At 33.5% G+C, this 61,429-nt stretch overlaps 4 protein-coding genes across 4 annotated transcripts; 1 reads left to right on the top strand and 3 right to left on the bottom strand.

The window, feature by feature from the left end:
* Positions 1–8,332: 8,332 nt before the first annotated feature.
* Positions 8,333–18,838, bottom strand: LOC134261137 (laminin subunit beta-4-like). The gene is made up of 8 exons (XM_062743599.1): positions 18,736–18,838; positions 12,961–13,179; positions 12,234–12,470; positions 11,634–11,792; positions 10,862–10,999; positions 10,303–10,443; positions 9,234–9,366; positions 8,333–8,504 (listed from the first exon to the last, which is right to left on the bottom strand). The coding sequence occupies exons 1-8, from the start codon at positions 18,830–18,832 to the stop codon at positions 8,333–8,335; spliced, it is 1,296 nt and encodes a 431-aa protein (XP_062599583.1). The 5' UTR covers positions 18,833–18,838.
* Positions 18,839–22,862: 4,024 nt separating this feature from the next.
* On the bottom strand, positions 22,863–23,869 carry LOC134261095 (uncharacterized). Its single transcript, XM_062743570.1, has 4 exons — positions 23,745–23,869; positions 23,393–23,533; positions 23,100–23,240; positions 22,863–22,965 (listed from the first exon to the last, which is right to left on the bottom strand). The coding sequence occupies exons 1-4, from the start codon at positions 23,748–23,750 to the stop codon at positions 22,936–22,938; spliced, it is 318 nt and encodes a 105-aa protein (XP_062599554.1). The 5' UTR covers positions 23,751–23,869; the 3' UTR covers positions 22,863–22,935.
* A 292-nt stretch (positions 23,870–24,161) lies between these two features.
* Positions 24,162–30,582, bottom strand: LOC134261127 (multiple epidermal growth factor-like domains protein 10). The gene is made up of 5 exons (XM_062743588.1): positions 30,348–30,582; positions 27,838–27,975; positions 27,460–27,594; positions 26,965–27,102; positions 24,162–24,310 (listed from the first exon to the last, which is right to left on the bottom strand). The coding sequence occupies exons 1-5, from the start codon at positions 30,580–30,582 to the stop codon at positions 24,162–24,164; spliced, it is 795 nt and encodes a 264-aa protein (XP_062599572.1).
* Positions 30,583–55,537: 24,955 nt separating this feature from the next.
* Positions 55,538–57,165, top strand: LOC134261117 (myb/SANT-like DNA-binding domain-containing protein 4). The gene is made up of 4 exons (XM_062743582.1): positions 55,538–55,684; positions 56,340–56,614; positions 56,737–56,851; positions 57,001–57,165. Exons 1-4 carry the CDS (start codon positions 55,538–55,540, stop codon positions 57,163–57,165), a joined length of 702 nt encoding a protein of 233 aa, XP_062599566.1.
* Positions 57,166–61,429: the final 4,264 nt, after the last annotated feature.

Here is a 61,429-nt window from a genome sequence, read left to right as displayed (position 1 = left end):
AAGTTTTGTTTCAGGAGTATGCATAGACAAAAGATGATAATATAAAATGTCATAGTTTTACTTGTATTTGAATTAAAATAACACTTTCAGGTGGGGATCCAGAAAATCCAGATTCGAAAATCAGCTAAAAGATGTACATTATTTCAAAAGAATAATGCGGACAGTAACTAAATCAATGAATGTCAAAGGATCAATGATCAATGCAGGCCCGTAGCCCCCCCCCCCCCCTCCCCCTGTCCAATGAATAAAATAAAAAGTCTTTTTTTCAATTTAAATCCCCCGTCTGTCTTTTAATTTTGGTTTCTTCTTGCAAATGCTTGGATTCGGAGTGTTTGAATGCACAAAAACAAATATGGGCGGCCTCCACATAATTAAAAATTTTACATAATATGAAAACTATAACAAACGCCTTTCCTCAAAAGGGGGCACCCACGGCGCCTCACCGCGCGCTATGAGTTTATTAAAATTATTCAAACTAATTTGAATAAATTAGATTAAAATTCAATAAAACACATCTAACCTAACAGTTTAATTCTTTAAATTAATATTAAAGGAAGTCAGTGAGTCAATGTTATTTAAGAAAATATTATAAAATGCATGTCATGTAATAACATTGTTTTATTATAAAAAGGAAAAGACCTCTGTAAAATTTCATATCTCACTACTAAAGGAAGATTTTTTTTTTTTTTTAATTGCTTATCTTATTGAAGGTTTTGAAATTTTATCCCTTCTCTTGAAAATTTTTTTTACAAATCAATTTTCTATAAATAGATCAAAGAAGCTTTTTTTTTCAAAGATATCATCTGAACATAGTTAAAAATTATATGAAAAAACAAATAAATGAAATAATAATCTATGTTAAAATAAAAAAAAAATCAATTTCACACCACTGCAGCCTCCCCGAGAGCGAGAACAATAGGGACAGTAATTATCAGTAAATGTCAGCACTTGTCTAAGTTTTTCAGCAAGGACAGTAAACGGGTCAGTAATTGTCTAAGTTTTTCAGCACCGACTAAGATTGTCAGCACTTTTCTAAGTTTATCAGTACCGGCAGTAAAAAGGTCAGTAATTGTCTAAGTTTTACAGTAACGACAGCACATTGTCAGTAATTTTCTAAGTTTGTCAGTAAAAAATGGGAATGTCAGTACGTTTTTGACTTAGGAGTGTAAACACCACAAAAGATAAATTTTCTTGTCAAAGAAGTATACTTCCCGATAAATTAATACAAAGTACACAGTGGCGGATTTAAGGAAGGCATACATGTGTATGACCCCTCCCCTAAAATTTCAAAGTATGATATGAATTATATTAATATTGCCATACTTTTAGTACAATACCAATATTTTTGTGCCTAGTTTTACTCTTAAAATACACAAAAACCAAAGAGCTTCAGAGGGCTTCGCCCCCTGGGCCCCCTTCTTCCAAAGTATGATATGAGTAGTATTAATTATGTCATACTTTGGAACATAACTAACCAATTAATCCTACATAATTGTGCCAGGTTTTACTCTTAAAATACACAAAAAACCACGAGCTTCAGGGGGCTTTGCCCCCTGGACCCCCTTCAATCAAGGTATAATATGACCAATATTAATAATGTCATACTTCGCTACATAATACCCGTAACCAATACCACTATAATTGTCCTGGTTTTACTCTTAAAATACCCGAAAACCCAAGAGCTTCTGGGGAATTTCCCTCCCTTGGCCTCTACCAGTGCTTCGCCCAGGACCCACTCATGGGTTCCTTAAGGCGGTCCCAGACCTCTTGTCTGAACGAAGTTATACACGCCCCCCATCCTGAATCCGCCCATGGTATATAAATGATTAGTCTTTTAGAATCAATCGATCAAGGTACCGTAAGACAAAGAAGAAAATGAATAATCTGTCCTCGGTGATCTTGAAAATAGATAATCTGTCCTTGACAGGCATGAAAATAAATAATCTGTCTCAAAACAATTTGCCAGCCCCCCCCCCCCCTCAGAATCAAATGGTCGTCCCCTTATGGGCACACAAGTATCGCACCATTGTTAAGGCTTGAATTAGGGGGCGGGGCCTAATTTATACGGGAAAACTTAACTGTGACGTCACACAAAAATATGACTTTTATGTATTTCTCATAATACCTGAAAATGAAATAATTTGCAACTTTTAACTATATTAGCATAATAAACAACAATATAACTTATCAATGCATTAAAAAAAGTGGCTTGTTAAATCCCATGTAGCTGGTTTAACAAAGCACTGGTCGCGATGAACTTGTAAACACGACGTCATATTGGTAAAAATGACGTATTTCATGTGCTATGAGATGCAGATTTAGGGATTTTTTAACAATGAAAAATGCGTTTTATTATTAAATGGAATATTATTTACAGGTTTTAAATAGTCGATAAATTCCAATGTATATCCTTTGTTTAGTGCAATTATTAATTAACTACCAAGAGAATGTATTTTATTAATTATGTCGTGTTTTTATGTACAGGTTACGTATATTTTACATCGAGATGCCTCATAAAATCGTACTTTCGCAAGGGCATACACTGCATAGATCTCAACCATTTTTTGAATATAGATAAAGGATATTTCCCTGAACTTGAAAAGTGCTGCTGCTATCTTTAAATCGAAGGCATGATTTTATAAATACACAAAATATTTGGTAAAAGTCAAACATATTTCGACATTGGCTTATTTACTTGAAAATTTAACTAGAGGGTCTATTAAAACGTGAATTCTATTGAAAAAAGCAGCACCTTTCTGAAACTACAAAGTATGCAGGAACAAATAAAAGCTTGAATTTTTAATTTCAACTAGGGTATGCCCTTGCGATATTGAAATTTGTTAATGACCTACATTCTGTACACGAACTATGCATTCATCACGTGTCTGTCCATCGATGGGACTAAACTTATGATACAGTACAGAGTGGGTTATACTTACTATTTCCATAAGTATTAAAGTTCTGTGATAATAAAAAAGCTTAATTAAAATAAATTCAATTTTAAAAAATACCCCTTTTTTGCACGTCTTTTTTTCCGTTGATTTCTCAAAGTGGGCCTTAACAGTGCTGCGATAACCTTATATTTTGTGAATTGTACTTACAATATGCAAGGACATCAAAGATCCACTGAGAGTTTAATATAACCTCTAAAAAACGCATTTGACCCATTAGGCAAAATGACGAAAAACAGAATACATGAAAAGTTGATTTATTTCTCAACCTTATGAACAAATTTGACTAGGAAGATATTAGAAACATGCTCCAATAGTTGTAGGAGGAATTTTTTTTATATTTCTTAATCAACATTAGCTGTGCAGTAAGTGGGTCCCTTTGTACAAAATGCAATATTTAATGTTTTCCTACAACACTACGCAAATCACTCACCAAGCAAAACCTATTAAACTCTCTGTATCTCTGCTCATTGCTCCTGGGCATTAACACTTTATTCGTAACAGAAGGAAGAAAAAGAGTATCGTGCTTTAAAACATTTTTCCCACAAATCAACATTTGCTTAAAGTTTCTTTCATTTGCAGATATGTTTAAAATAATTTCCTCTATGACTTTACGAACAAAAAGCCAGTCATTATGAATAAAATGTACATATACTAGTATTGTAGAGTATGAATAGAGAATGTGTGTTAGTGTTAGAGGAGAATCGTTTTCAGAAGTCTTGTTTATTGAATTCCGGTTATAGATTATATAATTAAATTTGATTCAACTTTTTTTATTAACTCAAGACATGATAAATTTCAGCGGTATTTCATTATTATTTATTTATTTATTTATTTTTTACTAATTTATTTGTTTTCTTTTTACAAAAATTCACATTTATTTATATTTTATACATTTAGATACTATTTGATAAAAACAGCGAAGATGTAACTTAAGGACCCTCTCTACACAAGTGCAAATATTTTTTTGGACATGGAGAAAAATATATTGTATAAAAGAGTTAATATTGAACCTATTTATTTAATTTTTACTGTATGGTGCGTGGCATTTACCCCGAGGAAATGTTCAAAGACAACACGGTATCAGTGAATGGAAATCACTGTTAATTACGTTAATAAAAAAAAATTATGTAAATGCCATGTTCAGTTAATTTATCTTGGTCTTTTAAAATGTTAAGAATTAATACTTGAATTCATGACAAATTGAGTAATATATATTGTAAATGTTTATTTTTTAGAATTTAGATCTAAGGGCAGATCACTCTAACTGCAGAAAAATACCTTAGAATCAGAACTCATTGGTGTGCAGTGTTGAGAGGGTACTTAAGGTACCCGATCCATATTAGCATCAGATTGAATGGAATTGAATGCATAATAGATTTGTGTCAGCTGAATACTCAGTGTAGTTAGAACTAATTTTCATCTTTTAGTATCAGAATGTAAGAGTGGGACATGTCCTAATTAATGACCTTTTCCTGCCCTTGATGAGTTATCTCCCTTTGATTTTAATCAATAAAAATTAATTTTAAAAAATCTGTCAGGTAAAAAATTATTTCTAATTGTTTTTCTATCCCCAATGATCAAACACATCTTTTCACCACAGCAATTTTTGATATTTGAAGTATTTATTTTTTTTATCTTTAAAAACTTACTTCCTTCCATAGACTTCAATGCAATCTTCAATAATTAATTTCTGCTTAGGTAATAACATTTTTGAAAATTTCTCTTGGTAAATCCCTTTCTACTCTAAGATGCTTTAAAATAATTTCAGGATATTTTACAAACAATCGATATTTAAGGTTAGAAATTTTGGTCCTAATATGGGTCAGATACCTTAAGGCAGATCACAATGTCTTTGTAGATTTCTCTAAATCCCTGTCAGTTAATGTTATATGTAAATGGTTTTCAATAGAAGTTTAAATAATTAAGCTTCCTTTAATTTCGGTGCTTTAACCAACTAGTTGATAAAATTGAAAAACCTTTGATTTGGGAAATTCACAGTAAAAATGAGGAAGTAAATGTATTAATTTTAAAAAAAAAACTTTTAAGTTGTCATAGCGTCAAGGTCATACATTTAGGTTGTTTTTCCGCTAGTCGGAAGGGCCCGAGAATTTGCGATCGTAAAAAAGAAAAACTGGGGGTTATCGACCTTTCAAAGAACAAATATCGTATCCAAATGTAATAAGTAATATCCCCCTGCCTCCAATTTTGCGTGCCCAAATCTGATAGGAGAAATAAACAGCGATTTGTCAGAGAAAATTGTTAGAACGTTGAAAGCTTAAGAAAATCCTAACAATATTTATGTACGAGGGTTGTCCGGTAAAGTCGTGGACAAAGCGTTTTTCTAAAAAAGTGACGGGCGCACTAATCTGAAATTTCCAGTACATGTTTATTTATCATATTTCAGTGTTTTCTATTTTTTCTAAAAATATATAGACAAAAATAAAGATTTATAATGCTTGAATGTGCATGTTGTACGGTCCTACGGCGCACGGTAAAAAAAACCATGGTTATATTAGAGAATTACACAAATATTAATTTGTAATAAAAGGTTTAAATACATACGATGGGGAAGAAAATTATCCCAGTTCGATTCCTTTATTCAATGTTGTCGTCTTTTTAAAAATTTCAAGGCCTTTGGTTAATTTTTGGCCGTTTCCCGAGAATTTGAAATGGGATAATGGTAAACACAATAAATAAAACAAGAGGCCCAGGGGCCACAGCGCTCACCTGAGCACATCAGGCTATTTATGGACCCCCCCTCCAGGCGTTCATCATTTGAACAAACTAGAATCTACACTACCTGAGGATGATTCCATATAAATATCACTAATCATAGCTTTGAAGTACTTGAAAAGAAGATTTTAAAAGGTTTCCCTATATATCCCTATGTAAAACTGGGGTCGGCCATTTTGGCCTCACCCTAGCCCCGGGGTCATGATTTGAACAAACTTGAATCTACACTACCTAAAATTCCACATGAGTATTATCTTTTCTGTCCTAGTGGTTCTTGAGAAGAAGATTTTTCTTATATATTCCTATGTAAAACTAGGGTCGGCCATTTTGGCCCCACCCTTGCCCCGGGGGTCATGATTTGAACAAACTTGAATCTGCACTACCTGAGGATGATTCCACATGAGTTTGATCTTTCCTGGCCCAGTGGTTCTGGAGAAGAAGATTTTTAAAGATTTTTCCTATATATTCCTATGTAAAACTTGGGTAATTTTGGCCCCACCCTTGCCCAGGGGTCATGATTTGAACAAACTTGAATCTACACTACCTGAGGATGATTCCACATGAGTTTGATCTTTCCTGGCCCAGTGGTTCTTGAGAAGAAGATTTTTAAAGATTTTTCCTATATATTCCTATGTAAAACTTGGGTTGTACCCCACCCTTGCCCAGGGGTCATGATTTGAACAAACTTGAATCTACACTACCTGAGGATGATTCCACATGAGTTTGATCTTTCCTGTCCTAGTGGTTCTTGAGAAGAAGATTTTTAAAGATTTTTCTTATATAGTCCTATGTAAAACTAGGGTCGGCCATTTTGGCCCCACCCTTGCCCCGGGGGTCTGATTTGAACAAACTTGAATCTACACTACCTGAGGATGATTCCACATGAGTTTCATCTTTCCTGGTCCAGTTGTTTTGGAGAAGAAGATTTTTAAATATTTTTCCTATATATTCCTATGTAAAACTTGGGTCAGCCATTTTGGCCCCACCTTTGCCCCGGGGGTCCTGATTTGAGCAAATTTAAATTTGCTCTACCTGAGGATGATTCCACATGAGTTTCATCTTTCCTGGCCCAGTGGTTCTGGAGAAGCAGATTTTTAAAGATCTTTCCTATATATTCCTATGTAAAACTTGGGTCGGCCATTTTGGCCCCACCCTTGCCCCAGGGGTCATGATTTGAACAAACTAGAATCCACACTACCTGAGGATGATTCCACATGAGTTTGATCTTTCCTGGCCCAGTGGTTCTGGAGAAGAAGATTTTTAAAGATTTTTCCTATATATTCCTATGTAAAACTTGGGTCTCCATTTTGGCCCCACCCTTGCCCCGGGGGTCATGATTTGAACAAACTTGAATCTACACTACCTGAGGATGCTTCCACATGAGTTTCATATTTCCTGGCCCAGCGGTTCTGGAGTAGAAGATTTTTTAAAAATGCCATTAATTTTTAACAAATTCATGATTATCTCCCCTTGGAAAAGGGCGTGGCCCTTCATTTGAACAAACTTGAATCCCCTTCACCCAAGGATACATTGTGCCAAGTTTGGTTGAAATTGGCCCAGTGGTTCTTGAGAAGAAGATGAAAATGTGAAAAGTTTACGACAACGACGACAACGACAACGACTACGACAACGACAGACAAAGGACAAATTTTGATCAGAAAAGCTCACTTGAGCCTTCGGCTCAGGTGAGCTAAAAAGGCGACGTTTGATGACGTTACGGCGCACCGGAGAGCAGTTCAGTTTGATAGGAATGTTGTAATAACACCCTAAGAGATATCTGATGAATACGGAAGAAAAAATATATGAAAACATCATCAGATCTTTAGTAAACAAATGAAATGGAAGTTTTCTTAGCGAAGTCTTTTTGATTGAGTACCCAGGGAGTACAAAACATACGGACGAACTGCTGTTGTAATAGCAAAAGACGTTGTCACTGTGGACCGTTCATATGAGATTCTCTATTATTTGAATGATGGCGATCATACTGTCCGTAACTTGCTAATAAATCTTTAGAAAATCGCATGTGTGTGCCAGATTGGCTCCGCAGCTGTTTATGGAGACTAAAAGTGCGACTTATCCAACTTTATTTTTAGCAAAAATGAAACATAACGCTGTTTAAGACACTTTGACGTTATCATCCTTGCGCCGTAGGATGATACAATACATAACATAAAATATCATAATTTGTCTATTCATGCATGTATCTATTTGAAATTTTCTCTGTATATTCATAATATATGTACTAAAAAGTAGTGAAAATATCAGAACGCAGTGATAATTATTTTTTAAACTAGACAACTTGTTCACGATTTACCGGATAATCCTCTTATATTCATAATTTATTTTGTTAGAAACTAGACAGATATGCATTAATATGTGATAGAAAAACATTCCTTTCATGTATTGTTGTACATTACATAGTGATCTTAAACCCGTTGGATTAAAATCATACAAGCGAGTAAAAACAATTTAAGTAAAACAATTTCAGTCAAAATATGATCACCGTGAAAAAACAAAACAAAGAAATTTAATTAATCACAACAACAACAAACAGATTATTATGTAGGAATATGATTTTGATTGGCATTGAAATTTCAAAGCTTGCTTAGTGATGAATTTGAAGTAATAATAAAATCAACTAAAATTCAGACTGCGTTATCCAATCGTTCATACTGGCGACTATCCTCCTGTACGTTTATTGGCTGTTCGTACTGATATCTCTGTGATTGCCGCGTCACGGAAGGCGTCTTTGGAAGAGGTGTATTTCTCTTTTGATTGGTTCGTTCTTTTTGAATTGGATTCTTTGAGTTCAGTTTCCTATGAGATGGAACATAAAAGTCAATAAATATTTTATCTCATCACAATCTGTAGAAGTATCTTTATTTAAGAATGTTTGTGGTTAGAGCGTTTGTTCTATAATCGTGATGAAACGTCGATGGTTAAAATCACCCAGCGGGAGGGTAGACCGGTCCCTCTGAAGAGACCGTTTAGAAGGTTTTGCTTCGCGGTAAGATTTGGCAAGAAAAAGACTCTCAATGCACAAGGGCTCATAGTGCTAAGTACAGGTTGAGCAGTCCGCCAACTGTCATCTTTTACATGGGTATATACCGGTATATAAATAAAATTTATGATAAAATTGTATTATGGAATAATAATTTAGTTTTAATGTGGAAATGCATTTCCTCTTTGTTACTCTAATCTACATGTACCTCTGGGGTTTAAGTAGCCAGAGTAAGCATGCTAAGTGTATAATTATGATAAGCAATGGTGCCTTTTTCAAAATTGTTACTTTCATGGCCTCTGGTTTAAAACACGAACCGAATTCAATCGTTGGAAAGTTGATACACGATACTCAAATTACCTATCAGGCCTGTGGGCCTCTTGTTTAATATGGCATTGACATTTTAGAGTCTGTCTTACTGGCCTTGGTGAAAGGCAATGTTTTTAAAAGTAAGAGTAATGATGGTTATTTCTGCTACCGGTACAAAAATTTAAAAAAAAAAAAAAAAAGGAAAGACACAAGTTTCCATATAGATACATAGATACCTTTTATAGAAGAGTATAAGAGAACCGATGAGGATGAACATCACCAATACTGAAATACCGGCGCCAATAGCCGCTGGTGCAAGTGACAAAGAGTTTCCCTTTTCTGTCTGATCATGATCTTTACCAGAATTTGCTAGTATATAAAAAACAATGTGTTTGTGAAATACTAAACCCCCGATGGTAACACAATTCTGGAGTGGGACGTAAGCTGAAGAAATTACGCTAACAGAATGACAATTTGTATATATACAATGTATATCTAGGTAAAGATGTCAAAAGGATAATAAAATAATTTAATGATTTCCTTTAAAAAGAACTTCACACTAAGTGCATGAGGTGTAGTGTTAACTTTTTAAGAAAAAAAAACAAGATCAGTTTCCCTATCTTTATTTTCCCCTCTTTCTCTTACATGGCACAAAATAACTTTTCCCGAAATTTTTATCTCTTATTAATCAATATGAACATGTCATCGTAAGTTGAATCGAACATAGTTTGTGCTTCCTTATTAGTAATATGCCTGAATTTTTAGTAGTAATAATTAATATGCCTGAATTCTACTCGACGTAGATTTAAATCACATGGCAAATTATTTTATTCATTTTGTGACAGTCCCTGGTTACATCAGAGAAAGTTAATGTTAGAGGCGAATTTTTTTCTTTAGCAATTTTGTCCTTTTTGACATAACAATACAGGTACCATCAAACGAAGAATAAAGGCAAAAAATGAGCTAACTATGTTTATAGCTATTGTACGAAGTTGGCATTCTTATTATCGTAGGAGAAATTGTAATGATCCTCACTTTGGAAACTTGATTTGTACTTCGTGAAGACAACTTTTATTGAAGTAAAAGTAGATAAGATTTTGACAATACAGCAATTAGTTGTAAAATGTAGGTTTTGAAATGTTTTGTCGCTAATTTCACACGTCCTGAAGTGCAATCATCCTTATGTCAAAAATACCAACCGACTTCAAGACTAGAAGAAGTACAATACATGTAGGCCTACTGATTTAATACATATTTTCTTTTTATTTTTCATATCTAACGGATGAAATTTTCTTTTCAACATACATTCATTACACTGATTTCCTTTCATTCCATTGATGCATCCATTAGTACAGGATCTATTACCATGGTGACAAGCCTCACTTTCACCACAGCTTCTTCTGCAATTTTGCATACATTCCTGACCATAGGTGTTATTTGTGCAACCTAAATCATTTCATTGAATTTTAATATTTATTTTCATATTTTCTGACATTATTTTGACTTAGAAAAATCCAATAGTTTTTTAAAAATATATTAAAAATATATATGCGAATTGTAAATTAAATTGAAATAAAAAGAGTCATTCTTCACACATTAACACTAACTGCAACACAATGTAGCTTAAATGTAAAATTTTACTACAAATGACTTTTATCACTATAATTCAGGATATCTCTCTGCTATATTAAAGACATAAAAATTATATCAGTAAAATGGTTAACTTTTCTGATATTCAAAAGAAATAAAAAATTATTTCAGCTAGATGCATAATCAACTTTTTAGACAAAATAATGATAAACTGATAAAATATTAAATTGTAAATGGAAAAAAAATCGAGAAAGAATGAATTTCATTTACATACTCTCATTGCAAGTTTTCCCGATTAATACTGTCTGGCTTGCACACTCTCCGGTCCCGTTAAAACATGTTTGGTTAGCATTACATATCCCAGAACAGTTACCTGAGCAATTGTAACCAATATCCCACTTAGGACATATTTCTGAAAATAAAGTAGTATGTAAAAAAAATTTAAAAAGCTAATGAAATGTTGCAGGATAATAAATTAATTTTAGTTGTAACACGTCATTTGATTGGGTAAAATGCTTAATCCATTTTGTAAAACATGAGTTGCCTTCGTCACAACGAGTTACTTCAAAAACGTTTTACAATGCTTAGTGTTACTTTTTAAAAAATGCTCAATTTTAAGCCTTTTTCTAGAGGAAAAATTATTTCATTGTCTATAACATTGTCGTATAACATATGTTGAAATAAGCTTCAGTCTTTAAATATTCCATACGGATGAATTTATCACTATGTATTATGTAAACATGTGATACAATTTTATAGATGTGAGAATTCAGAATATTTCTTTATCAAACTGAATCAATTATTACTAATTTCCTGAAAGAATCACTCTGAATGTTAACAACATTTCTATGCATTTTGTAGCAATTTTTCTTAACATTTGTGTCGTTTAGAAATTGGAATATTTAAAACAATGTTTCTAATTTGTCTGTCTTGAAGTTTTTGGGGAAAAAAAGAAACCATTTCCGAGGATATGCTATAAAACAGTGATTAAAAATAGCAAACAATGATCGATCTAAGAAATATATATAATCATTTTCTTTGCTTACGACAACTATCATTCTCCTTCCAATATCCTGGCGAACAATCCTCACATTTCGGTCCGGTCAAATTTCCACTACAATGTGTACATCCTTCAATAATATTGCATACTTTACAGGATTCACCACAAGGTGTACAGTTTTCACCAAATTTATTTACTTCACAGCCTAGAAATAAAATAAATTTTATAAATATATAAAACCCACAAACACATGTTTTTACAGAGCATCTCTTCTCAAAAAGGGGGGAAAATATACATCGATTACATAAGATCTCCCACTCACAAGTGCATTTATATACCACATCAAATTCCTTTTCCAGGGGGATTATAATAAGCAAAAAAGACTTTAAAAGTCATTGTATATTTACATGTATGTGTTAAAGGTCTGTTGTATTTCTTTTGTGTAAGGTATATTTGTTAAGGTACATCAAACTGTTGTAAGAAATTGTTGTAAGAAAAACACACGTGCATCTGATTGTCATGCTGTAAATTTTGAATTTATTTGGGGAAGTAAAACATTTACACGGACGGGGTAACTTAAAATCCAGGTATTAATTTTGCATTTAAACTCCCCCTAGTGAATTCAAAAGTTACAACATCATATAACCTTTAATCTCCACTTCACATATTTCAAGGTGAACATAAGGAGTATCCTCATCTGTAGCGTCATCATTGAGGATCCACACGTATTGTCCTTCTCTGTGACACTCCTGCTCGTTTATTACAGGTAACGTTTTATTTCCAGGATCTCGATAGCAAACCTGACTCTCGTTCCATAAACTGGAATCACTAGAGTTAGTAACCCTGATGTAGTAACCTTGCAAACTTGAAGTGGAGATTCCACCTAATGAAATCGAAGAAATATTTTGATTGTACATGTATTTGAATATCACTTGAACAGTAATCAAAGCATTTTCAAACAAGATATCTTTGTGAAACAATATGACCCCGGTTGTACATGAAGCACATTCTAGAGTTAGACGTAGACTGAAGTGGTATACATTTACCCTTGAAAGCGCAATAGTTATGGGATATGTTAAAGTTAAGACAACAGGTAGACAAACAGACAGGACAAAACAAGATCTTTCGATCCAGGGTATGTTAATTAAGTTCCGTTTTATAAATCGACATATATATTCTTAAATAAAATAAATGAGTGATCAGGATAAAATATTTTCGCACACTTTTAGAGATATTTTGATGTTCTGAGTATTCAAGGCACAAGCGCATCTTTACTGTACTCTTATGAAGTTTAGAAAACTACTTTTAGACAGAGCAAGATAATCTCTGAAGTAACTTTACCAAATTTGACATACCCAACATTGAATACTTACTGTCATTCCTATAGAACAGTTTTACTGACTTTATACTGTAGGCATCTGTCAGATTGATTCTGAGCCACGCAGTCTCATTTTTGTAAAAAGTGCGAGAGCAAGATCCATTAATAAGCTGAAGTAAATTTTTCTGATTATCTATTGCGTTATCTGCGTCATAAAAATCACTGTATGTCGAGCTGAGGCTGGCCGTAGGAGTTCCGTTAAGTGGTAACTTATCTGAAAAGAAAACAAAAGAAGAGTGTATCCGTTATCCAAGTAGTTATTTAATTCAGAATCGTATCATGAGTCTTCCTTTTAATTTGAAATATAGAGATAAATTATTTCGTATTGAAAGGTACTGTACAAAAGATTAATATGCTGACAAGAGGAGAGGATATCAAAGATAAAACAATTTCCCTTCAATACGAGGGGTTATCAAGAAGTTCGTGGAATAGCGCCATAAAATTAAAACGCTTTAGGTACATCAATAAATTTTAAAATATCTAGTTAGCATCATTTTTTCTATCTAACGAATAAACCAGGAATCATAAATTTTATTTTTAAAATAAATTAGTATAATGTTTTGTAAGCAATGGTATGTCCAGGCGGCGCAACCTCGATCACGACGATTTCGCAACCTAAGTGTAACTGAAAAAAACTCTTTTGATATGAACAATCCCGTTAATTCAGGTATGTGTTCAGTTGGGATATAACTGTTCCATAAAATATGATTTTTTTACTTCATTCTGGAAATTCTATAAAATTTTATCGTAAATTTTACATGAATTGTCCAAACAAATACAGACCCTGAGACGTGCTACTACCCCACACGCTCGCTGCACGAACGGTACACGAACGCTACACGGTTTGCACGAAACGTTGCACGGTTTACACGAAACGCTACACGGTTTGCACGAAACGCTACACGGTTTACACGAAACGCTTTGCACGAAATGCTGCACGGTTTACACGAAAGGCTGCACGAAACGCTTTGTACACGTTTCTCACACGCTTTGTACACGATTCTCGCACGTTTTGGCCTCGGTTTGGATTTTCTACTCGGAATATATCGGGCATTATTGCGGTTTTATCATTAATTAAATGGAAATCTTTCACAAAGCCACATTTGGCAGCTGTTTGAATTAAATATCAGTACAGTAGTATTATATAAACCGATAGAAATTTTTAATACTCCGACAGTTGTAATTAATTAATAAATAATTGTCATTTCGTATTTATTTATTTATTTATTTATCCAACTGTTTAAAAACGAAATGCCGATATCATGAATGACTGTTTGATAAAATACATTTTTTATATATTAGTCATTCATTTCAATGAAATGTTTTTACGAGTATAATTTAATAAATTAAATACAAATTCGATTTCTTACTGCAGGGATATGAACTCATTGATATTAGATAATATTGATTATATTGTGTTTGATTTCCGTAGGCGGATTATTTTTGTTGATTTTGATTTACATGTAGTAATAAAATTTGCCTATGTACTCTACTAACGATTATTGATACATTTTTAAAGAATTTTTTTTATCTTACGTAAGCATTATCTATAGAAGGGAAACTGGTAAAGGGGGGGGGGGGTTAAATGTGATGTCTTAATCTATTTTTATTCTCTTTCTCTTTTTACATAAAGCTTATCAAATAACATCAGTATACCCATCATACTGTAAAATCCTTCATTTCAAAACCCGACGAAACGTACGTATATATCTGTACATTAATTAGTAGTCGCGGCATTTGACTATACATTGTACATACAATGTAGATCGATCTTTACACCGGCATTCAGGTATATTACAAGAAAACTGAAATATCTTAGATGAAATAAAAGTACGTGATTTATAAAACAAATAATATACAATTATTCATGGTTTACTCCTAAGCTTTTCTTACATGATATTCATGAAAAGACTACCAAATCAGTTCTGTTTATTTTACTGTTTACGGCTAGAAATTCGGATTTACAAATAAAAGATGAAATCCGCTGATTTATAAGTTGTACCCATTAAATATTTATTGAACCGTTTTATTTTTTAAAAAATAATAAATACCAGTCGTAATTTTCAGGTGTCATTAAGCCAAGAACTCAACATGTACATACAGCAAAACAGGTTTTCAGTTACCATGCACTCGGAGCCTGTGATCGCTGTTGTAAATGACCTTGATCACCGTTGAAAGGCGGAAAGAAGATTTCATTACATTTTTAAGGGGTGAATTAAAATTATAAAATTCATTTATTTGACAATAATGAGCAAGAAGTTTTATGTATCAAAAAGTATTAAATGACACATCGTTACAAAACGTTCTTTAACGTACTTTAAATGTAAAGACAAGAACGGAGTCCTGATACATTTTTTGCTTTAAATTATAAAAAAAATAATACCGGTATTTCTTTCTTTATTTAAGAAAAAATATTTAAGAAGCCATGATCGCGTTGATAGTATATTGAATTCAATGCCCTTAAAATTGTTGTACATAGTTGATTAATTTGAACATATTTTCTTTAGAAGGAAAAGAAAACAAACAAATATATATTATACATTACCGTGTAATTTCATTTTGCTGTTCCTTTTTTTTTGTTTGTTTTTACTCCTAAAATATCACAAGCATAACTAATTCAATAATAGAATACTAATACAATTTTACATCCTGTCCCATCATAGCCATATTTAAAATGAAATGACTTCCGAATGAATCTTACACGATTCTTGCACGAAAGTCGCACGTTTCTCACACGGTTCTTACACGAAAGTCGCACGTTTCTCACACGGTTCTTACACGAAAGTCGCACGTTTCTCACACGCTTTTCGCACGCTCGCTACACGGTTTGCACGAAACGCTTTGGAGCTTACACGAAACGCTGCACGGTTTACACGAAACGCTACACGGTTTGCACGAAACGCTGCACGGTTTACACGAAACGCTACACGGTTTGCACGAAACGGAAAGCGCACGAAAGTTAACACGCTTTTTGGGGTAGTAGCACGTCTCAGGGTCTGTATATAAGGCCTTGAAAATGACGTTAAATTGAATTGAATTTCCTTATCCAACATTCTATAAGGTTTGCTCCTGGAAAAAAACTGGTATAGACCTAAGAAATGTTTAAACTGGCTACAAAGAAATGAAATGCATCCAGAGTGCTGGTCTTTTAATGTCAAAATAGATTTAGAGAGAAAAGGGATGCACAGTTAATGTCGATTTGTAGTCAAGGTGTGATAAATCAATCACGTCAAAAAATGACGTTGTTCATGAGTTGTAGATATTGAACTCCCAAGAGCAAAACAATCAAGCAAGCATCTTTCCCAATGTATAAATCCATTTGGAATATTATTTTCATTGAAAACTGCATTGCAAATTCATATAAACAAGGCGGATGGAAGTACTTACTCAGCTGTAAGTAACTTTATCAATATTCTATGAGGTAGAGGGAGCGGACATATTGAAAAAACAATGAAGTAGTCGGACGTCATGAAAGTAAACGGCGACGGCGCCGGGTGATGATATAATGTCGTTTTAATCTTATAATAATTTGGCAAATAATGAACGTATCAAGCTAAATTTTCAAAATTTCTTTATTTTTTGTTGTTTTATGTTCCACATTCATTTTGAAAGCACAGACAACATAGCACTAATTTTATAGCCTCAGTCCACGAACTTTTTGATAACTCCTCGTATATATACAGTCCCTGAAACGTTCTACTTTCCCATTTTTCCGTTCGCTCACCGTTCGTTCAGCGTTCGTTCACCGATCGTTCAGCGTGCGTTCATCTTTCGCTCTCCGTTCACAGTTTTGCGTTCACCGTGCGCTCGCGTTCACCGTTCACAAAACGTTCACCGTTCGCTCTTCGTTCCGTTTACTTTGCGTTCACCGTTCACTTATCATTCAGTCTTCATTGTCATTCGGAGCTCCGAAGTGAAAGGACTTATCTTTTTGATGGTAAGGATTTACACGTTTTATAATTAAATAACTAAGATATCGTGTTTGAAGAATAATTATTTCACTGCAAAAATTATCTACGATATTTATATTTCAATTATTATAACTTGGTTGTAACTTTATTCATGAAATTTTACTGGAAAATAATACATTAAGTACCTACACATGTACGTGTATGTAAAACGATGCTTAAATATTAAATTAAAAAAGGACAATGTTAAAATGCTTCACGCTCGGCAACAATTTGTTGTAATGTAAAAGACGACAAATCATTTATTGATGGATAATAATCCAAGTCTTTTACAAGACAAGAATACACAAAAAAAATATTTCTAACATGTATTTAAAAAACTGCACGATAACATATTAGAACTACACGTAGGTCTGAGAATTATGAACAGTACTGCAGATATTCAGTAAATTAAATATCTCTAGAGCTAATTAGATTAATTGCGTGATTTTAAATTTTAGAAAGGACCAACTGTTTAAAATGTAATACATTAGAATTTTTTGTACTTTACGTTAAGTTTATTATTAGAGAGGGAAAATTCCTTCATTCACCGTCCGTAAATATATGTTTGACATTCAGTATAATCAAGAGTCCCCCCCCCCCCCCCCCGGTCGCCTTTTCTCCCGAAATCAAATTCTTAGTTAGTATACCCAGAATATTAGTATTTAATGTGTATTGAAACACAAGAAAATCATTCTTGTAAAAATAACATAAAACAGTCATTAAACAGTAGTATTTCAAAATATATATGTGCCGACAGTAGTATTTTAAACTGGCAGGGAATATGTTTCATATTCAATTTCAAACTTAATCCTTCCAAGTATATATTCCCATTATTTATTTATTTTATTCTGCAGGAATGCAAAAATCAGATCTAGTAATGATAGGGGAAAATATTTAAACTTCTTGGAAATACTAAATGACTCTTTGCCTTCGGCATGCTCGGTGAAGCGAGATTTCCTCTGTGTCGAATGAATTTGATTGACAGGACAAACACGTGGACTTTCTGTGAACCATGTGGAGTTGAAGATGGAAACTAAAACCCGATGAATACTGTCAAATGGCTTTGTTTATCTTAAAAATTTGATTCCTTTTACTGCTTTGAACATTTAGGGAAAATAATACGAATTTTCATTTGATACAACAGATATCTGAGAATAAAGGCTCTCTCTCTCTCTCTCGTACATTTCTCTGTTCAATAAAAGCTATGACAGCACATTGCGTATTTAGTTTGATTTGAAAATTTATTTTATTAATAATTGGAATGCCTCTTTCCATCATCTTGTCAGAGTATAATCACGACCGAGAAATTAATGTCTACAGATACATGTAGAAGTTAGCTAAAATAATCATCATAAAAGAATAAAAATGACACATAAATATAGAATATGTTGCATTAGAATTTTAAAATACGAGTGTTTTTATGCAATACGTTAGCAGACAATTGTGAATTTTAAAAAAAATCCGTTATTTTACTCAGAATCGCCTTGGCACGGAAATGCATGTATGGTTATTTCAACCGGGTACAATGTAAATAGTTCAATCTATAAGTACTAGTTTTATCTTCTAAAGTACATATTATTTTATTAGTTAAAAGAATAAGCAAATTTACTATATAAGTAGATTAATTTTATATTTAAACTACACATGTAACAAATAACATTCAAAATACCAATATTCTATGGATAATTCTATTAGCATGTTCACTTTGTCATATCAATAAATTTTGAGTCATGATAAAAATCCTTTAAGATGTCTCATGATTATGGGCACAAATCACAAGCTACACATCTATAACCGTATAATTTGTGAATTGTACTTACAATATGCAAGGACATCAAAGATCCACTGAGAGTATAATATAACCCCTATTAAACGCATTGGATCCATTAGGCAAAAATGACGAAAAACATAATACATGAAAAGTTGATTTATTCTCAACTTTATGCACAAATTTCACTAGGAAGATATTAGAAACATGCTCTAATAGTTGGAGAAGGAAAATTTATATTTTTAATCAGCATTAGCTGTGCCGTAAGTGCGTCCCTTTGTACAAAATGGAATATTTAATGTTTTCCTACAATATTGAGCAAATCACTGAACAAACAAAGCCTATTATACTTTCTGTTTATATCATTGCTCATTGCTCGTGGGCATTTACACTAAATTTATTCGTAACAGAAGGAAGAAAAAGAGTATCGTGCTTTAAAATATTTTTTTCCACAAATCAACAATTGCATAAATTTTATCTCATTTGCTGATATGTTTAAAACAGTTTCCTCTATGACTTCACGAACAAAGAGCTAGTCATTTTTACGGAAGCGTATTGCTGCCACTTGAAAAAAAATATTGTAAGTCGTACGTACGAGATACTAAGTCGTACGTACGACATAAGCCGTACGAACGAGATACTAAGTCATGCGAACGAGATACTGAGTCGTACGCACGACATATTATCTCGTACATACGAGATACTAAGTCGTACGTACAATGATATGTCGTATGTACAACATAACAATAAGTCGTACGTACGCCATACTAAGTCGTACGTACGACATAATAAGTCGTACGTACGAGATACGTAGTCGTATGTACGACATAATAAGTCATATGAACGACATAATAAGTCATACGAATGAGATACTAAGTCGTACAAACGAGAAACTAAGTCGTTCGAACGAGATACTAAGTCGTACGTACGAGATACTAAGTCGTAGGTACGACATTATAAGTCGTACACACGACATAATTATTCGTAAGAATGAGATACTAAGTCGTAGGAACGAGATAACATTTACCTGTGGTAGTTATATGATCAAGATAATGTTACACATACAAGATAATATGTAGTTATCCGGATTTCTTTAGAATTTCATGAATGGACGGGCGTACAAATAGTTGTCGTGCTTTTGATTGCTAAAACGAAAGAACCTAAATTTCATATACATATACATATGCAATTTCAATTTCTTTAATGATTACAGAAGAAATTTCATTTATTTCAGCTTTTAAATTTTATCATTTTCATATGGAACTCTTCTTCTAAAGAAGAGCAATATAGTCTAAAATAGCCAAAACCGATCCCCCTCTCTAAGTTCAAAAGGCCTGAAATTCCCAGAAAATATAGAAAATAGAATTTCTTGCAGTGACGTAGCATCGTTTTTGAAAGGGGGGGGGGGGTAGGCAGCCAGAGAGAAAAAAATATTTAACCTGAAAAAAGTTGACAAGTAAAAGAAATTGCCCTAACAAGAAAAATATTATTTCAGGGAAGGGGGGGGCTTTTCAAAGTTCCAATTTCTTTTAGTACCATTTTCCCCCATATAATACTACATGTACATGTACATTACCCTTATTTCACTTTACTGTATCAAAAAGCGGGGGAGGGGCAACCGACCTTTCAATGAAAATTTTAAATAGTAATATTGCTACGTGTCTGTTTTGGTAACATGCACATCTATACATTGTGTCCGAATTATCTACAAAGTTTCCTGAAATTATATGCAGTTGTATATGAATACTTAAACAAAAATAAGGAAATAAAAAAGGACTGACGGACTAACTGACAGGTCAAAGACATTATACCACTCGTAGTTTGTTGTTATAATTATAGTAATTTATAATTTCTCTCTACATTTAAACACTGTTTCTAGACGATATCCTATAGCCATTTACTCTTAATAATACCATTTTAAGCCCGAAATTAATAAGGCTTTGAAAATAGGCATGGTCACAGGTCAAAATCAATACATGTATTGCAAAAAATCTTTATCCTTCCTAGTTTATGATTTATGAATTGTAACAAGCTAAAAGTTTTACAGATAAATATAAAATAAACTATTAAAAAAATCCCAAAATCGAATCGGGCAGAGGTGATAAACTTGCTTGAATTGAATTTTCTGCAATCCAACAGAAAATTCAAATCAATCGAGTCTATCGCCTGTAGAAAGGAATATAAAGGGCTAGGAGGTGGATAAAATATACAGATTGGTTAAAGAATGTGCTAAGAATGCCAAAGCTGGAAAGTTTAAAAACTCTTCCCATAGAATTATAAAATTACCAAATCTTGCGCCGTAGATTGCACATTATTTGCATTTAATATATGATCAAAGACTAATGTACAAAATCATAAAGCTACAGTTCTGCAGCTTCATGTACGTTCTGAGTATCTCGTCGTACGACTTATTATGTCGTACGCAAGACTTATTATCTCTTATGTACGACTTAGTATGATCTCGTTCGTACGACTAACTGCAGAAAAATACCTTAGAATCAGAGGCCCGTTTTACAAAAGGACTAACGACTTAAGACCAAGTTAAATTATACATATAACTTTTTAATTAACAGTATATGGAAAATTATTTTAAACTTTTTAAAAAGAATGTGGTAATATATTTTTACACAGACAATTTCAAAGAAAATTATTAATTCTGCAAAATTTTACAATAATCTGACGTTTTGGTCATAGTCCCAAGTTCTTTAGTAAAACGGGCCCCAGAACTCTTTAGTGTGCAGTTTTGAGAGGGTTCTTAGAGCGGATCACCATGTCTTTGTAGATTTCTTTAAATCTCTGTCAGTTAATGATATATGCAAAAGGTTTTCAATAGAAGTTTAAATAAGCTTCCTTTAATTTCGGTGCTTTAATCAACTGTAGTTGATAAAATTGAAAAGCCTTTGATTTGGGAAATTCACAGTGAAAATGAGGAAGAAAATGTATTGATTTGAAAGAGAAAAAAGAAGTTGCCATAGCGTCAGGTCATACATTTAGGTTGTTTCTCCGCTAGTCGGAAAGGCCCGAGAAGTTGCGATTGTAAAAAAAAATGGGGGTTACCGACCTTTCAATGAACAAATATTGTATCCAAATGTAATAGATAATATCCCCCTGCCTCCAATTTTGCGTGCCCAAATCTGAGAGGGGAAATATACAGCGGTTTGTCTAAGAAAATTGTTAAAACATTTCAAGCTTAAAAACATCTAACAATATTAATGTATATTTATAATAAATTTTGTCAGAAACCAGACAGATAGGAATTAATCCGTGATAGAAAAACATTCCTTTTATATATTGATGTACATTACACATTGATCTTAAAAACGTTTGGGTTAAATTTATACAAGCAAGTAAAACACAAGTTTAAAAATTCAATCAAAATATGATCACTATGACAAAAACGAAACAAAGAAATTAAATCAATCGAAATTTCAAAGCTTGCTCAGTGATGAATTATGACGCAATGACAAATTCAACGAATATTCAGACTGCGTCATCTAACAGTTCATATTGTCGACTATCCTCCTGTACGTTTATTGGCTGTTCGTACTGATATCTCTGTGATTGTCGCGTCACGGAAGGCGTCATTGGAAGAGGTGTATTCCACTTTTGATTGGTTCGTTCTTTCTGAATTGGATTCTTCGAGTTCAATTTTCTATGAGATGAAACATAAAAGTCAATGAATAATGAATCTTAATACATGCGTACTGAGTAAAATCTGTAGAAGTATTTCTCTTAAAGAATGTCATTTGTTAGAGTGTTTGGTTTAGAATCGCGGTGAAACGTCCATGCTTCAAATCACACAGCGGTGCGGTAGACCGGTCTCTCTGATGAGACCGTATAAAAGGTCCCGTGTCGTGGTAAGAACTGACGAGAATAAGATCTATAGCTCACTGCACAATTGCTCATAGTGCTAAGCAATCTAATTAAAATAAGATGTTAGATCCATTCGCACACTCCCTACACTAACATCATCCCATAGAGGGTCTTGTCAGAGGTCAGATTCGGAACAATATAGACGTATTCCTTTATACAAATAACCTGTGATTTGCAGGCGATGATTTGATTGGTCGATAAAATTTGAAATCCGAATTTCTAGTAGATTCACGAGTGTATTGCAATTTTCAGCCACCAACAGATTTTTCAAGATTTGCTTTATTTACTAAAATTATTTACCTTCTAATGTGCTTTAGAAGGACAATGATGAAATATGCAGCTAAAGATGACCCAATGGCAATCCCTATGATAGGTCCAATTAAATCCTGCATGCTTGTATTTTGGGATGCTACGAGCATATAATGCAAATTGTGAACTCTACAAGCTAAATGCGAGACAAAATGAAGAAATGAAAATTGATTTGTTAAGAGATTCAAAAGATACTTCAGTAATTTATAAAATTTCATGGATTTCTTATTTTACTTTGATGACAGAGTGGTGAGACATATCCTTCATGACAACCAAGAGGACATAACCCTGTTTCTCTATCGCAGATGGCGTTGTTGAAGCAATGGCTGCTACATTGGAGTTTACAGTTGGGTCCGTACAAGCCATCTTTACAAGCTGAAATATATAAAATATGCTAAATAATAAATTATAAAATAAGTAAATAAAAAACATAATAGACAGTGTTACCTTCAAAAAGATATTCAATGGTTTTCATTTCGGTAAAACACAAGTATGCATGTTTAAGAGAGTTATATATTTAGACTTACTTTTATTACAAAATCTTGATGTCCACCCTGTTTTGCAACCTTTGATACAGGAACCATTTCCCTTGTCACAGATATTACCCAGATAACAGTTCGCACTACATCCGTACCAGCAGTTTTCTCCATACGTCCCTGTGTCACATTCTGCAAAGATTCCACGAGTAAGTGTTTTACTATTACTTTTAAAATAGAATACACGTTTTGAATAATGAACCTTACATTATTACTTCTCCCCCTCCTCCACTCTTTCTCTCTCTTTTTTTTCTTATTTATTTATTTAATTTCAAAAATGCAATCTTGACTTCAGTAAAGACCCCCCGCCTTATCTCTTTAGTTGTTTCAGCTTGACAATTACCTTCATCACACTTTCCAGGTGGTTTCCAACCAGGTGAACAGTTTCCAGGGCAACGTCCAGTCACGTGATGGCACCTTTGATTATCTCTGCATTTTCCACACAGACTCGAGCAGTTAGCTCCGTACATCCCTGGTTTACATGCTGGAAGAGTAAAAATGCATACAGGTATTCATACGAATGATTATGAGAGTGATTACTGGTTAACCTCAACAGAATATTTTATATGTCTAAACGGACTCCAAAAATGAAGGGGGGGGGGGATGATTGTTTTAGAACATAATAAAAATGTATTTGTCACAATGTACGGGTTTATATTATGATCTTTTTCTATTAGGTTGAGAAGCAAAAAAGTAACATGATTTAAATTCATTTTAAAGTTGAAAGTTATAGTAGTCATAATTACGGTTTCCCTTTATTCTAAAACCTACCTTCCTTACAAAGTAGGCCTTTCCAACCTGGGGTGCAGCTGATACATCTCCCATAAAAAGGATTGCAGATTTCTCCATTTAAGCAATTACTGCTACATCGTTGCGAGCAATTTTTGCCATATTCTCCATGGCTACAAGCTGCAAAAGAAATTTTTAATTTAGAATGCGTGCTTAGAAGAGGCATCTGATATTGTTAAAAATGTACATGTAAAAGAATACCAATGTGACACAAAATTGATTGCAACGATACTACTTTGAAATTCTAAGATATTTAGAATATAGTTGTCAAACTCGTTTGATGTCATGTACCATAAAATAGTATGAGAAAAATTTGCCAAAGTTTATCAATATGAAATACCGTATAAGCAGAAATTTTAGCAAGGATTTAATTTTGGTTATTAGCGAGGGTAGTGGGATCGCTAAAATTGAATATCGCTAAAAATTGATTGCGTTTTATTTCTTATAGTTTCTTTAGTGAAAATTCGTAAATCGCTAAAATTTCATCTCGCTAAAAATAAAATACCACTTTTTAAGGATAAATCGCTAAATTTGCGTCTCGCTAAAATTTCCACTTATACGGTAATTGATTCAGCAAAATTACGTTACAATAAGAAAACCAGAAATCTCTGATGAGACTGAAGCTATACTTGTTTCTACGTACAACAAAGGAAAAGTAGCACTTGGATTTGAAATTTTGCAACAGGCAACAATAAATAGAATTATGTACTTTAGTGTAGTGTACATGTTTTCCAAATTTTATTGAATTCAGATCAAAACTGTAGGAGGAGAAGTTTAAGTAACCATTGCAACACCGTTCTTCGAAATCAGAAATTGATCCACTGAATTACTGTAAAAGCACAAATATTCGTGGGGGATGAAATTTCGTTTATTTCGTTATTAACAATAATCAACGAAATTAAATCCCACACGAAATTTTATATGACTATATATTGAATAGGATAACATTCAAAACAACGAAATTAAATGTCAACGAAAATATTTTTGTTGGCAAATCAACGAAATGTTATCCCCACGAAAAATTTTGCTTCTACAGTATATATCTTTGTGTAGTCTACCTGTGTGCCAAGTGAAATTGAAATCACGACGGAATTTCGTACAGAAACTTCTAGTTTAAGTAACCATAGCAACACCGTTCATAGAAATAAAAAAAAACTATGCACTAAATTTTGTATCTTAGTGTAGTCTACTTTTGTGCCAAGTGAAATTGAAATCAGACCAAAACTGAAGAAGGAGTAGCGTTTTAAAGGAATTTTATAGAAATTTCTTTTTTTAGTTACCATGGCAACACCGTTCCTCGAAATCAAAATTTGATCCACTGAATTATGTTTCTTAGAGTAGTGTACATGTGTGCCAAGTTAGATTGAAATTAGACCAAAACTGTAGTAGGCGTAGCATTTTGAAAAAAAAAATGTTTACAGACAGACAGACAGACAGACAGATGAACGACGGACACCTTACTATCGCATAAGTTCTTCTGATCTCAAATCAGTTTTCCCCATGATTGAATCTAACTTACACTGCATCTCACCTATTCCGCTATCGTAGATATTTTTTATGTACTTACATGATTCCGTGTAACCAGTAACAAATAATAACAAAATGCTCACAAACAGGTATATCAGATAATTGTTACTATATAGGTTTGGTCAAGATTGAAATATATATACACGTACATCTCGTTGAATCCACAGGGGGATAGTTTTTTTCAGAACGCTTGATACACAATATGTATAAGGTGAAATAAAGACTAGAGACCTGGCCCACGAGGTGACCTGTCCTGACCTAGGCCGCGTAACGGCCGAGGTCAAGGCAAGTCATCGAGTGGACCAGGTCAAGGATCCTTATTTCACCATGTTGAACTCACAAGGGGTAATCAATTGTTTTATTATACCGATATATATTAAAAAGTATGAATCTCTAACCGTTATTAATTCTTTATTTGATCGGGATCGTGATTCGCTAAACTCCGTATAGTGAAGTTGTTTACATTGACGTCTGTTAGTCGTGTAAGTTTTGCATCATGAGATATTTTGAAATGAGTAAACCGTTTAAGTTAACGACAAAATGTTACCGTATTCTGTATGGTTATGCAAAACAGACCATGCAAAATTTTAAAAACATGTTCTTTTTCTCGAATAATTATTATTTTATGCATTAACTTCACTCAAAAAGGAATTTTTGATTAAGAGGTCATTATATCCCACATGCAATGATTTCTAGGTCAGTATTGCTGTAAACAGTACCATTTTGAGTCATTGTTGTGTATTAAAGTTTTCTTACCAGCCAATCAAACTCGAGTATTATCAACAGAGGTATAATAAAACCACATACAGACCGTTCGCTGAAGTCCATAATAGTTGTATTATATAATCTCTCAAAGTGAATGCACTCACACAGTTCTAACTGAACAGATTTGGCTGTCATTACGTCACAATGTTAAAAAACACGCCTCTAATATTATGACGTCACGTTCTATCTTGCAATATCATTTTCCGCAGACGCGCTTTCACGTCGACAGCGCAAAAGGAGGAATATCACGTTTAGTCCTTTCAGCCAATGAAAATTACGAAAATAATCTTCTTATATAATAACACCTTGTATAGAACGAAAGTAAGAGTGCTATCATGCATCTGCTACATACAATAATGACCCATTTTTCGATATATGTAAAATAATGTTCTGTTCTAAATACTTTCTCATTTACTACTGAAGCGAAGCCGTGTACTGGAATACATATAGATATTTATTCTCAAGATTGACTTTTTACTTACGTGTTTTGCAAATTTGACCTTTGTATCCCTCCGCGCATCCTCCTTCACATAAACCAGAAACGTGATCACACATTTTACCCCTAACGCAATGGCCGCAGTCACTGCTACAATTTTCTCCATAGTTTCCTCCAATGCATCCTACACATCAATCAGAAGTAAATTTCAAAATCTGACTTTAAAAAATCTGAATTTACAATCTGAAATTATGCTGACTTGATATATACAGTACTTCATTAAATATATCAAACATTTATCAAAGAGCCAAATTACTCATAAATTTATTTACGAAAAGATACGCATATGTGCTGATGTGTAACATAAAAAAAACTTTAAGATTGAAATAATTTATTATATGTGGACGAGTATCATTGCTTATACTTATAATATAAAAGGAAATCATGCGTGGTATCCCAACCCATGGCCCATATTCATTTAAATTGTACATTTCACATGCAAATTTTAATACATGTATTACACTGAACTGTCTCCACCTACTTGTATTGCATTGTAATCCTGTGAAGCCAGCCGCACAACCAAACAAACACTCCCCTGTAGAGCTATCACATGTTACGTTATTACAGAACTCACTGCAGTGTGTGGTACAGTTAGGACCAAAGAAACCATCATTGCCTTTTATAGGAAAAAGACATAGTTTATCTTCTCTAGCATTAGCAGACTGAACAAATATCTAACCTAAAATGACATCACTTTTTTCTCAAAGTAGAAGATCGAGCTGAAACTTCTGATAATACTCTTTCTTTTGAATTCAATCAAACTTGCTTGGCAAATTAATGTGCTTATAAAAGTTTTATATATTATTCAAAGGAGTAATATTTCTCTTGCATTGAACAGGTTGCTATGTGCAGTTCTTACATTTATCACATTGCTGACCCTGCCTTCCGTCGATGCATTCTTGACAATATCCGGTCACTATATGACATTCACGTCCTAGACAGTTATCTGGACATGGTCTATCACAGTTCTTCCCATACACAAAATCCTTGCTACAACCTAGAAATCATCCGACTAAAACTTAAATCTTCCAAATTTGAAAGTAAATAAATCAAAAAAAAAAAATCTAAAAATATTTTTAACGAACCATTAAGTAAACTTAAGGTATGTCACTCGTCAGCTTTTTAGAAAAGTTTACGCAGAAGCAGTTACTTCAAAACTACTTATTAAATTTCGATTTTTATAACATATTTGAATTCAACAATGTAAATTTTTTAACATTCAACGAAAAAACTGCTCAAAAATCTACAAAGAAGCAAGATTTATGAGGGACTATTTTTTTTGGTGGAAGGATATTAAGCAGAAAATTTTGCAAATCTGCACATTTATAAAATTTAATGTAATGGAAATTTAGCCTCACATAATTTTACTCGTCGAATATTTTCCGTTTTGATATTGCTAAAAATATTTAATATAGGTCTTAATTTATATTTTTAGACTAAGTTTTACACCTTCCCTCTACAAACTTTTCCAAAAAATGAAAAAATATTAAAGAAATCAAGATCAAATTTACACCAGTTTTTGCCTGATGAAAATCACATATTTTGACAAATATTTCAAAATTAACATCACTGACCCCATCTTTTTCTTTCATTATTTTCAACTACTCGATACTTGTGACTGATCAGCACTTAAGTCGTAAAAAGTTTGATATAAGAACATTTTTTATTGCCTATTAAGTTTTTTAATACCCCAAATATGTTATTTTTTAGTGCAAAAAGTTCACACAATAATTTACGCGCATTATTTTGCAAGATTTGTTTAATGATAAATATTATTCAAACTATTTTACGTAAAATAACATTATATTTATTGCCATGCTTACACCTGATAAAATATAGTAAGGGTTTAAGTAATTAACTAAAGAGATGAAATTTAAGTGCAAAAAGGTCAACTTAAATGTACCGTAGATCAGTAGGATGCACACTGACCCCCTATTTTCTTTGCGATTTTGAGTTACACTTTATGAGTACTTATCCAAAATATACTTCTCAAAAAATCCTTGATTTAACAAATTTCAGGAGTGACTTACCTTAAGGTTCACTTAAATAATTTTGCAAATTGGAGGCAGTGCTATCAAAAAATTAAAAGATGTGGGATCAGGCGCAATGGACAACTGAGCTTCCCCTGTGAAGCGGTCGAAACAGCCGTCTTCTGCCCATGATTTGGAGGAACAGAAAAATCCATAGACAAATCAGTGTGTAAATAATTCCTAATTATTAGTATGAAAGTACAAGATATCAATTGTAAAAAATACCGAATACTTGAACTTCACAAAGATCTGCTATTGTTGAAGTCGGTCGCGATCCCTGTGGCACAACCGCTCCACCTCCTCGCTCATTGTAATAGGTTACGTATCGTCCGTGTGTTACACAAACATGCTCAGACAGAAGAGGGGGTAGCTTATCCTCATTCTTGTAACACAAAAATCCATCTTTAATCCCTGTTGTATTCGACACATAGAGTGCAAAACCCGCATGGCTTTCAACTCGATTTGCAACTTTTGGGAGAGAAAAAATCATGAAAATACATTGTAGACAAAAACAACCAAGAAATCAAACTATGCCTACACATAGTGTGAACCTTTCATACATCAGGATGTATTAAATCAGATTATTTATATTAAAACACAAAACCTCGGCTCTAATCGCAGAAAAATGCAAATTGCAGCTAGCCGTTTCAACCTACCACTTCAGATCTATACTGGGGGTGTTGAATGTGAATAATTCATTAGTATAACTTTGTGCTGCATAGAATTTAATGCCATGACAGTAAAATTATCTCATCGTCTGCATTTGCTATCAGCTTTATAATCGGGAGTCAAGATTACTCTGTATATATTGAATATTCAACATACAGACATGGAAAAACAATATTTAACTGACATTTTAAAGTTCAGCGATTAAACAACAACAACAAATATTCGATGTCATCAGAAGCCAGTAGGTGCTTAGCAGGAAAAAAGTATTTCTCTGGCGCCTGCAAGACAAGTTTCTTGTGCCAACATCGTAAATAACTGACGGTTGCCAGATAGAATATTTTTTTCTACCTGGTATCTGCCGCCCGATTGGTGCAGTGGTTATAGTCGCCAAGAAAGGAATTGATCGTTACGTCGCGTGTTCGAATCCCACTGCCCTTCAGATGAGACCGTATTAACCGAGGTTGTGTGTCGCAGTAGGTGCTGGCACGAAAAAAGTTCCAACTCTGCTCAAAAGCCATAAAAGCCGATTATAAGTTAGAGTCTGTAGCAAATAGTGGAGTCTCCATAAGAGTGAAAAAGTCTCCAGAGGGACAGTCAACCTAGCTGGTACCTACTGGCTTCCAATTATGTAATGTTTTAGTAATAAAACAGATTACTCAGTTATACCAACCATGTTGGTCACTGTCGTTCCGATAGAAGACTTTAATACTGTATATGTTTCTTGTTGCTTGTAGATCCACTCTCCACCAAACAATTGGGTCAAAGTTCGTTCTGGCACAGCTATTTCTGGCCGCTCTCTGATCCGTATTTCCGTCCACAGCCAAAACCGCGGAAAAATTCACTACCGACGTAAAGGTTGAGCTCTGAACTGCTGGTTTATTCAGTGCAAGGTTTTCTGTAAGCATGACACGGTATTTCATTAAATAATGTATAAAGTATTTGTTAAAAAAAAAAACTTTGATATATCGCGTTTTTTTTTTACACGTACGTCTTAATTTTGAGCATAAATAGGGTCTGTATTTTCAAGGACTTTTTTTTCAAATCAATGGAATATCGACATATTCTCCGAACCACGGTATATTAATCAACAATAAAACAAATTTTAAAGTGCCTACGCAACAAAAAAGGTACATACACGTACAAACTTTTCTTTTGAGATAGTCTTTAACAAGGCGACAATATGATTATATACACATACTAGCTAGGTTTATTGACCCAGAGGTGTTTGTAAAGCTCTCCACTTTGATTTACTCTCATGCATCGAAATTAACCCTTAAACACAACACTTACCTCTTCTGCATATTGTTGATTCTCTTGCATCACAATTTACTTTCCAAGTCGCCCACGTGGCGCAGTGGTTAGAATCGCAAAGTAAGGAGTTGATCCTTACGTGGCGGGTTCGAATCCTACTGTGGAACGTGGAGACCGGTCCTTCGGGCGAGACCGTATAAATTGGGGTCCCGGTTCGCAGTAGATGTTGGCACGAAAAAGATCCCTCACTGCTCAATGGCCCTGAGTGCCGAGTATAGTACATATTTTGTAACTCTCCATCGGCAAGTGGTGGCGTCTCTGTATGAGTGTAAAATTCTCAAGAGGGACGTTAATCAACATACAATCAATCAATCCTACATCTAAAATTATTTTCTTGTACCAAGATTAACTCCCCTGTACCGCAATCTACTCTCCTCCATCATAAATTACTCTCCAAACCCAAGCTTTAATCCCCCGCACGACAAATTACACTCCCGTATCACGTACGATTCCCCCTCTCGCGTCACGAATTACACTGCGGCACAACGATCTCTCCTATGCCACAACTCAATCCCCTGCACCATAGATTACTCTGATACACACAATTTAATATCTTGTACCACAATTACTCTCCTGCTCAGCAAATTACTCTACTGCAAACACAATGTATTCTAGTATCTCCTGCACTAAAATTTACTCACTTGCACCACATTTTACTCTCCTGTATTACTTATAACTTTTCAGCACCACAATTTACTCTCCTCAACAACGATTCAATATTCTGATGCATTTTCTCCTCGTTTTTCATAAATAAAAGGCACAATTTCAAATATTTTTAGTTAGTTTACCTAAAAAAAAATATGTCCCGAATAAACCTATTTTATCAAACTATATTTGTAAGAACTCGATTTTGTAATTTAAAAAAAAAAATCTGAAAAGACACACTGTCTTAACTTAACACCACATCTCAACTCTATTTGTTTGCTTAAGGGGGAAATAGTAAACATTTATTAAAATTAACCAGGAAATTATAAGGATTTTTTTTTCAAACCTGTAATCAATATGGGGAACTATCTGTCTTTGTTTGATAATATACATGTACTTTGATGTATATAGGTCGTCTAATATGTGAAGTAATTGTAAAGATCTCCGTAGCCTTTGAATTTATGATGAAAAAAAATTATATCGTAAAAAAGAAAAGTAACCCCCTTCCTCCAAGCAGCACTGAAGTTAAAAAAACCCAATTGTTTTGTTAATTTCATAATTAACCATTTTTTGGGAAAGAGAAACAATGTATTTATTATTTAAGAATCTATAGGCAAATACTGAAGAGAGAGAGAGAGAGAACATATCTTGTAAGCATTAGATAAAAAATTTACATGTACATTGTAATTTTAATATTTACCATATCCTTGAATCCCTGTAAACTGTAAGATAAGGCTGAAAGCAGTCGCTACATACTCCATGCCGAAAATATATAAAGGAAACAGACAATTTTTTAAAAATCAATTCAGAGTTTTCAATTCAGTAATATAATAAAAGTAATAGTTCCTGTCGCTAAATACAACCTTTCACAAATACCCAACAGTAGGTATATTCAATCACTTGTTTAAAACTACCAAAGAAGTGAAATAATAGATAAAATTACCTGGTGGATCTTTATTTTATGTCGAACATGAATGTTTCCATTATGTAAGTACATTTATAAGAATATCCAGGCAAAGGATGGTAAGCTTTAGGGTTTTCGTTTCACTATACAGATTTTCATATTAAAGGTATGGAGTAAAAATACGCCTTTTCGGTACCTCTATAATATATATTTACATTTGCATTTTTTTGTTCTTAGATGAATCCATTGAAGAAAAAATATGTTCAATTCTATATGAACTTATTTGGGGGTCAGAAGTCTTATAGAGGCGAGGTCATATCTTGTTTACATATTATATTTTTGTTGATTTCAGAACTTCTAAGTTAAAAGTGATGAAAAAGATGAAACATATAGATATTTTTTATTTAACCGATGTTTAAAAGATCTTCCTTTGTTCTGAAGAATGTTTTAAAGACGTTCGATCCTAAGCTTTTCAACGGATTTTGGTCCTGTCCTTTATTTATTAAATCTTGCATCATTTTTAAGTTCGGACATCAAATCTGAATTCTACAATGCAAATTGATCTAAATTTAATTAATTTTCAATTAAATTTCATTCAAGTAGAATTAAGATAGGGACTATATTTTATTGGGGAAGGTTTTTCAGAAGAAAATGATCCGTTTTTTCCCTTTTGAAATACCGGGATAACAATACTGTTTATTTTAGATTCCTATTTTTCATGCTGGTTGCACACAAAGCTGTTTTTGCGGTGAAATGTGAACTATGCTGGTTCTGAAATATCTCCTAATTTTTTTCTTATGAGGTCTTTCAACGAAATGTGACAAATATAGTTAATATATTTTGAAAATCCGGGAAAAAACTGAGCCAATTTTATCGTAAAATTGACATTTTTTGAAAGTAATATCTGAAAATTTACATCATAGACCCCAAACTCTGATGTTCTTTTCAAAATATTTAAGATAACCTTGACCTATTTGCTAAAATTCAGAAAAAGTTTAAGACTTTAAAATAATTTTCTAGCTATTTAAATTTTCAATTCCAGAAATATAACATTTTATTAGTGCAGAAAGGTCAAATGTTTGATTATGCAAAGCAGTTTGAAACTTTTTCTTAGCCACAGTTTTAAAGTGTCTTTTTTTAAAATAGACTTAGAGAGTTCCTTTTGTTTCATGCTTTAGTTGGATAGAAATGCTTGAAATTTTATCACAATCTTCTCTGAGGCATACTTTATGGTGGGATATATTTTTGGTTAAATCCGATATCAACTTCCTGTTTGTCTGTGCGTCTGTCCGTTTCATACATAACAAATTTTCGTCGCACTTTTATCAGCAACTACTCATCGCAAATGCTTGAAATTTTAACACAATCTTCTCTGATGCATGGCATACGGTAGAATACATTTTTGGTCAAATCCGATGTCAACTTCCTGTTTGTTTGTGCGTCTGTCTGTTTCATACATAACAAATTTTTCGTCGCAATTTTCTCATCAACTACTCATAGCTGATGCTTGAAACTTTAGTACACTCTTTGCTGGGGCATGCCATATGGTGGGAATAATTTTGATATGAATCTGATGCAAATTTCATATTTTTCTGTGCATCTGTCCGTAATTAAACTTGTGTATATTAATATGATAGTGTTTCTTCACATCAGAGCGGGGGTATTCCTAGTGAGCATTGGCTCACAGATTTCTTGTTTTAAACAGATAGAATCAACTATACAGCAAGAAAGAAAATCAGTGATGGTTTTTTGTAGATTGTGTAAACTAAACGTGCAGAGAGTCAACAGGTCGTCATTTACCATAGCTCTGCTGGGAAGGACAGAAATGTGACATATGCTGAAAGTGGTGATAGCTAAGTAACCGGATTGGTCATGTGAAAAAGGCATCGTTTAGTAACTACGAATAAAAGTTATAAGTCCAAGTAAATGTATTTATGACAATTCGTTTCCAATGTCGTAAATTACAAGATAGAAACTCTTGATCATTATGAATAATGATTAGATGTAAAGAAGAGTAACTAAGTTACAGAACAGTACTGAAAGTTCTGTGTCTTGTTTTTATATTTGCATTTTCACGTAAAATATATGCATGTCATCGGAAATAAGGATACAACAATGTATTTTATTCAAAATGTCTATGAAATATATAGGTTTCAGAGAAATCGTACAGTTGAAAATAATGTAGGTCCCTTTTATCAACATTTTACATAGGAAATGCATTGAAAATTGTGAAGGTATTGATTCGACAAAATCTAAAGAGGAAGGCTTGCTTGATGGTTAAAAAAATTTCCCTGTATATTTATTTGTAAAACTTTGATCCGCCATTGTGGCCCCGCCCTACCTCCGGAGGTCATGATTTGAACAAACTTGAATCTTCACTACCTGAGGATGCTTCCCTATAAGTTTCATCTTTCCTGACACAGTGGTTCTTGAGAAGAAGATTTTTAAAACATACCACTAAATTTTCACTATTTCTGAATTATCTCCCCTTGAATAAGGGAGTAGCCCTTTATTAGAACAAACCTGAATTCCCTTCACCCAAGGATACTTTGTGCCATGTTTGGTTGAAATTGGCCCAGTAGTTCTGGAGAAGAAGATGAAAATATGAAAAGTTTACAACGACGATGACAACAACAACGACAGACAACGGACAAATTTTGATCAGGAAAGCTTACTCGAGCCTTTGGAGTTCTCTGGGAAATGAACTTACAATGAAGCGCATTGAAGTGGTAAAATTTCCCGTTCGAATGGAACGTTTTGAGCTATCTTTAGAATGTTTATTGTCATCTTATGACACGCCCATTTCTTTAGAAATGGATAAAACGGTCAATTTGTTTATTCGAATACCTGTAGAACAGGTTTTCCTTAAATATAATAGCCAATCAAATTGACGGTGTAAATAAACACCGAGTAAACGCGTGTTCGACCGAAACATGTGTTGTGGTAACATCAATAGACATGATAAGTTAAAAAATATGTTCATATTCGTTGCAATTTGAGTTTTACAGAAGCAGGAAGTCTCTAATCCTTTCTTCCCTTTTTTATAGCCCCATTTCAGTGTAACTCATGTTGTTTACGGCGAAGAGTGGGATACCCTAAAACATTACGACGAATATTTCTTTCTCGTTTCTAAAAATATGGGCGTGTCATTGTGTTATAACTGACCTTCAAAACATGACTCAGAACGTTTCATCCAAACGGAAAATTATACCACTTCAATGCGCTTCATTGTAGTTGGTATGTGATCAAATCTACTGAGAAGCCCTTCGGGCTTTACAGGATTTCATCACATGGCCAACTTAGTTCATTTCGTAGAGAACTTTACACTTTGTTGTTTGTTTCTTAAATATTCATGCATAAACTTGTTTGTTCTTTTTTTGACTGGAAATGCACATGTTAAATTCGTCTTATTCCTTAAAAAAAAAAACTTGTGACTACACAAATCGACCAAGTTAAATTAAAATAAGCTTCATCCGTTTATAATTTAATTTCAGTTTCGACAATAAGACATTTTTTTTTATCAAAAAATGGCTCTAAATTCAATATATTTCAAAAGTAACCTTAAGAGGAGTGATGCGTTTTTGACAAAATGTATTAACTCATTGTGATATAGGTAACTTATGTTATTAAGAAGGCACGCGAATTTCTAGCTCTACTGGTCAGAGACCAGAAGAGTTTATACGATAGTTATGCGTCCGGCGTCCGTCTGTCTGTCTGTCTGTCTGTAAACAATTTTTCAAATACTACTCCTCCTACAGTTCTTGTCTGATTTCAATATAACTTGGCACACAACTTGACTACACGAAGATACATAATTCTGTATATCAGTTTTTGATTTCGATGAACTGCTAGTTTTCTCTTCCATTGTTTTAAGTACATACCAGTAGAGCTTCAGTCTCGACAGAGACTTCTGGTTTCAAATGACTCACAAGAAGATAAATACTATAACATAAACTATGTTGATATTTACCGCAAAGTGTTTATTCTGCCGAGAAATAATCCCATGTAATAGATGGCGAAAAAAAGCAATTTCTGTTTTACTTGCAGAAAAAGCAATTTCTGTTTTACTTTTCATAAACTCATTTAAGATTAAGGGCAAGAATATAGACGTTTTACATTTATAAATTATGAATCAATATGTAAAAGTGAGTTTTTAGTATTTAGATGCTGCCAGAAGTGTGGTAGCGAAGCGTAATACATGTACGCCCACTGTAGACTTATTTCAGGTAAGAAAGGAACTTATTGACTGCAACAACCGTATCCGTAAAGGTGCTTAAGATAATTCATTATCGATTGCAAGTACCAGGCCCCAGGATCTTGTTTATCAGACCAATAAACTTACATCGCCTGTTAAATATTTATGTTTAAATTAATATCTGAATTCCTAGGTGTTAACATTTTATGAAGCAACATAGAAATATACATGTATATTCCCTTAACGTTTGCTTTACTTCTACAACATTTAAGTACGGCATATAGAATTCAATTTGAGCTTAGGATGTTTCATGATCCACGCGGGGCCTGGGAACCTAATTAAGCAAATAGCGTAACTTGGTGATATAATTAAAAGGACGTTCAAAGCAAGAGAGATGCATTTATTTATTAAGGTTAGGTATACTATTTAACAATTAAAAGGAGAAACCATCCGAGCCTTTTTATCTAAAATATCTTGAATACTTGCATGTAATAACGTCTGTTAAACGCATGTATAAAAGCAAGAAATTAAAGAAAACAATCAATATCAACATCATTCCGAAACAGTTACATGAAATTGATTTTGAGATAAATGTCTTTTTGAAAGAATTGTACAATATAAGTTTGTTTTTTTTAACAAAGAATCTACTTCATACATTTTCAGACTTATTTTTTTCAGGCTTAGTACATCAAACTCATTTATGCTAGGAATTAAAATAATTATTTGGTTCAGACTTGTACAAAAAAGTGCATTGAAATTAATTGAAAACTTTCCTAAACTGTAACATGTCTATAGTTGAAGCAGGTTTTTCACAAATAAACGTAAATTGATCATTGCACTTAGCATTATTCTATTGGCCATAACTTCGCATGTTAATCTAGTTAGATAGTGTTCCATCGTGCGGTTCTCCCGGTACCCAGTTTGTATAGACAATTGCTGTGTTTGATTGTGCCCACATAAAGGTTCCTTCTGTTGTGATGTCATTTCCGCCCGACCATGTTGAACAGAATTGAGCGCTGGCACAAACATCTACAAGAAAACATTGATGTAACCATCAATTGTTGCCCGGGAAATATATAAAGTAAACAATGAAAATGAATCTTGATCAACAAATCGCTTCGATATTTGTAAAAAGGCATGCGTCTAATTGATGGAGACGATAGTCGCAAATATTAAAAAAAAAAACAAACAAAACTTGTAGTCGGATAAAAATCAATTAAAAACGATACCATTTTAAACTTTATCATTTCCTCAAGTAAATGTTGGCTGCATAAAATATAAATTGAAGTAAGACACATGCATCATTTATATCTAAAAATCTATTAATTTTCAATTTTAGAATATAAAACTCGATCTGTGCAGAGTACGTTTTTATCCGAGAAGTAAAATTCGATGTTCTAAAAAAAGGGACGTGTCGTTGTTTCGATAGTAACTTTATATTTTCAATATGAAAAACATATATATTTTTACAGATTCACTTTATGGAAGTAAGTATATTATGTATCTCGTAATTTATAAACGGAATGAACATTCTGATTAACAATCTTTTCAATGTATAGAAAACCTTTAATTCTACATAGCTACTCCCACCTCAATCCCCATACACCAACACTTAAACTTATATGTATAGAGCAGCCCGGTCCTCCGGGCTGCAATAAATGTAGAAATACATGAATTAAAAGCATAACTGGAAGAAACTTGCATATTTGGGTCACACTGCTGTAATAACTTCTTAACGAGGAAAATAATGCAATCTTAAAAAAAGAAAAAATGGTTGCCCTCTCCCGACTGACTGCTCCTGACTAAATATGGCCCGATTCAAAACTTTTTGAAATTTCAGAACACCATTTTTTTGTCCCCCGCTTTCGCGAAAGCGAAGGGACATTAAATATCATTCGTCTTTAAGTCAGTCTGCAGACTGTAGTTCTGCCCGTCCATCATATTAATTTTAACCCTGGCCTTATCTTTTGATTGAGAAGGTATAATGGTCTTTGTGCCTTTCCGATCGCCATAAGATTTTCCTTTTCTCAAGCGTAAAATTCCTGTAGTAACCCATAATGCAATTCTCATTCGGCTGATTTGCTAGTTAAATTCATGTTAGTGCTTGATTTGCTTATCTGACGCCAAAAAATATAGTCCCAGTTCCCGTGCAAAAATATTTGAGCCAGTGTATGAGAAAAGGGGTCTTATGACATAACGTCATAATGCTCAGAAAACGTCATAAACGTCAGAATATTGCGCGGTCCGCATTTTCAAAGACGCTCCAACTTCAAAGTAAAAAATAGATTACCTACGCTATTGAACATGTTGAACGTCATCAATTGATCATGATAGTAGACACCACCAGGATTTCTTCGCTGTTCAATTCATGGACTGAAAACGTCGGGATATCATACCGGTTGGAACTATTACGGTATCAAAAACGGTTTACGACGTTTTATCAAAAATTGGGAAATTCTGATATGCTAATGTAAGATTATATTTCAAGAAAAATTAAACACTGTTAGTGAGTCAGAATAAAGTTTATTGTCAAAACAAAATCTTGAAATTTAACCATTCTATTCCTTTGTGTTATAAAAAGTGTGATTGCTCGGTTCAAGATTTCCTGATTTAATTCATCATCATTTGTGGAAGAACAGCAAATTCTCATTAAATGATCTAATGAAGAATTAGTAAGTCTATTTCTCAAGGTTGTGCACAGCAAGTTCATTAAACTGAAAGATCTTTCAACAGCTGCTGTTGTAGATGGAACTGTAAGGGCAAGTCCAAGAAGAGGCATCATATTTGGAAAAACTGTTTCTTAAGACTGGGTCCTCTCTCATATGTTGGTACTGTTTCAAAGGTGAATCGATGCCCCTTGATCTAAAAATAATTTATGAATGATATAATAACTATCAATATATTAGATATAGATATCAACATCACTATAATCATGAAATAATATAATCAATGAATCAGTATCAGAGTCATTTAAGGTTCCTCAAATACAGATGAAAAATTCAGTATGAGTAAGATTTAAACATACATGCTATTCTCCGTAAATAATCCAGTCAATATATATAAATTATATTTTATAATCATCATACATTTTCTATAACAAGAGGCCCACGGGCCTTATAGGTCACCTGAGTATCATGTAACAACTTTCCAGCGATTGTATTTGGTTCGTGTTTTAATCCAAAGTCATGAAATTCACAAATTTTGAAGGAGGCACTATTGCTTATCAAAGGGCAGATTTCAAAGCATTAATTTATTTTAGTCAAAGTACCCCCCTGGTACCCCTGACCCAGCGGCCCTGAAATTATCTATTTTGAAAGAGGCCCCTTTCTTCATTATAAGGCCAGCATTTTTTATGCTTAAGTTTAGTTATGAAATGAGAATAATTTAATTCTGATTGTAACGCTGTATTTGATTGGATAAAAAATTTACTTCATATTGTATAAAATGGGTTGCCTACGTCACAATGACTTACGTCAAAAACGTATCAATCCGCTTGACGTTACATTCAAATTTTGTACAAATTGAAGTCATTTTATTAGAACAATCACCTTTTTTTCTTGCATCAAATGAATGAAAATTAAATTATAAGCAATGAATTTAATAGCTACCCATTTTATACGGTATAAACTGGGTTGGAACAGTTTACGCTTTTTTATAAACCGCTTCGCGGTTTATAAAGCGTAAACTGCCCCAACCCAGTTTATACCGTATAAAATGGGTAGCTATTAAATTCATTCCTTAAATAAAAAAGTCCCGAAGGAGAAGGAAATAAAAAAAAATTTTGATAAATCAATTATTAACATTTGTACATTCTTTTTTTAAGCTATTCTAATAGGCTCCTTACCACTGGACACTTAATGCTTACAAATAGGAAAGTAGAACATTTAATTGCTTATTTCATCATCTGCCAGTTTGGGCCAGTTATATTTAAATTTTGTGATGTTGGTCAAAATATATTTTAAAAAATCAATTCTTTAAAAGTCTTTCAATATATCTTCATTTTTTAAATATGTGTTAGGTAAATGTATAGACATTACTTGTTGCCTAAAATTATAAAACTCCTATCATAAAACAGACAGGGAGTATTGGGGAGTAGGATGAACATTTTTTCAATTAAGTTAAGTGTAAAATAATTTTTCTGGCTTATACAAATGATACTACATGCCTGTATATATTTGTATATTCTTGCCTTTTAATAGTTGAACTTTCCAAGTCCGGCATGTACAACAAACGCAGCCCGAATTCTACCATGCATTAAGTTTATCAATATCTTAATCTGAGCGAAATAAATATTCTTGTGCATTTTTAAATGCCTGTTTTTCAGATATTGTGGTCGAATTTTCTCTGACTTGGCGTAGTGTAGTAACCCTTGGACTTCCGGTCAAGGAACTGTCATTCATGCTTTTGAAACACATGAGCCCGAAAAGTCGTTATGTAGTGTATATTTGAATCTGTAGCTCTCCCTTTTCTTTATTTTGAGAATTTCCAACATTAGCAATGAAAATGCGTGCTTTCAGTTAGTTTGAGGAAATACAGGCATTACATCCAGAAAAGAAAGAAGGATATTTTTTTCCGGATTTTTAGTACAAGACTTATGATTAACAGGAACAATTAAAACCTTGAAATCCCAAAATATAGTCAATAATTTTATTAAAAATGTTAATTTTTGATTTCTGTTCAGATGGCTAAAAATCAACTTCCAGTAATGGAATGAAAATCATTCAACCGTTAAATGACTGATTTGGCAAAGTAAAAGATGTCCTAACTTTTTTGGTACATAGTTATATCCTGTTCATAATTTCCACCCCTTAAATTAGGGTGTTGCGTTTCTATTGACGGTGAGTATATTTCGCAGTATTTGCATACATAGCCCCATTTGGTGTGGCTGAAATACAGCCATTTATACAGATCCTCATATTTTTTAGCATTGAATAATCTTTTATCTTGTAATTCTGATCTGGTGCCCCTGTCTCCATTTTCACTTAAATCACTATCTGTCTGACTTTCTGTCTGAAATTGATCAACTGCTGGCTCAACCTGACTGCATTGAACAGAGGTCGACTCTAATTCTGAACCATCACAAATTTCATCACATTCAATTTCTGCTTGATTGTCATTATCAGTTTCATTTTCTTCATTCTGATTTTCGTTTGATTGAAGCTCATCGTCACAATTACCCATAGCTACGGAAAAAAGTAAAATATGTAAGTTTAAGTAAGGAAGATTTCGTTTCGTTTTCGAGGAAATTTGGAATGACGCCATTTTTATTTTCATGGATATACTATACTGTCATATTGCTTGAAACACATGACGATATTCTTCACTTTGTTACTTACTTTTACAAAAACTCAGTTAGGCTCCTGTTGCCTTTACATTTGTCAAGGTCTTTTTGTAATACTTCGAACTGTGGCTCATTTCTCATGTGTCACGTTTCTGCATAGCCATTTGATATATTATACGTTTTTTTGAGAATTCCGATCCCGTATATTTGTAAGAATTCCGATCCCGACGGAATTTTAAACGCAAATAATTGTAGGGGAAATATAGGGTAACATTTTGGGAAAAAAGGTAGGTTTTTGCAATTGGGAATGGGCCGAAATTCGGCCCTACACGGGGCAGTGGAAAATCCCTGCCTTCACATAACTTTCTTTTCATACATTCTATTGCACATTGGATTCGATCAGTGCTGGAGAGCACATCGATGTATGCATCAGTATTTAAAGGCAATATGTTGTTGAAATTATAGCTGTATTTAAAAATTCCTCCTTGCAATTCCAAATCTTGACATTTTACATAAATTGTAAATGAAAGAAAAGAAGTAATTGCCTTTTCCATGTACATTATAAGTATCGCGATCAAAATTCTTCAGTGTCTTAAAGTGAGTTATTTGATGCCGTCTGCAAGTTTAATAAGAAGTCAATGATAAATTTTATACGAATTATATATTAAGAACATAGTACATTGAGCATTGGATTTTGAAAGATTTAAAGGATAAAACAGAAAAAATGTTGACTCTAATAATTCATTCAAATGCATGAAAAGAAATGCAAACGTGTAAAACTTGTTCTAGATCTCTGCAAACTTTAATTGAACCTAAATCAAATAACTAATTTTATTTTATTTTGTTCATTTTCAATACCCGCCTCCCGATCTTTGCAAACACTAGTATCACTCAAAGAAAACAACATCCTAGAACAGAATTGAATTTCAAAAATCAATGTAAGTATTTAAATAAAAAAAACCCACAATTTTTATTACACGGATTTGCGATTGCATCATTTCAGAAAAAAAATCGCATACAGGAGGCCGGGTTATGCAAATAAATTATCTGTGTTTTCTATCATAAATCCTTGAATAAATTAAAAAAAAATGCTACTTGTAGAATTATAGAATGTTTTCGTACATCTACGTTGATCTCACTATCTAAAATACAGTTTATATAAGAAGTCATGTGCGCACTGTGTATTGATTAAAACAGAATTATACAAGGTTGATGGCTATAGTGGATGTACAACTATTTGAGGATCCATATATGCTGATCCCAGGACGAGATTTGCAAAATTAATGATAAAACAATGGATAATTATTTCTAAACATTACAATCTTTCATCTAATTTTTCATTTGCCGTTTGTTATCAGTTTTTCTTATCTCAAAGACGCCTTCTTCAGGTATTTCCTTAACAAAGACTTTTTCTCTGCCCTAGTTCTTTTCTTTCAAAATCAGAACATATAGACACGAAATACGAATCAAAGGGAAATACAAAAATTGGGAAAGAAAAATGGAAGTAAATCAAGAACAGAATACAAATCCTTTCATTCATGAACGATGCCCCTTTTGTTTTGCTTGCAGATATCGGTCTCTCTCTGTGGCAGTTAGCAAATAAATTTAACTTGAAAAACGCTGCCATAGAAAGATTAAATGATTAAAAGTCCGTATAAACTACAATAGGCTCAAATCGCAGTTTTGAATAGAAAATTCTACAGCTCATCAACCTATCAGAATAATTCAGCAAAGATAACAAAGTTACGTCACACTTTTAAAGCCGTTGAGATCCTTGAGAGTGTGCATTGTCTGGACATTCTTTGAAAGTAAAGACACAACTGTTAGAGGAGAAAACATTTCCCCGATCTCTGCAGGTTGGTCAATACTCTTATGCAAGCACATTTTTCATATATCAATTTTTTATGTATATCATAAAATTGCGTTCTAACAATTTGCAGTTAATTACCCTTTTTCCAAGTCCTGGGAGAGATATAAAACTTTTTTAATGTTCAACTTAAGGGTTAAATTGATATGCGCAATAATTAATGATAAATATATCTTATTTCAGTCAGATTGATTGCAAGAGAAAGATTTATAGTAAATAAACCTAAACTTTATGGGAAATATTTGCAGATAAAAATATTCATGCAGTAGTTATCTTTTAACTATATAACTTTATACTCTTGAAGAAAGAACAATTCCTTTTTAAAAAAAAAATTCTACATAAATTCTTCATTTTTTTTCTAGCATGAAGACATCAGTGATGATTCTTCTATTTATAACCGCGGTCACAATTTCTCTTTCCTGGGCTGCCTCTACCTATCAAAGTAGCGAATGTGCTTTGAATATACAGGAAAATGGAATGTCATTGTTAAACGAAGGCATTAAAATAATTGACCCAAGCATAGAAATTTCAGGAAGATTTCATGAAGCTCTATCCGACCTTTATCATAATGTAGACAAGGCACACATAATTAACATTACTCAAATTTACCTGCGCAACATCACAAGGAAAGTTAATGGAGTCACTTATTCAGCCAAGAGTACATTCAATATAAAAAGGGTATTTGAAAAGCGATATGTGTATTTGTATACTACAAAAGCCGTTTATAAGAGATTGAATCAGATTCTAAGAGAACATGACTGTACCTCGAAAGAATTATCCGATGAAGAAAAATATTATGCCCCATATTCTGCCGTTCTTATGAGTGTTCTAATGTACTGGTCAAATTTAACTGATTACAAAGGACCTACGTATCGAGGAGTAAATTTAACAGAATCGGATATCGATCAGTATTCGGTGGACAGAAGATTCATATGGAGCCATTTCACATCATCATCTAGAAATGACACCATGGTATTTGATTTGAACATATTTTATTGTTTTGATGTTATAACAAAAGGATTGGACACAAGTTCTTAAAAACTTAGAACGTCCTCTCCTTTAAAACAATTTGTAACACAAAGTACATTGTTCAAAATTAATTTACACAGGAACCAAAGGTCAATAAAATTATCTAACATAGGCAATGCATATACAGAATTGAATTAATGTAGTATGGACATACAAATCTAAAAGCATTACTCAAAAACGACCAGATCTCTTAATAAACAATTGCACATTTAAAAATAAACTTTCATTTTCAGAAACACTGATCGAATTATCTCCCCATAATAGAACATGAGTGTCTACAATACGTAAATTTATCATTCTAAAAATAGCATTGAACAAATCGTTTCTTGGGGCAGTGTAGTTCACACAAGAAAAAAAGAAATGATATGCATCTTCTATTTTTCCGCAAGTACACAGTGGACTGTCAATAATATTACACCTAAATAAGTCTTTATTTAGGACACAATTGTGTCTTAATCTAGTATGAATTACACTCCAGTAACGATCACCAAAAGTAAACCAGAAGTCTCTGTCGAGACTGTAGCTCTACTGGTTTGTACTTATCAAAAACCATTGCACTATTTTATGTATCTTTGTGTAGTCTACTTGTGTGCCAACTTATTTTGAAATCAAACTAGAACTGTAGAAGGAGTAGCGTTTTTAAGGAATTTCACAGAAAATTCTATTTTTAGTAACCATCGTAACATCGTTAATCGAAATCAGAAACCAATGCACTATTCTATGTATCTTAGTGTAGTCTACTTGTGTGCCAAGTTATATTGAAATCAGACCAAAACCGTAGAAGGAGTAGCGTTTTTAAAGAATTTCACAGAAAATTCTATTTTTAGTAACCATGGCAACACCATTCATCGATATTAAAAACCCATGCACTATTCTATGTATCTTAGTGTAGTCTACTTGTGTGCCAAGTTATATTGAAATCAGACCAAAACTGTAGAAGGAGTAGCATTTTTAAGGAATTTCACAGAAAATTCTATTTATGATAACCATGGCAACACTGTTCAACAAAATTAAAAACCGATGCACTATTCTATGTATCTTAGTGTAGTCTACTTGTGTGCCAAGTTATATTGAAATCAGACCAAAACCGTAGAAGGAGTAGCGTTTTTAAGGAATTTCACAGAAAATTCTATTTATAGTAACCATGGCAACACCGTTCATCGAAATCAAAAACTGATGCACTATTCTATGTATCTTAGTGTAGTCTACTTGTGTGCCAAGTTATATTGAAATCAGACCAAAACTGTAGAAGGAGTAGCATTTTTAAGGAATTTCACAGAAAATTCTATATTTAGTAACCATGGCAACACCGTTTATCGAAATCAAAAACCGATGCACTATTCTATGTATCATAGTGTAGTCTACTTGTGTGCCAAGTTATATTGAAATCAGACCAAAACTGTAGAAGGAGTAGCGTTTTTAAGGAATTTCACAGAAAATTCTATTTTTAGTAACCATGGCAACACCGTTCATCGAAATCAAAAACTGATGCACTATTCTATGTATCTTAGTGTAGTCTACTTGTGTGCAAAGTTATATTGAAATCAGACCAAAACTGTAGAAGGAGTAGCGTTTTTAAGGATTTTCACAGAAAATTCTATTTTTAGTAACCATCGTAACACCGTTAATCGAAATCAGAAACCAATGCACTATTCTATGTATCTTAGTGTAGTCTACTTGTGTGCCAAGTTATATTGAAATCAGACCAAAACCGTAGAAGAAGTAGCGTTTTTAAAGAATTTCACAGAAAATTCTATTTTTAGTAACCATGGCAACACCATTCATCGATATTAAAAACCCATGCACTATTCTATGTATCTTAGTGTAGTCTACTTGTGTGCCAAGTTATATTGAAATCAGACCAAAACCGTAGAAGGAGTAGCGTTTTTAAGGAATTTCACAGAAAATTCTATTTATAGTAACCATGGCAACACCGTTCATCGAAATCAAAAACTGATGCACTATTCTATGTATCTTAGTGTAGTCTACTTGTGTGCAAAGTTATATTGAAATCAGACCAAAACTGTAGAAGGAGTAGCGTTTTTAAGGAATTTCACAGAAAATTCTATTTTTAGTAACCATGGCAACACCGTTCATCGAAATCAAAAACTGATGCACTATTCTATGTATCATAGTGTAGTCTATTTGTGTGCAAAGTTATATTGAAATCAGACCAAAACTGTAGAAGGAGTAGCGTTTTTAAGGAATTTCACAGAAAATTCTATTTTTAGTAACCATCGTAACACCGTTAATCGAAATCAGAAACCAATGCACTATTCTATGTATCTTAGTGTAGTCTACTTGTGTGCCAAGTTATATTGAAATCAGACCAAAACCGTAGAAGAAGTAGCGTTTTTAAAGAATTTCACAGAAAATTCTATTTTTAGTAACCATGGCAACACCATTCATCGATATTAAAAACCCATGCACTATTCTATGTATCTTAGTGTAGTCTACTTGTGTGCCAAGTTATATTGAAATCAGACCAAAACCGTAGAAGGAGTAGCGTTTTTAAGGAATTTCACAGAAAATTCTATTTATAGTAACCATGGCAACACCGTTCATCGAAATCAAAAACTGATGCACTATTCTATGTATCTTAGTGTAGTCTACTTGTGTGCCAAGTTATATTGAAATCAGACCAAAACTGTAGAAGGAGTAGCATTTTTAAGGAATTTCACAGAAAATTCTATTTTTAGTAACCATGGCAACACCGTTTATCGAAATCAAAAACCGATGCACTATTCTATGTATCATAGTGTAGTCTACTTGTGTGCAAAGTTATATTGAAATTAGACCAAAACTGTAGAAGGAGTAGCGTTTTTAAGGAATTTCACAGAAAATTCTATGTTTAGTAACCATGGCAACACCGTTCATCGAAATCAAAAACTGATGCACTATTCTATGTATCATAGTGTAGTCTACTTGTGTGCAAAGTTATATTGAAATCAGACCAAAACTGTAGAAGGAGTAGCGTTTTTAAGGAATTTCACAGAAAATTATATTTATAGTAACCATGGCAACACCGTTCATCGAAATCAAAAACCGATGCACTATTCCATGTATCTTAGTGTAGTCTACTTGTGTGCCAAGTTATATTGAAATCAGACCAAAACTGTAGAAGGAGTAGCATTTTGAAAGAATTTCTAAGAAAATTCTATTTATAGTAACCATGGCAACACCGTTCATCGAAATCAAAAACCGATGCACTATTCTATGTATCTTAATGTAGTCTACTTGTGTGCCAAGTAATATTGAAATCAGACTAAAATTGTAGGAGGAGTAGCGTTTTGAAAAATTGTTTACAGACAGACGGACAGACAGACAGACAGACAGACGGCCGGACGCCGGACGCATTACTATCGCATAAGCTCTTCTGGTCTCTGACCAGTAGAGCTAAAAATGACGGGGTGGGTGTTTTCTGAGAGTTTATACAATTTTTGAAGGAACCAATTGTAGTGAATTGTCTTGTTTCAAGAGATAAAGAATTCCATTCCCTTATTGCCATTGGAACAAACGATGATTTATAAATATTTAATCTACACTTAGGGATACAGTAATTTTGTGATTGTCTTGTTACGTAATTTGATTCTTGTGATCGAATGTTTGGAAATATTTCTTTCAAATAACCGGGTACCATATTATGAAATATTTTGTACATAGTTGTTCTTACTTTGGACATTCGTCTAACAGCAAGTGGTTCCCAACCAGTTTCAAAATAGAGAGAATCTCGCGATGCCAATGAGGTTAATCCAGTGACTATTCTTGCTGCTGCAAGTTGCAATTTTTCTAGTTTTTCAGAATCTTGACTAGAACACCCACACCAAACTTCAGTTGCATATTCTAACTTAGGTCTTATAAAAGTAGTATATAAAAGAGATAAAGTTTTTGCACTGACCTTAAACTGCAATTTTTTAAGTAGACCTAATTTTTTATATGCATTAGCTAAGATAGAATCAATGTACCCTGACCAAGTGAGGTCGTTTGAAAATAGAATACCTAAGTGATTATGTGATGATACTAAATCTAAATTACAATCTTGAAATTTTAACAATGGTAAATCTACGTTTTTCTTAGTACTAAAAAATACAGCTTTGGTTTTCGTAGGATTAAATTTCAATAGCCATTGTTTAGACCACCGCTCAAGTTGATTTAAATCATTATTCAATCCTAATTGAATATCATGTACATTTTCTGAACATTTCTGTAAAGAATTATCATCAGCATACAATCTGCTTAAGGTACACATATTTTCAGCGACATCATTGACATATATCAAGAATAAAAGTGGCCCCAATACAGACCCCTGGGGAACTCCAGCATGTAAAGATCTAAAACTAGACATAGTATTCCTATGCAATACCCTTTGTGTCCTTAAATCTAAATAACTTTGAAACCATAATAATAACTTATCACTAACACCATAAGTTTGTAACTTAAAGAGAAGGCCTTTGTGCCAAACCCGATCAAATGCCTTAGACAAGTCGCAAAAAACCATACAACAGTGTTTTCCTTCATCCATAGCTTTAGCTATGTAATCGAATGTCTCAATAAGTTGATAAACTGTTGAATGACCTGGTAAAAAGCCAGCTTGATATTTGTAAAAAAGATTGTTTGAATGAAAATAATTGTAAACATATTTAAAAATAACTCGCTCCATAATTTTGCCAACGCAGCTTAATAATGAGACTGGTCTATAATTTGATAATAATGATGGGTCACCTTTTTTAAATAAAGGAAGTACATTAGCTACCTTCCACTGTTTAGGAAATACACATTCTCTTAAAGATCTGTTAAACAAAATACATAAAGGATAAGAGACGCTAAAAATGGTAGCTTTTAACATTTTATGACTAATGTTGTCAGGTCCTATTGCCTTGTTCACTGGGAGAATAGAAATTATATCAATAATGTCCTGCTCAACTATTTCAATACTATTAAAAACACTATTACATAATAAAGAAAAAGCTGGTAATGCAGGTTCGACATCATGCGAAGCCGAAACCGAAGCAAAATATCTATTTAACGCTTCAACCTTGTCAATATCGCTGTAATTAATATGCATATTTCCATTTTCTGTAATATCCTGCAGCGGTGGAATTTCGGACCTAACCTTAGTTTTAAAAACATCTTTTAATAATTTCCAATAAATTTTAGAACTTTTGATACTTGCTTCGATAAGATTGGTCTCTATATTGTTGTAATAGTTTGCCATTGCTACTTTTTTCATGTTATTTACTTTATTACGTAGTTTTTTAAACTTATTTTTATCTGAATCTTTTTTTGTTTTGTGAGCTTTTTCTCTTGCACGATTTCTCTGACGAATCGTTCTTCGCAAAGCGGAATCCATCCAGGGTTTATCCTTAGGCCTTATTATGTTCCCCAAACGAAGTTGGGGAACATATTGTTTTTACTCTGTTTCTTATTATTATTATTTTTCTTCTTCTTCTTCTTCCTGGGTACTTTTTTGTCCAGGAGTGATCTTGTAAACTACACATCCGACTTAGGTAAAACCTTTTTAGGGTCAGTAGACATGTTATGTAGATTTGCGGAACAAAGGTCATTTTGCGCGCACGTGCTTGCAAGAGCGCGCACGTGCAACACGTGAAATGACCGATTTAATTGATATAGGCGTAACTTTTTACCTTTTTTGATGAAATGCTTTGAAACTCATAATATAAGGATATATTAGTAGCGTAGACAATATGACATGGTCAAAATAGCAAGATCTCACGCGCATGCACGTGCGCTTCGCTCTGATTGGCTGAAACTAAAGTCTCAATATCTTTCTTGTTTTTTGACGAAATCCTTTGAAATTTTGAACATAGCCATGGAATAGGATATCCTACAACATGATATATAGCAATTATCATGAAAACACGTGCATGCACGTGCGCTACAATCTGATTGGCTTAAACTTTAAATAGCTATAACTCCCTTGGTTTTCAACCAAACAGGATGGGATTTGGAACATAGATAGATATAATGGACTTCTACAAGAAGGTATGGTCACTATGCACATGCATACACGTGCATGTACGTGTGCTGCAATCTGATTGGCTGAAACTTTAAACAGCTAAAACTCCCTTGGTTTTCAACCAAACGGGATGGGATTTAGAACATAGATAGATGTAATGGACCTCTACAAGAAGGTATGGTCACCATGCTCATGTATGCATGTGCGTGCACGTGAAATGAGTAAAATCAAAAATACACTTGAATGAGCGTATTTTTTAATACTTTTGGATTAAATACTTTAATATTGTGTAGACAAGATGATATGGTCATAACGCACATGCATTCACATGCGCACGCGTGCATTGCTCAAATTTGAATGAACTTGATACACTTTTGGGTAAACGTTTTAAAGTCTCAAATGTATAGAGTTTGTCTTATTTAATGAAGCTTACAGGGAATATGGCACCAAATGGGCGTTGGGGAGCGTTTGGGGAACATCTGTAACGGTCCCCGTTACAATTAGCACTAGTTGTAACTGTTTTTTCAGGAATGCAATTTTTAACATGGTTTAAAAAACTTTTTGAAAAATTACTTTCCGCCTGATCTATATCTTTAGCTTCATTAATAAGTATTATTCCAATCTGTATTGCGTATAAGTGTGTTTAGTGTTTCAAAATCTGCATTTTTATATTGCCATATTTTCCTATCATATGATTGTGCTTGTATTGTATGTGATTTAAGATATATGTATGTGCCTTTGTGATCGCTGAGAGATTGTTCTACGTCTATTGTCCCTGAGTCCAGTACATCGGCATGTAAATATTCGCTGACGAGAATTGGGTCTATGAGAGATTTCGTGTTTTTCGTGACTCTAGTTGCGTCGCATACCGTGTTTTGGAAGGAATATTTTAAAAGAATTTCATTGATTACATCTGTGATTTGGAGATTTAGAAAATTTACATTTAGGTCACCTATGACTACAATTCTATCGGATATATCAACAGCTTTTTCAAGAGACCATTCGAATTTTTTCCAAAAAGAATTATCGGAGTTAGGAGGTCGATACACACAACAGAGCAGGATATTGCAGGTAGGATCGCTTATTTCTACCCATATACATTCTAGGTTCAAAGGTTCAAGATCAGGGCGTCTATTCGTGCGCAAAGAGTCAGATGCATATATTATTACACCGCCCCCATGAGAGTTTCTATCTTTACGAAAAATTGAGCTGAATCCGTCAATAGGAATGTCTTCGTTTAAAATGTTAGCATCAAGATGGCTTTCTGTGAAACATAAAATATCGTAATCTGACACAATACTAAGAAACTTATCAAACTTGTTTCTAATACTTCTTACATTTAAATGAAAAATTTCCAGTGTGGATTGGGTACTTTGAGATGGTCCCGGATTTGTCTCTATGTCGCCTGACAACAATAAAAGGAAATACATAATTTGAAACACATAATTGAAAAAAATATTTTCTTGTGCCCCTTTTGACAGTAAACGTTTGGTATTTTGTAAAATGTACTTAAGACGCTCAATAAGAAAATAAACAAAATCATGAAATCGTAGAACATAGAATAGCAGTGATTTTGATGTACATTTACATTTACAATAGAAAAGTCCGATTGCGGCTCGATATTGTTCTATTGTATTAGCCATTATCAAAACATAAAGAGAAATGTTGAGCAATATTTGAACCAGCCGCAAGGAGACATATAATAAGAAAACATGCAATTTTATTTCTATGACCTTTGGTTAAAAATAAAAACGAAAAAACATTGAAAAAAAGTTTAGGTAAAAAGAAATCAAAAAAGAAATCAAAAAACAAAAAAGAACAGAACAAGTCACTAGGCAAAACAAAAAGCCTATTGACAGCTACTCGGTCCATCCTTGAAAAACATATGTACACTGATACACATACTGCTACATGTAAGAGCAGCATGATTTAGACGCTTTGAAGGAAAAAATTAAGGGGAACACTTTATAAAGTTACTGTAATATGCAATGAAAGTTTACAAAATCATTATTTTATATGCGATAAAATACAATTTAACTGTCTTGCATTAAGAATGCATTTTATGAAGAAATACATTAATAGCGGCTAAACATAACTGAGTCTATCAAAGGGGGGAAAAACGAAAACAGAATCATCCCTGTATATTCTAATACTCAGATTCCGCACCTGGGGCAATAAGGTCAAGGTCATTAAAGGTACGGATCAAGTGTTTCTCGCCCTCCTTCTCGATCTTTACAAAAATGCGACCATCATTCGTCCAGTATGAGTGTATAGCCTCTGTCTGTTTCGCTTTAGACAGTTCGTGAATAATGCTCTGTCGGTACCTGGTAAGGTCTTCGGTTATAAATAAGGACGTGCCCTTTAGTTTTCGTTTTGCAGAATAAATTTTGTTTTTTACTTTCCAGTTTTTGAATTTGCAAATGATTTGAATCTTTCCGTTGGCATTGGGTTTACCGATAGGGTGGGATCGAGAAATGTCGTCCTCTTTTATATCAATGTTAAATTTGGATTTGCATAGATCTTTCACAATTACATCTGTATCTAAGTAGTTGCCCGTGTGGCCTGGCACTGTACAGTTATGGAACCTAAGAGAGGTCCTCCTGCCATACTGCTCTAGATCGTCGAGTGATGTTTCTAGATCCCATATTTGGTTTTGGAGATTGGCATTTGTTTTGTCTGCCTCCTTTAGCTGATGTTTTAAGTTCTTGATTTCTTCAGCTTGTTTGGCTATTGTCAAGTTAAGTTGGTTGAAAACTGATTGTACAGCCTTTTCTATGGTTGGTGTTATAGCACTTACCAATACGGGGACCAGCTGAGACATAACATTTTGATCACACACAGCTGAGTAAATCAGGCCTGGTAAACTGTATGTTTGTCCCTCGGATTGAATGAGGGGGGTTTGGGCAATGGGGGTGGGCTCTGTAATTGAGGAATGGGAATCTGCTTGACTAACACTTACAGCAGCACTTACAGATGTATCCTCAGGTACAATAGTCGACGAATTTGAGAAAGTGGTCATCTCAGAATTGTCATTCATATTGTCCATACTGCCCTGTTTACCAGAATTGTTTGAAGAATTCAGATCTGGGAGAGATGTAGACAGAAACCTTCTACGAGATGTTTTGTTCTGATTTTCAGATGGACTGCTAAGTTTTCGTTTTGATTTTTTGTTATTACCACGATTGTTGGAACTTGACATGAGTTCATCTCACACAAAAGCACACAAGCACAAAAGCACAGAATGTTTTGGTTTTTAACTTTGTCAATGTAGTTTTTACTGAAGTTATTTTTATATCAATTCATCTGTGACAGCTTTGCGAAATGATATATTAGTGAGTTATCAATTTTCACACACAGAAATACAACATACCCCCGTTTTTTCCTCCCGACCGAGACTAAACGTCGACGCTAGACGCCATCTTGAATCCTACCCATGGTATTTGAACGGAATGTAACATTTATTATTCACAATGATAACTTCTCGCCGTACATGGGTCCGAAACCTGTTCAACTATTTGCATGGAAACCGGAACTTGATGAAGCCATATATAGTCCGGGGGCAGAATTCCAGGTTATAAAAGTTGAGAAATATATCACAGGCTCTGTTGGTAGTGCAACTATAACTCTCAAAACTGTTCAAAGCATAAGAAATGGTTCTGATCGCACGAGAGTCAAATGTATGTCCAATGTTATCTTACTTCTTTTGATAACATATAGTGTTTGAAAAAGATTTTTTAAAAGTTTCTTAGGAGGTGTACATTAACGATTTCAACATGTGGCTGATTTACACAGCCATTAGTTTTTAACTATATGTTTGCTATTATTTTGATATTTTGGGTTACTATACATATATTTACGTGTGTAAGCTTTTTTGTTTTGCATATGCTAAGCATAGGTAAAGGCACATATCTAATTCATTTAAGCATTGAATCATTATTTTTTTTAATTTGAAAGATATTGCCACAACTGCAATGGTGCAAACAAATTGAGTTACGCGGGTTATGAAAATTTATTTGCACACACCGTTGCAGTTATGAAACTTTATCTCTAAAAAAAATAATGATTTAATGCTTATATTTACTTTATCAAACTCCTTGCCATAGTTTCAAATTTGATTTATAATTCAAAAATCCAGTTTTATCCTTTGAGTAAATAAAAATTTATGGAAGAGCCATTGCAACAACTTCTGTTCAATGTGAGCATGACTTTTTATTTTCGCTTACGACTTTGCACCTTCATGGCGTTCAACATTTGTGACGTCAAAATAAGACGCATTCTTTGGCTTCTGGGGGTCGTAACATAAAGCAAGCTAAGTTTTTGACTTAAGTACGGTCTTAAGTGCGCGTTAAGCACATTTTTAGGACCTACATAAGTACTACTTAAGTATGTCTTATACCGTAACATAAAGCGAACTAAGCAAGATCTTAGCTAAGTCATACTTATGTATTGAATTAAAATATTACACAGTGTGAAAGTTTATAAAGTAGCGTTGGTTATTACATGTAAGTGTGATATTTACTCACAGACTGAATATTTTTTACTTCTTTAATCACGCCTAGCTATTGTCACAATTGTCCTAAGGGACTTTTAGTCTTTAAAAATTCCGTCACGTTCTTATTCACTGGGATTTGCTTCTCGTTTACTGAAGGTAATGGCTCGAAAACCGAATTTTTCCAGTTTGGAAATCGAAACGTTGATAGAAGAGTTTCAGAATCATAAAGAAGTTCTTAATTCTTCGTTTAATAACACTTCCACCAACGCATCAAAACAAAGGGCATGGGCAAGTGTGGCATCAAAGGTAAATTTCTCTCTCTCTGTCTCTCTCGCTCTCTCTCTCTCGCTCTCTCTCTCTCTCTCTCAGGCATTGTAGCAACAGGGGACCAGCCCCCCTTTTTTCCCTACATTACTTTTATTATTGGAAATGTTCATTGAAAGTCTGCATGGTTGCCCCCCCCACCCCCTTATACTACAGGAAGTTCATATCAGGAAATGTAGTATGGAATGCAAAAAAGTAGTTACTGAAAGAAGTTGGCTTTGAAAAAAGTCGGCCTCTACCCACCCACCCACCCCCAGTGAAATAGGATTTTTGATTTTGGGCAATTTTCCTTTTTTCTTGTTTGCTTGTAAATTTTTTCAGGAAAGTCAAATAAAAATTATCTGCCGCCCCCCCCCCCTTTTCAAAAACGATGCTACGTCTCTCTCTCTCTCTCTCTCTCTCTCTCTCTCGTACTGATCAGTGAAAATTCAGTTATATGCATTATACGGTATTTTGAATGCCTTAGATTTCCACACATTTTATAGCAAAATACATGTGATAAGTTTTATACATATAGATATACATATTTTTGAATATTTTAAGATTTACACCGTATGTTCATATACATATTCTTTTATAATAATATAGGAAGTCATCTGTTTTATATTGTAATACATGTATTTCTTTAAAAATGAAGGTAAGCTCGGTAAGTGGGGTGACGAGAACGGCCGATGATGTCAAAAAGAAATGGAGAAATGTTTCCAGCGACTCCAAGAAAAAGCTTTCACATGCGAGGAAGGAGGCTACAAAAACTGGAGGAGGGTCATCGTCGGCAGTGGAACTAAGTGCCACAGAGTTAAGGGTATTGGAGACGATGGGACAGACAGCAACAGAGGGGATTCCTGGAGGAATAGACACTGCTGGCCCATCTTCGTCCAATACCAATCTACAGGAAACTTTCATTACTGATAGGTAATAATCAATGGATTATTATATTCATAACATAAAGCTCAGTCATTTCCACGAAGACAAAATATACTTTTATTCCCAAGCAAAAATCATAAGTGTCTTTATTTTGCATTGTTTCCATTCAGCGATCAACAAGAAAGTGTTACAGACGCCACATCAAAGACCACAAGGAAACGGAAAAGATCTTCCGGAAATGAGGAGGCGCATGACCTAGTAGAAATAGAACGGGAGAGATTAGAGGTAAAGTTTACGAAAATATCAGTACTGTATCTTTTTTTAAATTTCTGAATAATAATAAAGATTGATTTCCAAAAGTACAATTATAAAAGTAAGTACAATATACAACTTATTATTGTCAAATTTTCTTTACTTATATCTTTAAATTACAGGTAGAGAAAAAGAGGCTGGAATTGGAGGAAAGAAGATTATATCTAGAGCAGAGAAGATATGACTTGGAGGTAGAGAGACATTCTAGGGGGTTTATGGTGTGTGACTCGCAGAAAGTGCTGAAATATTATATTGTACCTGCTGGGTTTACTGATTTCATGTCATGAGATTAAATAAATCCTAACGCAAGGTTTTCCCTTATTCTTCGTCCATCATGCACTGTGCCATTATAGCATAGGTCATCATTTTCCTGTGGCGGAAGTACTTCACACTCAGGCAACTGTATCCTGTGATTAATGCACATATTGTGCAAAACCGCTGTCGCTACTATCACCTGAAATTGGAGGGAAAATTTGATAGAGTATATCAAAAGATATTTTTGGATTTAAAAATATTCATTTGAAATTTTCATAAAGTTATTTGTTTATACCTTGCATGCTTTCGAAGGATTAAATAACAGAGGACCTCCAGTTTTATCAAGACAGCGAAAACGGCCCTTCCACACACCAAAACATCTTTCAACAGAGTTTCTAGCTTTCATATGACGAGCATTATAACGATGCTCTGAGGGAGTAGAAGGCTGTAAATATGGGATCATCATCCATGGTCTTAATGGATATGCTGAATCACCCTAGAGCCACCCCTCGCTAATTTCACCTATATAAAATATTCATGCATCTATTAACATTTTAAAAATGAGCTATTAAGGAACACCCCTTTTGTAGGAACCCTATGTCATACATTAATAAACTTCGTACATAGATTAAACCAATAATATCTAATAAATTTATGGACAAATATGGAGTAACAGCAGAAATTTTTCCATTTAAAAAGACAAATTTCATTGTCTGGTATAGGAAGGCGGCGCAATACCCAAAAGTTGCAATTAAAATTTGGTATATTATATTTAAAATCCTACGGAAAAGTAATTACAACCATGTATTTATTGAATGGAAATGAAAATTCATTATATTTTTTTGCATACAATACTGCATTTCCCTTATATTTCTTTACCGTAGTATTAACTTGGGGGGGGGGGGGGGGCTGTACTTCAATGAACATTTTTCAAAAGTAAAATTAACGTTGCGTACAAAACTGCCCCCCCCCCCCGTTGCTACGTGCCTGTATATACATGTTTATACAAAGCACAAGGCAATGCGCTTTCGTCCAATTTATTTTTATTGTGAATATTACATACCGGATTCAAACTTTGTTGAAAGAGCACTGTCTGTCCATATGAAAGAGTCATGACTGCTCCCTGGCCACTTAGCGACGATGTTGGTGAATCTGAGATCGGAGTCGCACACCCCCTGAACATTTATTGAATGGAAACATTTCCTATTTACATACAAATGTTCATCTTTACTAGGTGATCTTATAGCAACATGTGTACCATCAATGCAACCCAGAACATTGGGGAATTTAGACATTTGAAAGTATTTTTGCATGACATGGATTTTCTCTGCATTATCAGTAGGAAACTTAATAAAATCACTAGCATATTTACTTATGCTACAAGACACATCATCAACTATACGAGAAACGGTCATTCTTGACATCCCCTGGGAATCTCCCAAAACGCTGAAAAAACTACCAGTAGCGTAAAATCTCAAGGCAGTTAATACCTGTGATGAAACACTGATAGCTTCATTTCTCTTTGTTGGTCTTTCCAAATCACCTCTTACCAATTCACACACATTTTCAATTAGATTTCTGTCTAAACGATACCGCTCTATCAAATATTGGTCGTCATAATCATGTAGATTTTCTCTTGTCTTAAAAGTTCTTTTTTTCCTCCCACTTTGTAGAAATATATAAGCCGACGCCATTCGTGTAATAATTCGAACTTAACTTCTAATATCTATTGTGAATAGTGTTTAATTGTGTCTTGACTCGCAGACCTCTGAATACTACTCTCAGTTTCTCTGTGATTACCGGCCGAGTTAAGCTGTCATTGATTTCCAATCATAATTAATGTACACATATGTATATCCTATAGGGTTATTTTGTTTAATATACATGTTTAAATTGCTATATACATGTACACAAGACATAAATGCTATTTATTGACTTGAAGAGGTATTAGAGTATCTTATTAATTAAAAACAAATGAAATAATTACAATATTCATCGTTAAATTTAAACAGTTTTTACGTATAATGTGTTCAGGTTCTGTATAACACGCACTTAAGTCACCTATGTTGATCGCCTAAGTTTTGCTAAGATTTGTATTTCTTAGCATCCTTTATGATACGGACTTAAGACAAATAATGTACTTATGTCTTACTTAAGTATGGTCTTAGACTTAAGTACTTTTTATGTTACGACCCCCTGACCCCTTTTCCGTGTTATGATGTTTTACATGCAATAACTTTCCACACATTTTATAAGCAAAATACGTGTACATATGGAATGTAAATATTACTTACTGTATGCAGTATTAATTTTAGATACTAATTACTAGCAAGTTCCCTTTATCTATAAAATAATCATATCGGCATTGCTGTGGGCTTAAAAATAAATATGTTCTGAAGAATAGCCACATTCATTTTTTAACGTGCACATTGACATATAATTTATGGGCAAAAGGTAACTAATGTTTAAATTGCATTTTCTGGCTCCCAGGGTGTGGTCGCAATTTAAATATCAAATTTTGTTAAAGCGTTGCAGTTGTTAGCGGCCTGATAAAATTATCATCGTCTCATCCATTCACCTATTTGAAATGCATTACATCTATAAAATCTTATAATTTACTTAAATGATTGCTGTTCTTTGGAATATATAAATTTTGTAGATTTTTTAATATTCTATACGTGATGTTCACATTTTAGTATCTTTGGAATTGTATTAATCTTTGATTGTTATAAATTAACAATTAAGATCAAATTCATTCATATTGGTTATTACATTTTTTTGATAAATTTGGATTTATTACAATAATTAAGGAATGAATTTAATAGCTACCCATTTTATACGGTATAAACTGGGTTGGAACAGTTTACGCTTTCTTATAAACCGCGAAGCGTTTACGCTTTTAAAAGCGTAAACTGTTCCAACCCAGTTTATACCGTATAAAATGGGTAGCTATTAAATTCATTGCTTATAATTTAATTTTCACTCATTTGATGTAAGAAAAAAAGATGATTGTTCTAACAAAATGACTTTAGTTTGTACAAAATTTGAATGTAACGTCAGGCGGATTGATACGTTTTTGACGTAAGTCATTGTGACGTAGGCAACCCATTTTATACGATATGAAGTAAATTTTTTATCCAATCAAATACAGCGTTACAACCAGAATTAAATTATTTAAGGAATGACTCTAATTCTTGGCCAGATTATCGAGTATAATATGGTTTGGGTCAGTTTACGCTTTATAATCCGCGAAGCGGATTATAAAAAAGCGTAAACTGACCCAAACCATATTATACTCGATAATCTGGCCAAGAATTAGAGTCATTCCTTATAATTTAATTTTAAAATAATTAAACAACTGGGGATGTAAAATTGTGTTGTTTTTATTAGTTCAAATTTACCGCGCAATAATACAACCGTAGTAACGGAAGTGATGGGAAGCAAGGGGAGGTAAAAACTGATACATAGATCTAGCAGCCATGATGCTTGTTTACATGAGGTAAGATCGAGCAACTGTTTGAAGTTAAAGGTACATTCATTAAATCTGGAATTTTTCATGAATCCGAAGGACTGGAAATGAGGGGATTGATGGATACAGATGATTCAGCTGGTTGTCAAGGGGGTGTGTCCCCATACCAAACCAGATTATACAAAATGTTATGCGTTCCTTTTTGGAAATCAACCAATGAGAGACAAGAATACAAACAGAATTAAATTATTAAGATATGTAGTGTGATCTTAAGCCTTTACTTTATTAGACTTTACGTTTGCTGTGAAGTTCCTTGTGTATTTTGACGCCATTCTTGAAGCACACGTGTATCCGGTAACTTGCAGTCGCTGATCAATCTCTCACAAGAGGACGTAATACGCTTCGCTACAAGACCCATGTCAACGTCTAAATGAAATGCCAAGATTCTTGACAAAACCTACTTTTACGTATAACGTATTACTTTTACATATTGCATCATTAATTTTAATTTTTTTTAAAGATTTGTATTCTTGCATTAAATCTTAAATTAAAGTTTATTTATGAAAATTTATAACAGATATATAGCTAATTCAACAAATCTTATAAGGTTTTCTTTTCCAGAACGGCCGGGATATTGCCAACAAATATAAACATGTTTAGTTCTTTAAACAAAACACTTTTGAGCATTGACACATGTACAGAAATGTAAAAGTGATAATCATCCTGTTGGCCATTTTTTAACAACATTTCATGATTTGAAATAAAAAATCACGTCTCCGCTTACCGTTCTACTTTAAGACGTTGACAGAGGTATAGGTGGAATGATA

This window comes from Saccostrea cucullata, unplaced genomic scaffold (genome assembly GCF_032062105.1).
Source record: "Saccostrea cucullata isolate Sc308-1 unplaced genomic scaffold, CSIRO_AGI_Scuc_v1 ctg1538, whole genome shotgun sequence".
In the NCBI taxonomy this organism is placed as follows: domain Eukaryota; kingdom Metazoa; phylum Mollusca; class Bivalvia; order Ostreida; family Ostreidae; genus Saccostrea; species Saccostrea cuccullata.
Note: the sequence above shows the minus strand (reverse complement) of the source record. Positions and strands in the feature narration are given on the sequence as shown.

What these genes read in the sequence shown, in the direction of transcription:
- LOC134261137 (XM_062743599.1), bottom strand. Translation starts at nt 18,832, where the DNA reads ATGTATTATGTTTTTCGTCATTTTTGCCTAATGGATCCAATGCGTTTA. An exon ending in GAAGGAGAATGATAGTTGTC is followed by an intron (nt 11,000 to 11,633) that starts GTAAGCAAAGAA and finishes CTTTATTTTCAG; the next exon opens with AAATATGTCCTAAGTGGGAT. An exon ending in AGGAAATCAGTGTAATGAAT is followed by an intron (nt 9,367 to 10,302) that starts GTATGTTGAAAA and finishes TTTATATACTAG; the next exon opens with CAAATTCTGGTAAAGATCAT.
- LOC134261095 (XM_062743570.1), bottom strand. An exon ending in ATCAAGATTTTGTAATAAAA is followed by an intron (nt 23,241 to 23,392) that starts GTAAGTCTAAAT and finishes TATATATTTCAG; the next exon opens with CTTGTAAAGATGGCTTGTAC. An exon ending in CTCACCACTCTGTCATCAAA is followed by an intron (nt 22,966 to 23,099) that starts GTAAAATAAGAA and finishes ATATGCTCGTAG; the next exon opens with CATCCCAAAATACAAGCATG.
- LOC134261127 (XM_062743588.1), bottom strand. Translation starts at nt 30,582, where the DNA reads ATGCTTACAGAAAACCTTGCACTGAATAAACCAGCAGTTCAGAGCTCA. An exon ending in AGGATTACAATGCAATACAA is followed by an intron (nt 27,103 to 27,459) that starts GTAGGTGGAGAC and finishes ATTGATGTGTAG; the next exon opens with GATGCATTGGAGGAAACTAT. An exon ending in AGGTCAAATTTGCAAAACAC is followed by an intron (nt 24,311 to 26,964) that starts GTAAGTAAAAAG and finishes TTTCTTTTGCAG; the next exon opens with CTTGTAGCCATGGAGAATAT.
- LOC134261117 (XM_062743582.1), top strand. Translation starts at nt 55,538, where the DNA reads ATGGCTCGAAAACCGAATTTTTCCAGTTTGGAAATCGAAACGTTGATA. An exon ending in GAAACTTTCATTACTGATAG is followed by an intron (nt 56,615 to 56,736) that starts GTAATAATCAAT and finishes GTTTCCATTCAG; the next exon opens with CGATCAACAAGAAAGTGTTA. An exon ending in TAGAACGGGAGAGATTAGAG is followed by an intron (nt 56,852 to 57,000) that starts GTAAAGTTTACG and finishes TTTAAATTACAG; the next exon opens with GTAGAGAAAAAGAGGCTGGA.